The following is a 65,884-nucleotide window of genomic DNA, read 5'->3' on the forward strand; positions in this document are numbered from 1 at the left end:
GTCTCGAGGCGGTCTGCAGTCCATGTTGTCGCTGACGCCCGGCCCCCACCAATCGACACGTTGAATTGCAAGAAGGCCCGGACCGACCACAAGCCGACCCACATGTGACAATGCACTCTTCGATCGGCCGATCGGCGCAACAAGTGTAAATGCGCTGGCCGACCAGGGCGGCCTGCAGGCCAGCACCGTGGCGCCGCCTTGCCGACGCACCGCGGCCAAGTCGACCACGGCCCGGTGCATCCGTCGCCTCGCCTGCCGCCAGATGTGGGTCGCGGGGCGCGGCGCCGACGGGGTCATTCACTTGCACATGCAGTTCCGTGGCGCACGCCCTGCGCCGCGCTGCAGCGCCTCCCCGGCCTACTTCTATTGCAGATGGTGCCGCCTATTAGCATTTGGCATGTCAAGCGGCGGGCCGTGGCGGCGGGGGCGGCCCGGGCCAGGCCCAGGGTAGCCCAGCAGAGGGAGGCCGCGCGGTCAGGCCGGCCCCGCCGCCCCGGCCCCGCGGAGGGTGCTTGCCGCGGCCTCGCGGCCTCGGCGTCCTCGGCGCGGCGGACGGGCCGGGCTGACGGGCACGGACGGCGCTGACGGGCCAGTGCTCGGCCGGCATCCTCATTCGCCGCCCACGCCGCGCCGCCCTCGCCGCGACACCGTAAGCCCAGCCCGCGCCACTCCACGCACTCCAACACCACCAGCCAACACGAGGAGGAGCAGCGAACCCGGACGCCGACCCACCCGCAGGCACCAAGCACCGGCAAACCCAAACCCAGAAACCGACAAACCCAACCAAGACATGGCCGAGAAACATGAAGTCGTCATCTCGGGGATCGGGGGCATGTTCCCGGGCAGCGCCAACCTGGAGACGCTGGGGAAGAACATCCTGGCCAACGAGTACCTGGTGACGCGCGAGGAGTCGGTCTGGAACCAGAGTGAGTGCGGCGAGGACCAAGTGCTGCCCCCGGAGTGACGCGGCCCGCACCCGAGGACGCCGAGGACGGCGAGGACGCGGCGGCCCGCAAGTGTACCCACGGGCCGACCAAATCCCTTCCGGAAAGCGACTTCTCGTGTGTAGCACTTGGGGCTGCCGTCGGCCGTCCTCGGAGTACGCGGCACTGTTACCCGGACTTGTGGTGTACTGGCGGTGGTGCGTTCAGGACGATGACGGCGTTTGTGTGCTCCGCTGCCCCGCAGACCAAATGACCGACGTGGAGCCCGTGGCGGGGCGGCTCCCGGACTGGGACCAGAGCGACAACCCCTTCTTCGGCATGCACAACAAGCTGTCCATCTGGACGGACCCCACCACGAAGCTCGGTTTCGAGCGATGCTTCGAGGCCATGATCGACGCAGGTAGGCGACGGGGACGGTGCTCCGCTTCAAGAGAGACGTGTGGTCTGCAAGCGCCGTTGTAACGCTTGTACAGGATGAAGCGTACCGCGACGCTTTCGTTTTACCATAGCGAAGCTGCGGTGCTCACGCGCTTCGGTTCGATTCAAGTCCAGAACGGAAGTGCCTCACTTTTCGGTCGTCTTCAGGTGTGCACCCCGCGTCGCTGCGCGGCTCCAACACGCAGGTGTTCGTCGGCATGCACCTCTCGGACAACGAGGCGGGCAGCTTGGCGTACATGGACAAGTCTGACGGCTACGGCATCATGGGGCACAGCAGGGCCATGAGCTCCAACAGGGTGTCCTACTTCTTCGGCTTCACCGGTGAGCGTCCCTCTGCTTTGTGGAACGACACACAGTGGGCCAGAAGCCGGTGGAGGCGGCCAAAACTCCAGACGCGTTTTGAGCTCCAGAGTCGCTGGATGGGACTCGAACCGAACGTGTGACCCCACCAATGGATTCCTCGTTCGGAGAGCAATCCACTGGTGGGGTCACACGTTCGGTTCGAGTCCCGTTTGGCGACTCTGGAGCTCAAAACGCATCCGGGGTTTTGGCCGCCTCGACCGGCTTCTGGCCCACTGTGCGACAACGCGCTACGGAGCAAACTGGCAAACTGTTTCCGTTCCGTCCCGTTCCAGGACACAGCTGCACCTACTCGGCGGCGGAGGCGTTCGGGCCGCTGGGGGTGCGCATGGCAGCCGAGGCCATCTCCTCGGGGCAGTGCGAGGCCGCGCTCGTCGTCACCTCCACCACCATCTGCGTGCCCTCCATCAGCCAGATGTACAAGGACATGGGCTACCTCAGCCAGGACCTCTTATGCCACCCCTTCGAGGAGACAGGTTGGTGGTTGGCACGGCACAGCACATCGTCGTTCTGTCTCTCCCGCAATCCTACGGGACGGCGCACAGTGGGCCAGGGGACCGGTGGAGGCGGCCAAAATTCTAGACGCGTTTTGAGCTCCAGAGTTGCTAAGCAGGACTCGAACCGAACGTGTGACCCCACCAATGGATTGCTCTCCGAACGAGGAATCCATTGGTGGGGTCACAGTCACACGTTCGGTTCGAGTCCCATTCAGCGACTCTGGAGCTCAAAACGCGTCTAGAATTTTGGCCGCCGCCACCGGTCCCCTGGCCCACTGTGCGGCGCACGCGTTCGAGGGAGACAGAGCGACAAAGTCGAAATGACGACAGCCGCGCGATGGCGATGCCCTTACGGTGTGGTGATTGGCCGCAGCCACCGGCATGCACCGCAGCGAGTGCTGCATCGCCTTCCTCCTGCAGCGCGCCGACCTGGCCAAGCGCTGCTACGCCACCGTGGTGGCGGCGGACGCCGTGCACCTCGGCAGCAGGCTGCGCTTCGACTTCACGCTGCCCAGCCCGGCCGGCCTGCAGGCCTTCCTCAACAACATGTACACGTACGTGGTCGAGCTAGTTATGGCGGGAGGGGGGAGGGGGGGGGTAGAAATTGCCTCAGTTCAAGGGGCACGTTCGGCTTCAACTGAGTCGAAAAAGTCACCAGAAAGTCCACCTTTCCGGGTGGCCCGAGTGTCCAAAGGGCCCACTACAGCGACTGCTGCTCGTTTCAGGGAGCACGACGTGGACCCCCGCTCCGTGGCGTACGTGGAGGCGGACGGCATCGGCCACCACCTCTCCGACGTGACGGAGCTCAACGCCCTGGACGGGGCCATCGGCCGCAGCCGGCCCGCGGGGCAGCCGCTGCTCGTGGGCTCCGTCAAGAGTAACGCGGGCCACACCGAGGTGTGCTCCGGCATGTTCGGCATGGTGAAGGCCATCGTGGCCATGGAGTCGGGCGTGATCCCCGCCACCATCAACCACGTCCAGGACGTGGCCGACGCCAAGTGCCTGGCCGAGGGCAGGCTCAAGGTGGTGACGAAGAACACCCCGCTGGAGGTGCGCCCCGACACGCACGTGGCCGTCAACACCATGTCGCTGTCCGGGCTGTGCGGCCACACCATCCTGCGGCCCAACCCCAAGGCCAAGACGCTCGTCGCGGACGCCTCCAAGGAGCTGCCGAGGCTCGTGGTGCTGTCCGGCCGCAGCGAGGAGGCGCTCACCAAGATGGCGGAGAAGGTAGGCCAGCCAGCCAGCGCACAGTGGGTCAGAAGACCGGTGAGGCGGCCAAAATTCGAGACTTGTTTTGAGCTCCAGAGTCGCTAAATGGGACTCGAACCGACCGTGTGACCCCATCAATGGATTCCTCGTTCGAAGAGCAATCCATTGGTGGGGTCACACGTTCGGTTCGAGTCCCATTTAGCGACTCTGGAGCTCAAAACGCGTCTAGAATTTTGGCCGCTCCACCGGTCTTCTGGCCCACTGTGCAGCGGCTCGCCGCACTCGGGGGTCTGCAGCGCGTTCATGTCTCCGCCTTGCCGGCCTCGCCCGATGCCCCCAGGTCCGCGCGTCGCCGTACGACCCGGAGTACATCCGCCTGCTGCAGGACACCTTCGGGCCGTCCATCCGCGGCTACGAGTACCGCAGCTACGTCATCTTCCCCGCGGACCCCACGCAGGCCATCAAAGTCTCCGTGAGTGTCCCGGTGGCGGATCCAGAGCCGGACTCAGGAAGGGGGAGGCAAAGAAGCGCCACATGCAGGGGCAAAGTGTGCCTTTTTGCCCGCCTTTGAGGCGGCTACACTGGTGAAACAAAGGCATTAAAATTATGCCCTTAAAGGGCGTAAACGATTCACGCCCCTGGAGCGGCGTTGATGCATTTTAGAAGGGCATTAAAATTTTGCTTAAATTTCCTATACCATTACGCCCTTCCCAAGGGCATAAAACGATTTATGCCCTTCCAAGGGCGTAAAAGAGTATTTATGCCCTCAAGGGCGTAATTTTTATGCCTTTGTTTTACCAGTGTACATTTGTGACGACACAGCAGACTGACTCGGCCTTCGCACGTTGCAGCACGTGGACAAGCGCACCGTGTGGTTCGTGTTCTCCGGCATGGGCAGCCAGTGGGCGGGCATGGGCTCCAGCCTGATGCAGCTGCCGGTGTTCGCGGAGACCATCGAGCGCCTGCACGCCGTGCTGGCGCCCAAGGGCGTGGACCTCAAGCACATCATCACGGAGACGGGCCCCACGGCCTTCGACAACATCCTCAAGTCGTTCGTGGGCATCACCGCCTGCCAGGTACGGCTCTCGCGTCGAGCCAGCTCGCTGCAGCGGGACTTGACTTAGCGACTCGAAGGGTTCACGTACACTACAAAATCCACTGTGTACTTAGTATACATCTATAGGAGTGTACTTGGCAAGTACACATCTATAGGAGTATACTTGCCAAGTACACATCTATAGGAGTATACTTCGGCAAGTATACATCTATAGGAGTATACTTGGACAAGTATACAGGTATTCCTATAGATTGGGCAAGTATACATCTATAGGAGTGTACTTGGGCAAGTATACATCTATAGGAGTGTACTTGGACCGCCTATCCGCTTTCACAAGTATACTCCTATAGATGTATACTTGCGAAGTACACTCCTATAGATGTATACTAAGAACACAGTGGATTTTGTAGTGTAATGGGGTTCGCTTTGGTCGCAGATCGCGCTCACCAACGTGCTGTTCGCCGTGGGCCTGCGCCCCGACGGCATCATCGGCCACTCCGTGGGGGAGCTGGGGTGCGCGTACGCCGACGGCTGCCTGACCGAGGCGCAGACCATCCTGGCGGCGTGGGCGCGAGGCAAGGCCTCCAACGAGGCCAAGCTCATCAAGGGCATGATGGCGGCCGTGGGGCTGGGCTACAAGGCCATCCTGCCGCGCCTGCCGCCCACCGTGGAGGTCGCCTGCCACAACTCGTCCACCTCGTGCACCCTGTCCGGCCCCGCCGAGGACGTCAAGAACTTCGTCGCCAAGCTGAGCAGCGAGGGCGTGTTCGCGCGCAACGTCAACGTGTGCGACATCGCGTACCACTCGCAGTGCATCCAGCCCGCCGCGCCCTTCCTGCGCCGCTACCTGGAGGAGGTCATCCCCGAGCCCAAGAAGCGCTCCTCCAAGTGGATATCCACCTCGGTGCCCCAGCACCTCATGGTAAGGCTCCCCGCGGTGCGCGTACTGTACCACTGGACTAGAGCGTGCCGCTGACCGGACTGCCCCTCCTCTCCAGGATACCCCTGCCGCCCAGTACTGCTCCGCCGAGTACCAGACCAACAACCTGCTGAGTTCGGTGCTGTTCGAGGAGGGTCTGGCGTACGTCCCCGAGCAGGCCGTGCTGGTGGAGATCGCTCCCCACGGCCTGCTGCAGGCCATCCTCAAGCGCGCGCTGCCCAACAACGTGAACATCCCGCTGACGCAGCGCGACCACGCCGCGCCACTGCACTTCCTGCTGGAGGCGCTCGGCAGGTGCGAACCGTGCGAACCGAACGCCAGTTCCTTGACAATCGCCCCCTTGAATTGCAGTCGTTGACATAAATCGTGTCGCAGGTTGACGTTCCACGGCGCCGAGCTGGACGTGGCCAAGCTGTACCCCGAGGTGAACTTCCCCGTGTCCAGGGGCACCCCGTCGATCTCCCCGCTCGCGACGTGGGAGCTGGGCGCCAGGTACTACGGTGCCTTCTTCTTGTCCTGCCGCTCGGTGAGTCTCTCTCCTCCACTGCCTTGGCCTCGGCCACGTGCCACGCATTACGGCCACGGCCTCCCTGACGGCCTCCCTGACGGCCTCTCTGACGGCCTCCCTGACGGCCTCTCTGACGGCCTCCCTGACGGCCTCTCTGACGGCCTCCCTGACGGCCTCCCTGACGGCCTCCCTGACGACCTCCCTGACGACCTCCCTGACGGCCTCCCTGACGGCCTCCCTGACGGCCTCCCTGACGGCCTCCCTGACGGCCTCCCTGACGGCCTCCCTGACGGCCTCCCTGACGGCCTCCCTGACGGCCTCCCTGACGGCCTCCCTGACGGCCTCCCTGACGGCCTCCCTGACGGCCTCCCTGACGGCCTCCCTGACGGCCTCTCTGACGGCGCCCCTTCTCGGCGCAGGGCGAGGCCACCACGCAGCTGTACAACGACAGCCCCCACATGCGCGTGGGCGGCGCCAAGCTGCTGCCGTACAGCGAGGCGCTGGACTCGGCGTGGACGGCGCGCGGCATCCTCGACAACGACCAGGACGTGGCCGTGTCGCTCAGGAACATCGTGGTGCACAACAAGCTGCAGCTGCCGCATGACGGTGAGTTCCCGCGTCCGTCTTATCCGTGGTGCGCGAGTCCCTGAACGTCCTGACCGGCTTCTCCCGTCCGCAGAGGCGATGGAGTTGTCGACCAAGGTGTCGCCGGCCCAGGGCTCCTTCGAGGTGGAGGAGACGTACGCGGAGCGCCTGGTGATCTCGGGTACCGCCACGAGCCTGCAGGCGGAGGACGCACCGCCCGCCCTGCCGGACGAGTCCTTCCCCGCCGACGCCCTCACGCTCAGCGGGCAGGACATCCTGGCCGACCTCGCCGCCAAGGGCTTGTCCTACTCGCCCAAGTACAACGCCCTCAAGTCCGTCCTGGTCGGCAACCGCGGTGAGCAAGACGCCAAGGCGTTAGCATGACTAGTTCCAGAGCCCTTTGCGTGACCACCTCCTCGTTTCCAGACTGGATCATCCGCCTGGACAGCAGCTGCCCGCGCGCCGCCATCCTGGAGGCCCTGCTGCAGGTGCTGCAGTACCGCGCCTCGGAGGAGGCCATGGGCTTGGTGCTGCTCAAGCGGCTGCTGCGGCTCGACGTGGACCCCGTCAAGATGAGGGAGCGTGACGGTGAGTGTGGGTTGGCGACCGCAGCGATAGCCCCGCCGCGCGGCGGTACACTCGGAACCAAAACATTGCCCTGACCGCGGTGTCCACCGTGTCTACCGTTCAGAGGTCGTGGTGCGCTATTCCTTGTCCTCCGGCGCCATGTCGGGGCACGGCATCTACGCGATGGGCTTCGAGGGCATGAAGGAGGACAACCCCGACGAGGGCTCGTTCACGTCGCCGCTCAACTTCCAGTTCGTCCGCTACGGCAACAGCAACCTCCAGGTGAGCAGGCCACCCACGCACGACCCTCCAGGGCAGGGCGCGCAAACCTCGTAAACAGCTAAGGATAGAGAAGTCATTCAGTGGGATAAGAACCTCGTGAGCGACAAACGTTAACGACCCGTCTTTCAGAGCGTGGGCGAGTTCGTGAGCCTGGCCGTGCAGCTCGCCCTGGAGGGCTTGCCCACCACCAAGAAGGACTGCAGCATCACCATCCTGGAGCTGCAGAACTGCTCCGGCCCCAACGTGCTGGGCCCGGCCGTGCGCAGCCTGCTGCAGGAGAAGATGGGCATCAAGGTAGGCAGCATGCCGCAGCGCGCCCTGGCCGCGAGGTTACGCCAATGTGGCGGTGCACTGACCACCTCTTCCGCGGGCAGGTGAACGTGAAGACGCTGAGCGTGGGCTCGGGCAGGAGCCTGTCGCTGCCCGAGGTGGAGCAGGGCATGTGCCTGACGGTGAGCGCGCCCAACACGCTCACGGAGGGCGTGCGGGTGGCCGCGCACGTCGGCGGCCTGCTGCTGACGCGGTCCTCGGAGCGCGTCTCCACCCTGCACAGCCAGATGGGGCTGGTGGCGGAGCAGCGCACGGGCGCGGACGGCGAGTGGGTGAGCCTGCTGCGCCGCCCCGTGGCCGTGGTCCCCGAGCGCGCGCGCGTTCTGCAGATGGCGCGCGGACAGGCGCCGCCCGCCCGCGTGCTGGAGGCCGGCCCCGACCACCCCGTCGTCCTGGTGTGGCGCGGCCAGCCCGACGGCGGCGTGCCCCAGGTCGTCGACCAGGTGCGGCGTCGCCCCTACGCCGCCTACGCCAGGTGAGGGCCCTCTCCGGCCAGCAGACCGATTCCGAGAGTCGTTTCCGACGCTCTGTCGTGACGGTTCCTTCGTGCTCGCGCAGGCTGGTGTTCATCCTGGACGAGAGCGCGCCCGCCTTCTCGCTGACCGACCCCCTGTACGCCGGCCAGCTCAAGCTGCAGCTGCAGGTGAACGTGCTGCACCGCAAGACGTGGGGCTGCTGGCTCGGGCTGCCGCTGGTCGGCGCCGCGCCCGCCGCCTTCTCCGCCAGCAGGTGAGTCCAGGCCTCGGCCCAGGCGGTGCACAGTAGGCCGGCGGAGGCGGCCAAAACTCTAGACGCGTTTTGAACTCCAGAGTCGCTAAACATGACTTGAACCGAACGCGTGACCCGATCGGATTCCTCGTTCGGAGAGGAATCCATAGGTGGGGTCACACGATCGGTTCGAGTCCCATTCAGAGACTCTGGAGCTCAAAACGCGTCTAGAGTTTTGGCTGCCTCCTCCGGTCTTCCGGCCTACTGTGCGGTGGCGATTCCGTGCCCCAGATCCAGACACCGAGTGTACACCGTGTGTGTGTTGCAGCCTGGAAGGCACCACCATCGAGGCCTACGGATTCAACCCCAAGGAACGCAGCCCGACCAGTGCCCAGCAGGTCTGTAAGCCCAGGCGCCGTGTGGTACCTCCACACGCCATTCATAGGAACAAGGCCACTCTAAGTAATCATCACAATTAAGCCGAAATAACTTCACACGAGACCATTCACCAGAAAGTTTCGCAATTTTCAGAAAACACTACCTGCTAAAACCTGTGAAAAGATCAAGTAGCGGAAGAGAACACAGCACCAACCGTTTTATAAACTAACAAGGTAGGTTTACGCCAGACCGCGTCTTGTCGTAACAGGCTTCGCGATATCTCGCAGCCTGTTCCTCCAATCCGCGCCTGGCGTACCTACCTTGGCCTGCGGCGCTAGCCTGCCTTCGGCAGGCATTGGCTTGTCCATCGTCGGTTACTTCTTACGTGTTGCATGCTGGGGGGCTCCGCCCCCCAGACTCCCCTTCATTCTAGAAAGAGTTGCTTCATCTACAGATAACTCGATCTTGACCCTTGTAACTTTCTAACTTGTCGAGGCTGGGGGGCTCCGCCCCCAGACCCCCCTTTCTTCAAGACAGAGGTGATCTACCTGCAGAAAACTCGATTTTTCGCCGTTTTTAGGTGTTTTTCGGCTATAAAAACTGAACTAGTTGAGCTAGGATAGTGAAATTTCGCGTGTGCCGAGCCAAGAATATACCTAATAAGCCTGCAAAATCTCAGCCAGATCGGCCGAGCCGTTCAGGAGGAGTAGTGCACACACACACACAGACAGACCGACAGACAGACAAAACTTTTCAACCGCACTGGAGTAACAGGCTTCGCTATCGCTCAGCCAAAAATGTTAAAAACTCCGTTTCCCACGACCAGTGGCGGATCCAGAGGCGGCCTATTGGGGGGGGCAAAGTCGCACTTTTTGCCTACCTTTCAGGCGGCTATCTAGGGTCTATAGGGGGGGGGCCAAAAACCCCATTGCCCCCCCCCCCTCTTTTTATCCGCGCCTGCCCATGACCCTGGCCTTTGGCGCCTTTGGCATCGGCACGGGCAAGATTTGACGACATCTCCAACCAACTTCGCTTTCCAGGTGTGGTGTGGCCACCTGGACTACGTCGGCGTGTCCCCCAAGGGCCAGCGCGTGATGGGCATCGCCCGTTGGGTGTCCGAGACCAGCCGGCCGCGCCTGGACAGCATGCTGCAGTGGGCTGTGCCCCAGGGCTGGAGCTCGGCCGACGCCGCCACCGTCCCCTACGTCTACGCCAACGTAAGACTGGGCCAGAGCAGCCTTCTGCGTGGCGTCGCTTGGGAGTCGCACAGTGGGCCAGAAGACCAGTGGAGGCGGCCAAAACTCTAGACGCGTTTTGAGCTCCAGAGTCGCTAAATGGGACTCGAATCGAACGTGTGACCCCACCAATGGATTGCTCTCCGAACGAGGAATCCATTGGTGGGGTCACACGCTCGCTTCGAGTCCTGTTTAGCGACTCTGGAGCTCAAAACGCGTCTAGAGTTTTGGCCGCCTCCACTGGTCTTCTGGCCCACTGTGAGTCGTCCTGAAACGCAACCCTCCCCGCTGCCGCAGGTGTACCACGCGCTGACGGTGGTCGCGGGCCTGAAGCGCGGCCAGAGCATCATGGTGCACGAGGGCGCCTCCGCCGTGGGCCAGGCCGCCATCCGCGTGGCCTTGCAGCTGGGCTGCTCCATCTTCACGACGGTGGGCGACGAGTCGCAGCGCCGCGCCCTGCGCCTCCTGTTCCCCCAGATCGAGGACCGGCGCGTCATGTCGTGCGCGGACGGCGCCACGTCCTTCGAGTGGCGCATCCGCACGCTCACCAACTCCGCCGGCGTCGACGTGGTGTTCAGCGCGCTGCCCGGCGACCAGATGAAGGCCTCCATGCGCTGCCTGCAGCACTTCGGCAAGATGGTGCACTACGGCCGCGAGGACATGCTGGCCTCCACCACGATAGGTAGGGCCTTCCTTCGGGCCTCGGGCGCCGCGTTGACGGGCAGCACCGCCGGCCGCCGTGCCGGAAGGTTTGCCCGCCCGCCCGGCGTGCTGCTGGAGGGTTTGCCTGCCTGCGCGGCGCGATGCTCTACACACTCCTCTGCCTCGTCCGCGCAGGGCTCTTCATCTTCCTGCAGAGCTTGAGCTTCACCGGGCTGACCGGCGACCAGCTGTTCCTGGCCAACGAGGAGGACCGCCGCCTGGTGCACGCCGCGGTGCAGGAGGGCCTGGACAGCGGCCACGTGCAGCCCATCGAGGGCACCAGGGTGTTCAACGCGACCAACCTGGCGAGCATCAAGGAGGCCCTCCTGTAAGTGCCTCCCTCTCCTCCGAACTCGTCGCCGCCGTCGGCCTTCGCTTACTGACGCGGTCCCGTTCTCGTTTCTCCAGCAGTGTGCGCGGCGAGTACCCGGCGCCCTCCAAGGTGGTCATTTCCGTCCACAAGAACAAGCGGCAGGACGAGTGTAGCGGCAAGAGGAGCTACGTCATTGTCGGAGGCCAACAGCACGAGTGGCTGCAGGTAAGCTTCGAAACGGCAAAGTGAACGGCGTTCGTGACGCTCGCGTTGTTACACTGTTACACGTTTCACGTGGACGCCGGGGCTCTCCTTGCAGGTGGCTGGGTGGGTGGCGCAGCACGGCGCCCACGAGGTGCTCGTCGTGGCCGACAGCGCGTCCGCCAGCCCGTCCCTGGTGCGCCACCGCCAGCGCGCCCTGCGCCGCCTGTTCGACACCAACGTGCGCGTGCAGCTCGAGGACAACCTGGCCAAGAGCTTGGACGAGGGCAAGGCGCTGCGCGCCCTGAAGACCGCCGCCAACGCGGCCCCCGTGGACGCCGTCATCGCCCTGGTCAAGGTGAGGGCGAGATCGGAGCCTTGAGGCGCGAGGGAAAAGACAGCCGGCTGACCGACGCCGTTTGCTCTGCGTTTGCCCCGCAGGACGACGCGTCCGTGGTGACGGTGCTGCACGCCGCCATGAAGAAGGACGGCCTGTCGGACGCGTCGCTGGTGGTGCTGGCCGAGAGCGCGCTGACGGCGTGCGGCTTGTCGGAGCTCTGCGAGTCCCGGCGGGCCAGCGGGCTGCGCGCCGCGTGCATCGCGGGGCCGCTCAACAGCGCCGCCGCGCACTTGGTGGACCTGCTGGGCGGCTGCAGGCCGGCCGTGACGCTCCTCAAGGCCGCGGGCCCCGCCGCGGACGACGCGCTGCACGAGGTGCCCGACGGCGTCCCGCGCGACGCGCAGGCGCTGCTGGAGCTGGGCCGCGTGCCGAGGACGGCGGCGTCGTGCCACGTGCGCGACATGCCCACCCTGGGGCTGCGCCTGCGCCACAGCCGCGAGGCCCTGCCCGTGTTCGCGGTGCCCCCGCTCGGCGTCCTGGACCAGCAGGGGCAGTCCGCCCTGGCCGCGCTCGCGCTCCGCATCATCAACCCCATGATGCTCGTGCAAGCCGCCCCCGCCGACACCCTCGGGCAGCAGGCCGCCGCCGTGGTGCAGGCGATCGTCCGCACCCACCCCGTGGGGCCCTACACCGTGCTGGGCTGGGGCCTGGGCACGCCGCTGGTGCTGGAGGTCAGCCGGCAGCTGGAGGCGCAAGGCCACAAGGCCGTCACCATGCTCGTCCTGGGCGACGTGCTGCAAGTGCAGGCCTGGGCCCAGGAGCAGGCCGACGCCTCCCTGCTCAGGACCATCTTCTCGGACGAACAGTCGCAGGAGGTACGCTACGCCAGGCTACGCGCTACGCATTGGTCTTCGGACACCACCGTCCGTCGTCTCACCTCCCCGCCCGCGGCCTTGTGCAGATCCTGGAGAACGCGGCCGACCCCCTCCGCGAGCTGCTGGCCACGCTGCCAGAGAGCCAGCGCGGCCGCGCCGAGGCAGGCTTCCTCACGCTGCGCACCGCCGTCAACGCCCTGGCCAGGCACACCTCCAACCTCGCGGACCCCTTCCGCGGCCGGCTCATCGACGTGCAGGCCGACAGGGCCTCCTCCTTCACCAGGGTGAGTGCCGCCAGCACGCCCGCAGGAGCGGAGCAGGTTCGGCTGGATCACGACGGTGACGTCATGACGTTGACGTGCTTGCAGGCCAACAACGTGCTGTCCCGCATCGCGCCGCGCCAGGAGGTGCCGCTGGGACTCCGCAGCACGTGGCTCGCCACCCTCATCATGGAGTACTCGGGCGTGTCCAAGGAGGCCACGCTCAGCGAGGTGCGGCCGCTCCTCGCTGCCCTCGCGTGACCAACTCTCCCCTCCCCGACTCCGACGACGCCTTTTATGTACAAATAAAATTCGAAAATAAAATATAGCGGCTTCCTGATTAAACGCTGGTGTTTTTCTTTTCTTGTCATTCCCTTGATTTCACTATACGGAATTGGCCTGATTTGGTTTGGGAAATTATGTTCCTTGTTCTTTTGGGAGGAAAAGACTCGATGCAATACAAGGCAATACACTTTATTATTCCAGATTGGGTACAAAGTTACATATACAATACTTGATTTGTGTTTTATTTATGGAAGTTAAGGTCTGTCACACACAATTCCGTAAACGAATACAGAATGTACGAGATGCTAATACTGAATCCCCATCCTCAACAATATAAAAATTGTTTGGCTGCCCTTAATTAAGACCATTGGCACGAAAAGTGGACATTTAACATACATGATTATGTTTGTAAAATAATAAAGATACGATATACGTAAAGTGCATTAAAATAGACTACAACTGGAGAAAACAATCACTTTATTTTAACTTCCAGCAAGAAATGGTTGTTGAAAAAAACTATTGAGAGCTCAATGTTGCCTCAACCACTCATTTCTTGCTGGATTTCCTCCTAAACTTAAAATACCAGCAATACTTACATGTAAAATCACAATGTAAGAAATTATTAAGTCACATGAAAACATCCAATCATAATGAATATAATGATATATAACAAATGGAAATAAAATTTCTTTAAACATACAAATAAAATAATACACCTCTCAAATAAAATAAATAAATATGCCAGTGTGGATAAAGGAAGGAACGGACTACAAAGCAAAATGCAATCTGGTCTACAAACCAAAACTTTAGTTTCCTAGCAAAGTTGATAATTCTGGACAGATGTATATACATAAAAGAGGCCTTTGGATGAACTATAAATCAGTCTACTAGTAAAGTCATACACATGAAAGAAAAAAAAAAGGAAGAAATGGGAATGGGAAGTAATTTGACATCGATTCAGGACACAGATGTGGATGAAGAAAATTAAAACGAAAACAGCTCATGTTACAAGCCTTTGTGCAAACAATCATGGTTCAATTAACACTTTACACTGCCTCTGCAGGACTCTGGAATTCACTCAGAGCTTTGATGGGGTTCTGGACTTTTTTCTGAGAGCCTTTACGGACTTTGGCTCTCACCTCTTCAGGTTTCTCTGGTCTCACTAGAGGTTTCTTCTCAGGAGCCTTCATCTTCCATACAACGATTGGAGACTGCAAAAAGGCAAAATATTAATATATGAAAAATTAATTGGAGTTCAGGGGAGACAAAAGGGTGAGAAAACTTCAACAGAATGCAACACTACACACTGTTTAAAAATTGTTCCAGCAAGCAATCACACAGCTCGTAAATAGGAAGAATGTTACAGAGACAACGCTACTTTTCCTCATACTTATTGTTAGTGAAAAAGAAAACAACAAAAAACTGAATCTTTTATTTAGTGATAGTATTAGCAGTTTCCAGAATACGTCTAGTGTTTGTTATTGTGGGGAAGAGTGGTAAATAGACCAAATATAAATAGACTTTCTAAACCAAAGCCAAACAAACATCAAAAACATGAACCAACTCGCTAACCAACCAGGTTTACGCTGTACAGAATAGCATATGATGAAGTGATGGGGAAATAAAAATAAGAGGAGTCTCGCTTTTCAAATCCCCTGTCTGTCACTTCCTAAAGAAAAACAATATTTCTATAATGAGATTACTGTAGAAAGAAGCCATGTGATGTGAAAAGAGTTAGGAAAGAGGAGTCAATCATCTACCAAAGATCATCCAATAATCAAGTAAAGGGAGGGTGTGTGCAAAAGTTGTGTAATCATAAAGATGACTAAGAGAGTTGACAAAATGATGAAGTAAGTCACTCGAACAGTACATTCACGTGCTGTGCCGAATGAATGAAGCTTTACTAATTTTAATCAATGTGAGACACTACGGTCATACAATTCATGCACTACTAGCAGTGCTGTATGTAATGTTTCAAGTTTCTGGTTTCTTTTAAAAAGGATCTACAAAAAATACCTCATAGTCTTAACAAACTAAAGAACATTTGTACTTACTGAAACAGCACCCTGTCGTGGATACTTTGTGCTGGCTACATAGGAAGCCTTAACAGTCAAGACGACGGCATTCATCAAGTTTTTAGCTGCTTGGATGAGGGATGTTGCACTGTCCAACTAAACATATGGTGACCAATATTAGTAAGCATATGATCAAATTGACACTTTACCCCAAGAAATGTATTTATTCAACTTACCCCAGATACAATTAGCTCTCCTGAAATGTTTTGTACATCAGCTTTCACTTTGGAAGTGATGTTCAATTGATGGCAGTAGAGAGCAATGCGTTGTAGATATGCCAGAAGATCTTTCTTTGTTGATGACTCTGGGCACTGATCCGCAATCATTCTTGTAAATTTGTCTAAATTGGTACCAGCCTCTGAGATTTTCTTAGCAGCATTGATGACATCCATTGTAGTTTTCAGAGGTCCACGGCCACTGAAAGGAAAATGTCCATGCAAGGTTAAAAGAATGCATACTACAAACAATCTCAATGGATTTGATAAGCAGAACATTATATACCGAGTAAAATCTGTCATTTCCATCATAATCATACACATATGCTTGGCAAGTACAATGATATCATTGCCAGTATCATCCCACTTGGCAACCTCACGATCAAACTTCAACTTCTCGCTTCGGAAATGTTCTACTTGCTGAGCGATCTTCTGTTTGTCTTCCTCCGTCATTTTACGCATAGCCTCCTGCAAGATATTCAGAGATATTTGGAGTAAATTTTGAAGTTGCTTTACATAGAACATACAGTAGTTTGAAATTGAAAAGAAGATACATACCCTTGCTGTAGTGATGCCACTGATATCAGGATATTCATCCACACCATGTTCATTGGTATGGGCACTTGCTGCAAAACAGAAATTAAATCACAGGTTAAATTTAACAAATAAACCAACCAGAAAAATACCAGTTTAGTAGTTTTACAGTGTATGCCTTACACTTGCTCCTAGTCTCAATGGTGTAGTGCTCATCAAATTCAACATCTTCCGGGTCCAGCTCTTCATCACTCTGAAATACAAATATTGAACACAAATAAAGATTATGTACTGGTAGTCAAATAATGCTGTGGTCTTCCTTGTAATGAAGTGTTCTTCATGATAACATACCCTGTTCATGAGAACAGCCCTCCTAATTTCGCGGACTCCATCATACACCAGCCTTGAGGCGTCAATGAATTCATTTTCATCAACTTCTTTGGCAGGATTGGATGAAAGTGCATCTACTGCAATTTCCACTCGCTGGGCGAAATTGGGCATTACTAGAAAAGAGAAGACGACATATTTTTAAGGTACCAACAAGGATCAATTGTCTAACAACAAACGAGATCAAAACAAACCTTGCTCACGCAGAACTTTGACAGCCTCCAGAACACGTTCTGTGTAAATACCCGGCTCATAATTGTCCATTTCTTGACCAACAACGTTTGCTACTCTCGCGGAGCGACCTCTGATAGCACCTGCAGTACGATCCAAGGTATCTGCATCCCCTTCTTGAAGAGCCAACACACATTTGTTGACATCCTCCAAAATATGATTTTCTACAAGAGAAAAAACACCATAAATTCACACAATAAAATAAGAAATGTGAAAATACAGTATAATTATCATAACACAGAGCATTTTCTTTACCAGAAACTGCAAGGAAGTCATCGATAGTGGTTATGTCATCAACAGCCTCAGTAAGGATGCGCACTTGGCTTTCCCAGGCATCTCTAAACACATCCATATTCTCCAAAGCAACTTTGGATTGAGGCCGAGCGGCCAGAATTCGTGCTGCATTGATCACTTGAGGACAAAGAGTCTCAATTTGTGCTGCAGCATACCGCACCATTTTGACACCGTCTTCATTGCCAGACATACTGCACGCCAAATTGGCAACCTAGCAAAATAAGACCAATTATAAGATGTAACATAAGAAAAAAGTAATGACTGATTCACTAAAAACTTAGTAGAAAAAGTACTTACCTCCACCAGCTTATTAGCATGTTCAGTAAACACTTGAGCATACTCTTCAACCTCTTTCTCCTGTCCTTTTCTGGCAGCTTCAATCAAAACCAACAATGGCACATTGGTTTCCAAGAAGCTGAAACCAAATAAGATAATTAAATCAAGTCCTTCAAGTGCGATGCTTCCATCCTAATAAAAATAAAATTAACAAAAAAAATCTGAATTAGTCTGTCTTATTTACGATTAAATTAAACTAACTAACCTGTCTGAGACATGATCCACAACAGCTTTTCTTAATTGACGTCGGAGATCCCTGGTCTTGCGACACATGTGGTCGATGGCTCGCTCCAGGTTTTCGGTAGGCTCCTTCACACCCATCTGAAAGGCACAAGAATATAATAGTTTTCAAGTTACAGAACTGTGAGGTGATTTTGGAGCAGATCAGAAGCATGAGAGTGAAAGATTGCTCTCTACAAAAACTTCATGAAGACATTGACACGACAAAGTGAAATTAAGAGGCCAGCGGCTAGGAGGAAAAGCCATCTACCAACCAAAATCAGACAGACACAAAGTGATACACATAGAGACACAGAAGAAAATCTAGACTGAAAAGTGAACAGAATATTGACAAGAGAGCAAGTAATGCTAAGTCGAAGAAGGGGATGTTATGCTTGCCTGAAGAATTCTGATTGCACAATCATTAGCATAAGCAAAACAAACATGAACACTGCTTTTATCCAGTTTATTGGGGGCTGGCATGACTCAAAACAAAGGATTAAATATTTACCAGCAAGGTCCGCGCAGCTTTAGCTTGCACTTGCTACAAACCAACAACAAAGAGGTTTTGTTAAGCTAGAAGCTTAAATGCCATTACCATGAATCACAAAGCACAGATGCCATTCAGGTACAAGAATCATTAAAATTACCCTCAAAAAAATATCATTACAATTGCTCACATGTTCACAGCTATTATAATAGCCTTGATAAACAATGGACTATGTACAATCTCAGAGAGCACCAAAGAGGGAAAAAAAAAAAGAAAGAAAGAAAAGGGCATACTTACATTGTTCATGTACTCAGACAGGAGTTCCTGCAGAGCTTGGCGCACTGCATTGCATTCGGCGACGATCCTCTCCCGTCTTTCATCGCGGGTGCAGCTTGAATCGGCCATGAGTGCAGCTCCACTGATGATGCTCTCCAGGCGCTCCTCCAGGGACGGCCGTGTGCGAACCTCATTGTAGGCGAGGGGGTCCATGACAATGCGGTCCTACATGCCAAAAGTGAGGAAACAAAACCAGCATTTATAATAAACAGCAATGGGGCCATAGCTAATTTGAGATGCCAAGTCTTACATCAAAGTCATCAAGAGCTGCAGCTAGTTCTCCAGGGCCATCATAGGGATTCTGTGGTATTTGTGGTCCTTTGCCTTGGGCCACATCAGAAATGGTCGTAACAGCTTCACAAACTTGCTTGAAGACGTAGTCTCGATTTGCCTTTGCAGCAGCAAGCTCAGGGTGCCGAACATACACCTAAATTTAATAGAATATTAATATTGGCACAAATAATGTACGCCATCTGTCTCTTTGAGAATATTGGAAGATAAGATTTACCTTTGATGCCGTGAGTAGCATAGTGGAATGTTTCTTCAGAACAGCGCGAGCAGCAGCCAGATCATCACGCAACTGAGGATCTTTTAACTCCTGCTGCCGTTTAGCAGCTTGGTTCATAAGTTCAGAAGCATTACGACCAAAAGCTTTGATGTTGTCCAGTAACTCCACTTGTGATGAAGCATTTTTAACCTTTTCCAAGTCGTCCTCTACCTGAGAACATGAGAAAAATTCTTCACAGAATGGTTCCTTGCTAAGGTTCAATGAAACTTCAGGGTGAACTCAAAGGTACTAACAACACGCAATGACTTCAAAAGGAGATGTACATCAACCATGTCAGCTAGAATAAGAAGTCTAGTGACAGCAGAAAGCAAATTACGAGCAGCTCGGACCATGTTTCCTCTTTTCAAAGAAGAACAAGGATCATCTGCAAACTCTCGTGCAGCAAGACTCATAGCAGCACCTTAAAAATAAAAACCAGGAAGGGGTTAGAGCAAACATTAACTTCAGAAATACAGTTATTTGTTATTAGGTATATTTACCAGTCTTGCGGACTTCTTCCACAGCAGACAGCATTTCAGACTTAATGTCTGGATTTTCATATGCGATCATTTCCCCACGCTCAATGAAATTTTCTGTAGCTTTTTCCACAGCAGCCACCAACACATGAGCTCTCTTCGAACGGCCTTTCTTCTTTTTTGAGGGTCCTTTTGTGTTGACGAGTGTCGTGACCTTATGACAAGTAATACCAGAGCATTAGGATTGAAACAAACAATATTGAAACACATCAACATTCCGAAGGTACTCACCTGAAGCACAAGGGGCTCTAATGTCTTCTCTACAGACATAGTCCGAATTTCCAAATTCTTTGGATCCCATTTTAAAGTAATGGTACCAAATTGATCGGCAGTCATGGTTGTGCCTGAAACAACCAAAGCTAGAATGTTACGACATAAATATGGTAAAATTTAACAACTGCTTCGATCCCAAACAAATTAAAATGAGAATTTGACAGGGGGGCTCACTTAATCAATGGTAGAGATAAGGCCGAGCAACAAGAATAAAGTGGTTATGGTAGACACGAAATTAGTCTTTTCATGAGTGGAAATGCCTACGCAAAGTAGTCAAGTAGGTAAAGCGCGGACGCAAACAATCTGCTACGTCCCAAAGTAAAGCCTCGCCTCCGGAAAGTGACTCACTGAGGAAAATGGGAACAACGACAGAACCGAACAGTGCTAAGTACACAAGGAGGGATTTCACGTATATGCCTTTAATACGCGTCGGACGCGCGGCTCACTACAACCAAAATCTTCAGTAAATTACAGGGGTCATGCCCACTATGAAATTACCTCGGAAATCTCACAACTTTCACTAAAAAAGCCCAACCTCTGGGCGTGTCTTGCTTGAATGTTTTCCGAATGACCCAAACATTTGACAACTTAGAAACGGGGATGGTGACTCATGGGAAGGGTGTGTTCCAGGTTCCGCTTCAAAGGCGCGGCGTTTCGGTGTTTTCTTTGCGTATTCCAAGCAAACGAAGTTTCTCAAAGGTCGCTAGATTACGAGTTAAAAGCAGGAACAAATTTGCATACCCTATGCAGACACTTTAAATTGAGCAGCCAAATATAATCAGATTTTGTCCGTTTCCAAACGAGCAGCAATTTCTCATAGTGCAACCTGCTCAAATCCCAACCCAACCAAACAACAACACAGAAGAGGAGAACATGATCAAAGACAGATGGGAAGGGCATTAGTTTATTTTGTGTATTTATTCTCGGAATGCGTGACATCTTAGCCGCGACACTTGAAGCGTTCGTTGCTAGTGAGGCTAGGCTGGTGTGTGTTTTCGACTGATCGTGTCCGAACAAGGACGTCTGAAACTTGAAGGGAATGGCCAACGCCAGAGCTACGACCTTTAACAACGTTTGGAACTTCCTTGGAGGCAGTCTGGGTCTTCAGGGGCATGAAAAGGCTCTCAAAAATGCCCTCTACAATGCCCTGGCTATGCTCTTACTGGTTGTCTGCTGTGCAGCCTTCTATGCATTGGTGTTCGTTCTGGACCCATTCCTCAAACCTCTTCTGTGGGCTCTTCTCTTGGGCTCCGTCTTACATCCTTTCAAATACTCCCTGGTTTATTCTGTCAAAAACTGGATTGATGTCCTGGAAACAAGAGGTACCCCTATCGCTGTTGCATTTGTCATGATACCTGTCAGCGCCTTTGATCGCTTCTCCGACCGAATTGGAGACCTGATTTACAAGAACCTTCGAATCATCTTCTACCTAAGTGCAGCATTGCCTCTCATGCTGATCTTGTATGGGTACACTCCGCAAAGTTGCCTGTGTGTGCTGTGGAGAATGGCATATGCTTTTTATGCTCTTGTTAACTTTCTTGTTGGCCTTTCAACTGGCCCTGTGGTAAGTTTTTGAACTTGAGGTCCCAAAAATCATTTACACTTTGTACCTTATATCACATGTCTTGTTTATCATCTGTTTTAGGTGGTGACATACTTGTGTGGGTACTTCACTACACTAGCACTTTGGTGGAATCCAGATGTATCTTATCGTTTTTCTGCTGGAGGCTACGTAATGTGGTGTCTTATAGCTGGCTATTTTGCCCGCTTTGTTGGATCGTCTTACCAAGTTTTCGCTTTTGCTTTACTTCAGTCAGTCTATTTGTTTGGATATTTTTATGAGAGGTGGTCCGCAAGTGACAGCTACAAAGTTTCAAAAGGTAGAGTTATCAAAGTGCAAAATTCATGATGATCGTGAACTTTTACAACTTTTACAGTTTTCCTATTTCTCTTTTGGCAGAACGACATTTGTCCTTAGTTGAAGCGCTGATGAAGAGCGCCACAAGCAGCGAACAGTCATCGGACATAGTGATGCCAACTCAGGTACTAATTTAATTCCTCACCCCAAAGAATGTTGTTATTGTGTAATTATTCTTTGTCTTATAGTATGCACTTATTGTTGAACTCTGTGAGCAGTCACTCCCTGTTATACCGCGAGAAATAGATGCAAATGATTCCACTGGATCAGATCCCACTTCTAAGGAGCAGCCAAAAATTACTGATGCAGATTCAAGCCGCAATGCTACAGAGCGAGATTTACAAAATACCTCGTTATCTGAGGTTGACGGATCTCTTAAGCCAAGAGCACCTAGAGAGGTAGGTCACACCCCACCCTGACACTCAAGAGGTGAACTCCCAAACACTGTCCTGATTTTGAAGTGACTGAAATCACATACATAATCTAGCTCCTTGCAAAAGCCACTTCCCTTCCCAATACCCGCACCCTAAGAAGCCTCACCCTTGCAACGGTCAGTTTTTCTGTCAAATGTTATCTTGCTTAATTCCTTTTGATTGATGGTGTTACGCATTTGTGTGCAGTTGGACAGTCACTTGAGAGCACAGGCTGTCAGTGCTGTTCGGCCAACAAGCCTGAGGGCTCCACCTCCGGAAAGTGATAGAATAACCAGTGAGAAGTGCCTGTATGTGTTGGGTTGGACTTGTCTGGCGGTTTTCATTTGGAACCACATGTGGCTTCTTCATTTCCTACCTGTCACTATAATTGTGTACCTGATAAAAAATCTAGGTAAGAGAAAACTTGAATAAGAGATTTTAGACTTGCGTTTAAACTAAAAAATATTGCATACTTATAATGAATACTTTTTAAGGACATTATTTTGGTGTATGGAAGTGGATGAGTGCAAACTTTGAGATTCTTCTGTCGTCCTTGAGTCAGTGGAGTGCAGTCAGGAAAGAAGCACTCTGTCCACCATTTGTTGCAGGCCTTATGAAAGTAGGTGCCCACTCTCATGCTCTTAATTATTCAAGAAATCGTGAATATTTCATATAAAAACATTGTTTTAAAAATCAATTCCAGATTCAAATTTCTCTTCGGCAACAAATTCTTCATTCCCTGCGGGACTCGGTGGATTCGGCTGCCAGTGTGCTTGTCATTTTGGCTTTGCTCGTCTTCCTTCTCAGCACAACCATCTTCATTACAGTCAATGTTGGTACTTCAACTCATCAGAGTTCAACCAAACTCAATTTCTTTGTGGTGCAATGCCTTATACAGTTTTTAATTTTTTAAAAGGTGTATGCAGAAGGTATCCACCTGGTTCATGTAGCTGGTAATGCTATTAACAACACTCTGAGCAATAACCAAGAAATCTTGGCCTTGCTTCCTGAGGGAGTTCAGGAAAAGCTGCATCTTGTATTGGACAATGCTTATTTATATGGCCGTCAAAGTATATCCAGTATGGTTAGTCTTTTGTAATCCGGTGCGGCGTGAGCTTGGAATAGAGGGGCCAGTCCTTGAATGCTCATAAAACAAAATTGTGGTTGTTTCCCCAGGTACATGCAATGCTGAAAAATGCAGATGCCGACAAAGCTGACCTTCTGGAACAGAGAGTCCTTGAGTTGTGGGATCGCATTTACCAAGCGTGGATGATGACATCAACTGATGTTCCAGGTGCGATGGGGCCTAGAGTGTCCTCAAGTGCAGTGTACGCAAGTTGGGAGAGCTTTCTGGATGGTGTAATGAAAACTCCAGGTAAGGTCTACCTTTCCTGTGTGAATTTCATAAGGACTGTGCGCACTGCTGTTAATCAAATATTGGTTATTTGTTGTTGGGTTTTTGTTTTGTTTTTCAAATAGAATTACTGAACCTTGATGGGCTAATGCAGTTTGGAAAGGAGAATGTTGGCATGCTTTCATCTCTTCTTGAGTCACTCTGGGACATTTTAAAAGGAAATGTAAGCCTTCTCTTCCAGTCATCGGTGACAATATTTTCTGTTGTTCTTGGAGGAGGCTCAGCTGTAATTAACTTTATAATCAATTCAGTAAGTTGTCATCACTCTACTCTGATTGATTTGAAAGTTGTTGTCGTGATGGTCATGGTATGGTGTATGAAACTCACCATTGTCTTTATTTCAGGTTGTTTTCTTTACTGCATTGTTTTATCTGCTAAGTTCAAGTGGAAGCTTGTATCGCCCTGTCGAACTTGTTGCAAGTGTTAGCCCAAGCAGTGGAAATCAGTAAGTTAATCTGACGATGTTACTTTTATCTTCTAAAAATTTTGAGCAAGCATTGTTCTGTAATATTGTTTTGTTAAAATAATTGCAAATTCATAGGATTGCCACTGCAATAGATGGAGCAGTGGGTGATGTCTTTCGTGCTTCCTTCAAGATGGCAGTGTTCCATGGCCTGTGGGCCTGGTTAATTCACACACTTTTTGGAGTTAAAGTGGTTTATTTACCATCAGGTAATTTGTTGTCTTCCTTTCCCCTATCAGTTGCAGGTAGTCAATAGGATTTCTTTACTGTGGCAATTTTTTGTTTGATTTCCAGTACTTGCCTCCATACTGGGGGTTGTGCCATTCCTTGGAACCTACTGGGCTTGCATTCCAGCTGTTTTAGAATTATGGCTTGCTCAGGGACAGTCCATGCTTGCAGTGTCCATGATTCTTGCATTTTACATTCCAACTTCATGGGTTAATGGCCTGGTCTATGAAGAAATAAAAGGGTCTGTATTTTTCTCCACTGCTCATCTATACTAGCTAAATTAGATTTTTTTTTTACCAAAGAAATTTCTTGATTTTTAGGGGTCACCCATACCTTACTGGCTTATCTGTGGCTGGAGGGGTATACTGTATGGGTAGTGAAGGAGCAATATTTGGTCCTTTGTTACTTTGCTGTGTGTTTGTTGCGTTAAATATTTCTTCAACACTGATGAAGGAGCCTTCACTCTCTCATATGAACCCTCTCAACATGATAAGGTAACAGGCTTGGCATGCATGTGTTTTATGCAAATTAGATTGACCCACCAGCTAGTAGAAGTAGAAGAACTTTGCTTTATTCTGTGAACAGTATTTGAAATATTCTGAACCAGTGTACCATTTATGCCCTTAAATTTTTTTTCATAAAAACGAGTGCATTAATATGAGCATTGTGATTTGAAAATGTAAACATCTTGTCTTCCATATCTTGTAAGAAAAATAGATTCTATTTAAAGGCTTCAGATTCTATTTAATTTTGCAAAACTACAAATTTGCTTATGAGAATACGCTTATTAATTGAGATATTTCTTCTCATTGTCATTGTGCTTTCACTTCGGGACAGGCATCATCCTTCTCTTCTCAACAATTAATTTTTTCTTTCTAACTATTTTTTACCGCAACTTATTTTTCCTTTCTTTTGCTCTATGAAGGTGGCAGTAACCAATAATTAATTGCATGAAAAATGTTTGTAGGTTAAACTTTGACCGCAATTGTTCATCAACATGAGGGTTCCGCATCTTTCTTCTATCTACAACCTGTTCAGAAATTCATAAACCAAACAGAATACTTTGGTAGGTCAGTAAATTTGCTTATTTGACAAAAGAACTGGGGTTTTGTTTTGTATGGAGTGTGTGTATTAATCAGTCTCTTCTGTGCTTGACTTTTCTCTCAGGCAGTGTGCATTCTTGACTTGCTTATGACATATTTCTTTTCAACTGAATAATTCAGTTGAAATAGCCTGGCTGTGGAAAACCTAATTACTGGTAATACTGCGCTGATTGCATGCATGTTGCTGAAGTATTGCATGATGATGTGCTTTGACATTAATACTTTGTAAGGAGTATCTGCTCAGTTACTACTTACAGAGTTAAATTAATATCCTGTGGTGGGTCGTAATTTTGAAAATGCATGCTTGTTTCTGTGGTCCTCACGACTTTGAATTATCATCTTTAGAGAGGAATCATGCAGTGCCATTCTTCTTAACTCCTTGAATATAAAACCTATATTTCCAATCTGTTTCTGTTTGCAACAGCGGCCCTCCACCCCTGCGTCGCCGGGACACTTTGCTGTGAGCCTAATAGGGCAAATGTGCTTAAGCTGATGCGGACTCTCTAGTCATACCGAACTTGCATCCTACTATTATGCTTCTCTAGTCATTTTGGGTACTGCACGGAAAAAAATATTGGGGTTCAGAAGTTGAAGTCAAATTGTACTAACAATTCTAGTGTTCATGACATAAAAATTTAGTTAAGTGCCTCTTCAGTAAGTGCTAGGGTTCTTCTTGAATCTCATTTTTAGAATCGTAACAACTAATCTGCTCATGTGTCCATTAGCATAGTTTGGTTTTGTTCATCCTCTCTTTTTTTCAATCTACCTCTTCCACTAGTTCTATCATCTTTCCATTTTTCTCTTCTATGTGGAAACACAAACTACATTCCTTCAGGCAATAACATTACCTCAAAGGATTTTCTTCTTGCTATTCCATTTCTATCAAACTCCACACACTTCCATGGGACCACAAAGAAGGTGTTTCATTTGACTCTCAGTGTTATTTTTGTTTTAGTTTTTGTAAAACAATAATTATCAATTTTCTATGTTGAAGAACATGTTAAAAATAGGGTATTCTTTGTACTTTTGTATCTACGGTAATAGGAATAGAGATGTAGAAGGCGCTACAGACTGTTTCATCGGGTAATTTATTTAACTTATGATTATAAAATTAATGATCTAATGAGTTACTTAATTTTTAAAAATTGCTTTTGTATCAAGCTAATAAATCTGTGATTGCCTTTTATGCCTTTTCTTTAATTTAAAAATAAAAAAAAACAACTTTTATACGTTTTAAATTTTTTTCCAAGGCCACATAAAAATCTTAAGATTTAGACAACAGACAACTTATTGTTGGCAAGCCACAACACGTTCCCCTGTAGGTAGGTAAATTCTACTCAATTCGAACCCCTGCTGAAGGTGGACTAGCCCTGGCCATTGAGCGCTCTGATGGTGAGGTGCTCAATGAAATCGCAGCGCTGGTCGGTGTGGAAGCGCAGCACCAGTGTATGGGGGTCCGTCACGTGGAAGCCGTTGCGCGAGAAGCGACCCCGCAGGGGGCCCGCGTCCAGCCACACGAAGGCCGCCGGCGAGTACGTCGCCAGAGACAACTCGTAATCCCAGCGCTGGTGCTGCGAGCCGGGGTAAGGGCCCCCCGCCCTAGTCCACTGCAAGCAGGAGAAGGTCCTCTGGTTGAACCGATTGTGGCGGTACACTGGATGGTACACTGTCCTCGCCGCAGACCTGGACAGGGAAGTTCCTCTCCCTTCCCAATCTTACCCGGAACGTGGTCGTCGGCATGGGGGTGTCCTTGGGGGAGAAGGGGAACAGGAAGTTCTCCGCGAGGGTGGCGTTGTCGGTGTCCGTCAGCCTGAACTGGATGACGCAGCCCCAGATGGCGTTCTCCGAGCAGCCCGCCTCGTGCAGCACGGCCCGCATGGGCTTGACCAGCGCGCGCACCGTGCCCGCGCCCCGCATCGTCACGGCGTGCACGCTCTGCGCGCGCGGCCGGAACGAGTCCCAGCCCATCACGTCGGTGTGCACCAGCAGCTCGCCCGAGCGCGGCGCGTCGGACACCACGTCCACGACGAGCGCGCCGCCCTGGACGTGCGGGGACACCAGCAGCGGGGCCAGGAAGTCCACGGCGTAGTGGTGCAGCATCTTCCACCGGCCGGAGAAGTCTGCGGACGGGGAAAGAGCAAGTGGGAGTGAGACAGAAGTCCGTGGGACGCGGCGGCGAGGACGGGGACGTCTCACTTCCCTACCGATGCTGGCCCAGGAGGGCGCTTGCCACACGTCGTTGAGCTGCCAGTACAACGCCCCCATGGTGCGGCCCTCGCCCTTGGGCGTCAGCAGGTTCCTGGAGCGCCGCAGGAACTCGGTCTCGGTCTTGGTGGCCATGGCCTGGTAGATCTGCAAGCTCGCCACGTGTCAGTACCTTGGGCTCCATGACGACGGAGGGTCACCTGTTTGTCCGTTTCCCCTCACCTGGCTGTAGTACGCCACAGTGTCGAAGTGCTTGGACTTGTTGAAGTCGCGCGGCATGGGCAGATGCTGCATGATCTGCATGGCGATCTCCAGGTTGCCGCCGGGGTGGTGCTGCCGCGACGCCGCCAGCGTGCTGCCCAGCGCCAGGTCCTCGTCGGCGTGCTCGGCGTCCGTGGCGTTGAGCATGGTGGACCTCGCGGGCCAGGACATGAAGCCGTACTCGGAGCCGAAGCGCGTGTTGTGGAAGACGGCGGGGTTCCAGCCGTCGGAGAGGTAGTCGTAGTGGTGGTCTGCGGACAGGGCGCGGACATAAGCACGTCGCGCGGGTGCTCGTCAAGACCGAGGGGGTAAACACTCGTGTGATACCCTGTACACAAAAACCGTGTATTACGCGTAATACACGTAAATGTAATACCATTTTTGGGCCAAATGTGCCAAATTTTGGCATTTTCATGCCGTAATACTCGTGTAATATCCCCGCAATACAGCGTAATACCGAGTACTCTGTACAAGATTTCTCGGAGTGTTTACCCCCTCGGTCAAGACCAACACACAGTGGGCCAGAAGACCGGTGGAGGCGGCCAAAACTCGAGACGCGTTTTGAGCTCCAGAGTCGCTAAACAGGACTCGAACCGAGCGTGTGACCCCACCAATGGATTCCTCGATCGGAGAGCAATCCATTGGTGGGGTCACACGTTCGGTTCGAGACCCATTTAGCGACTCTGGAGCTCAAAACGCGTCTGGAGTTTTGGCCGCCTCCAACACCGACGCCGACCTACCGTCGCCGTACAGGGCGCTGTAAGGGTTCTTGGCGAGGAAGCCCTCCGCCTCGGACTGCGCGCCGTTGGAGGGGCTGGACACGGCGAAGGGCGTGGCCAGGCCCTCGGCCCGCACCGCGGCGCGCGCCGTGTCCACGTACAGCTTGACGTAGTCGCGGTGGTACTGCTCGAACAGCGGGCCCTGGGTGCGGTACCAGTTGCCCCTGAGCGCCGCCTCGTTCTCGTTGTTGCCGGCCCACACCACCACGCTGGGGTGCCGATGGATGCGGCGGTACTGCTGCCGCACCTCCGTGTCCACGGACTGCAGGAACGCCGGGCCCACCGGGTACATGGCGCACGCGAACATCAAGTCCTGCCACACCATGATGCCCAGCTCGTCGGCGAGCTGCGGGGCAGAATGACAGAACGCTCGTTTTGAGCGGGGCCGGTGCAGCCGCCCTCTTCTTGAGCACCTTTTGCTTGGGCCTGAAGCGCCTGCGAGGTGGGCCACCGGCCCGGGCCACAACGCACCTCTGTGGAGATGGTGGCCTACCTCGGCCCTGTCGTCTTCACAGGGGCCAGGTAGGCCACCGTCTCCACAGAGGTGCGCTGCGAGCCGCAGCGATGGCCCACCTCGCAGGCGCTAGGCCCCGAGCAAGCGGTTCTCAAGAAGAAGGATGGCGAACAGGGCCGGCGAGGTGGACCCGGTGGACCTACCTCGTAGAACAGGTCCGACTCGTAGACGCCGCCGCCCCAGACGCGCAGCATGTTCATGTTGGCCTCCTTGGCGGAGTGCAGGAGGTGGCGGACGACGCCGGGGTCGGCGCCCAGCTCGGGGAGCACGTGCGCGGGGATCCAGTTGGAGCCCTTGGCGAACACGGGCACGCCGTTCACCCGGAAGAAGTACGTGAGCCCTGTGTGCAGCGCGGTGCAGCGTGGGACGGTAAATGGGCGACGTGGCAGATTCGAAACACAAAAAAATGACCTAACCTTTTTGAAAAGATGTCAGAAGTTAAGGGTAATAACTTTAACTCTTACTATAACGTTATGATGCCCTTATGAGGTAAGTTAAGGATCCCTGCGACGTGGGCAGCCAAACCAGCCGTTCTTAAGATGCTTCGCAGTGTCGGAAGAGTTAGCAGCTTTGACCTGCCAAAGGGCGGCACCTTCTCGAGTGCAATACCCCGATATTGCCTACTCCTCGCGGGCAGGCGACTCTTTCAAGACTGTCGCATCGTGGGAAATTTCTCGGCAGTGTGGCGACACTTTGAACTTGCCTGCTCGTCATCGGCCACGTCTCCACTCACCCTTGGCGAGGTCGGTCTGGTCCACGGGCTCCTGCACCAGCTCCACGGTCCTAAAGCCCGTCCTGACGGTCATCTGGTCCCACAGGTCGCCGCGGTCGGCCTGCCCCCAGTGCGCGAAGGCGCGCAGGGTCACGTTCACGGTGTACAGGGGCTGCGCGCCGTAGCCGCTCGGCCACCACAGCTGCACCTTGTCCTGCACGGGGAAGAGAGTCAAGTCATTGGAAGACCGGTCATGATGGCCAAAACTCTGGGCATGTTTTGAACACCAGAGTCGCTAAGTGGGACTTGAACCGAGCGTGACCCTACCAACGGATTCTCGTCCGGAGAGCAATCCATTGGTTGGGTCAAGCGGTCGGCTCGAGTCCCCTTTAGCCACTCTAGAGCTCAAAACGCTTCCGGGGTTTTGACCGCCTTCACCAGTCTTCTGGCCCACTGTGCGGCGCTCGGTGCGGCGCCCCGTGAGCGCGACAGAGGCAGAGCGATGGAGCGGCTGGCTCACATTGTGCAGGGACAGCGTGACGTCCGTGAAGCCGGCGCCCTCGGCGTCCCCGTTGAGCGCGGCCGGGACGTCCTGGCTGGCGGCGACCTTGCCGTCGGGGCCGATGAGGGTGGCGGTGATGAGGGCGCGGGGTGGGTCCCACCCGGAGCGCACGCCCACCTCCCAGTGCACGCGCACCGTGGCCTTCCACTTGTGGACCACGTCGGCGGGCCGCGCCGTGAAGCCCACCTCGCGCAGCACCGCCGCGTCGTGCGCCTCGATGAGCACGCCCTTCCTGTAGGAGGGTCGGTCAGGCGCGGACTCTCGGCAAAAGTAAGGCGGGCCTTGACAGTGCCCCCCCACCACGATGCACACGTGTAGAAAGGGTTGCCAGCCTGCCTACAACGCTCGGGCAAAGAAGTTGCCCAGGCAGGCAATCCTTTCGATCCCGGTGAATCGCGTCAAGTTTTGCCTCGGTGGCAGCACTGCGTCAGGCCGTACGTACCACAGCCCCATGGAGGGGAAGGCGGGGCCCTAGTCCCAGGCGAACGAGGCCTGCATCTTCCTCAGGTGGTTGACGCCGCACTCGCCGTGGTAGGCGGCGTCGGGGCAGGCGGGCGGCACCGGGTACTGCTTGGCCTGCTCGGCGGCGCGGCGCCACGCCTCGGCCACGGGGGACGTGAAGCGGACCCGCAGCCTGTTGTCGGTGTCCTGCAGGACACGCGTGCACGGAGGCGTGACTCGCTACAACGCGACTGACGACTCCACCATTTCCGCAGGCCAAGAGAATTTTTCTTCAGGACACGATCGTTTATTTTCCTGGGAAACTTCTAGGGAAGTGATAATTTTGTGCTCACCATTTATGGGTCGCGAGTCAGAAAAGGTTGAAAACCGCTGTCCTCACGCATAAGATAAAATAGCATTTTCGTAATGTACTCTGCAAACTCAAGTGTGTGCCAGGCATGAACTTCCTGGTTCATGCCTGCAGGCATACACTTCTTAGTGCATGCCTGGCAGGCACACACTTCCTGGTGCATGCCATGGCAGGCACACACTTGCTTGTATGCACGCATAAGCGACGGCAAGTGTGTGCCTGAGGCATGCACCAGTGTGTGTGCACTTCTTGGTGCATGCCTGGCACACTCTTGAGTTTGCAAAGCAGGTAAAAGGTTAGACTGGCATGGGTTTGGTTTGGAGATAGCACTGTGTGTTGGCCGTCGTCCGGACATGTCTAGGCCGTGTTGACTCGAGTGAAGGGCCCTGGGCTGGCGTGGCCCATGCTCCACGCTTCCCCCCGGGGCAGGGCGTGCTTCACGCGTGGACTTTGGAGCGCAGGCGGCACGACGGGCACGGTGCGGCGCGCACAGTGCACTGCCCGTCAAAATTAGCCAAGTGTTCGGCCCGCGGCCCGCGGTTCCACCCGAAGCCCCACACACCCTTACCTTGAGGACGCCCTTGACGTCGAAGCGGTAGCGGACGAACATGTTGTCCGTGGCGCCCAGGACGCGGCCGTTGAGCCTCACCTCGGCCACCGTGTCCACGCCGTGCAGCACGAGCACCTGCTTGTCCTTGGCCAGGACGTCGCGCGGCACTGCAAGTGGCGCAGTTTGACGTCGACATTCTCAGACTTACTTTCTCGCTTTAGATCCGTGCGTCGCACTCGGTCACTCGCCTTGGAAGAAGCAGTCGTAGGTCCAGTTGGCCTTGGCCACCCAGCGGTACTCCTGGTCGTTGAAGCGGTAGAAGAGGTCCTTGGGCAGCACGCCGGCCGCGCGCAGGTCGGAGTACACGCCCCCGGGCATGCTGCCGGCCACCGGCTTGCCTGCGTCAGGCGGCGTTAGTGAGCCTCAGTTCGATACGAGAGCACTCACAGGCAGTGCCATCGTCGCCCTGTCTCTCTCGCACCCCTACGGAGCGCCCTATGAGTGCGAGAGAGACAGAACGACCGAGCATCGTTTCAGCCTGCAGGCGCCAGCTGAAGCATCAAAACCAATTTTCAACCCAATAACCAAAACAAAGGGGGACGAAAGCCGATGGGGCAACCACATTGGATGTTTGGGGACACAAGATTTCTTCAGGCTCAAGATTTCGTCGGATTTCGCAAGATTTTAACCGTTATTCCGCTCAAAATTAGCTTGTTTTTGGCCTTTTGCGGGGCAATAAGATTTCAGATTTCCCAGAGATTTCTAGCGCTAAGGGGACACAAGATTTCTACAGTGCCCCCTCGACGAAAGGTCGCACCTCCGGCCTCGTTGTACAGCGTCCAGTCTCCGTCATCGAGGGGTACTTGGTGCGGCCGCGGACTGCGAGCGCGCTGGCGGGCCGTCGCCCTTGCCGTCGCCGCCCCCAGGAGGAGCACCACGACCACGGCCAGACGGTGCGGCCAAGTCATGGCCTTGACGGGCTGGTGGACGAGCGGCGACTGCGGCGAGCTCGGCGTCAACGCGCACTGGGGCGCGGCGGGGCGTGGCGGGGCGGGGCGGGGCGGGGCGGGGCGTGGCGGGCGGGGCGGGGCGGGACGGGGCTGGGCGGCTTGGCGGAGGCGGTGAAAGGATGCACAGCACAATAGGCCGGGCTGTCAACGGCGTATCGCCGGCGTGCAGAGAGTGGTGGCCGATAACATCGCCGTGAGGCAGCACAGCTCTAGTGGGAGGAAACAACAACAAGCAGCAGCAACAAAAACAACAGCAACAACATATCAACAACAAAATACTAACGACGGGCGAACAGAGCAGACACGAGCGCTGACATGGGTTTCGAGACTGTTGAGTGTGCAGCGGAAAATGACGCGCTAATTGCGTTCTGGTGGGGACCCGCTAACTGCTTTTCGAGTGCCCGAATTGGGTGCGTTGTCTCCCAGCGGTGTTCCAGGCTCCAGGACTCGAGTTCCAGGCTCCAGGTTTAACGCTCCAGGGTTCACATTCCAGGCTCCAGGGTTCGCGTTCCAGGCAGCTGCGCCAGCGCCGCCGGGTTCGCCAGTACCGGCCGCGTTCGCTTGCTTTGTCTTTAGTTATTTATTTCCTGATTCGGTTACGACTGCTATGCCGAGGGCGAGGGGCTGGGCGGGCTGGGCGGGCTGGGCGGGCTGGGCGGGCTGGCGAGCCCCAACGCGTTGCAACGGGGCAGCATGCCCTTCAAACGGGCCCTGTAAAATTCAAACGGCAAAGAGAGGCTGCGCGGCCGGGGCCCGGCGGTCGAGGGCGGTGCGAGTGTGGGTGGAGGACGCCGAGGACGGGGGAGGGGCTCTGGGAGGCGAAGACCCCCTGGTCCGAGGAAGGGTTCCTTCTCGGTACACTGGACGCACAGCGGCGGCCGTTAAGTTAAGCACGCACTCGTTGCGTTCGGCGCGGACCCCAGGCCGCACCCAGGGTGCAGCCCTCTTTTGTTGCAGGGTAGGGATTTGGGTCGGCGGCGTCTCTACGCCTCGCCCTTGCCACCCCCAGCGCCCCCTCCAGGCCCTCCGCGGGCCCCGGCCCGGTAGCTACACTGGGCGGGGGGTGGCGCGTGGCGTGGCGGGGCGCGCGGGGCGGGCGGGGCGCGTGGGTGGTGTGGGAGTCGCGGGCCCCGCTCCACCGGGTTCAGTCGAGCCCGTTGCCTCGCCCGGCCGCCACGCCCCGCCCGGCCGTCCCCGTCCGCGCTGCCCGTCCGAGGCCGTCCCCGAGGCCGCGCGCCGCCTCGCACTGCCCTGGCACTGCCCTGGCACCAAGCCTGGCACTGCCCCGCCGCGCGCCGCGCCGCGCCGCCACGCCCCGCCCTGCGTGCTGGGGCCCTTCTTGCCTTGCGCCGCGACCGCCCTGGGAGCCACCCCGGAACCGCCAAGACTCCGCCAGGACACCGCCAGGGACTCGGTGGCCGGTCGCGCCACGCCGCAGCCCTTCGCGCGCGCCGACCAGGGCGACAAGACCAGGGTGCCCCGGTGACCGCGGGGCCGCGAGGCCGCGAGGTGTCGGCGTGGCCCATGTCCTTGACGCGGTGCCTGGCGGGGACCCGGCAGCGCTCGGCCCGTAGAGGTTAGTACGGCCACGTCCTCCACCGCGACGACGTGTCTCGCGGACTCGCCGGAGCACACGAAGCACTGGGAAAGGACTGCACGTTGGGGTCGCCTGGGGTCGCGGCTGTTTCCCGGCTGGCGGAATTGTTCAAAACGGTCGAAAATGCCTTTGAAAACTCGTGTTTTAGGCCGACTTTAAGCAGCAACTGCGTCTGATCCGAGGCGGTATGTCGTCCTCCCTCAGCGGGCATTTGGTCTTTGGACCTTCCTTTAGAATGCATTTGTTACGGAGCGCGATTATCGGCCTTAGTTTGGGAGCAGTATTGTCTCAAAGTGGATCAAAATGGCATTCAAAGGCATTTTTTACTGTTTTCATCAACTTTGAGACAATACTGCTCCCAAACTAAGGCCGATAATCGCGCTCCGTAACAAAGGCATGCTAAAGGAAGGTCCAAAGACCAAATGCCCGTTGAAGGAGGACAAAATACCGCCTCGGATCAGACGCAGTGGCTGCTTAAAGTCGGCCCAAAACACGATTTTTCAAAGACATTTGTGACCGTTTTGATCAACTTTGTGGCAATACTGCTCCCAAACTAAGGCAGATAATCACACTCCGTAACAAAGGCATGCTAAAGGAAGGTCCAAAGACCAAATGCCCGTTGAAGGAGGACAAAATACCGCCTCGGATCAGACGCAGTGGCTGCTTAAAGTCGGCCCAAAACACGATTTTTCAAAGACATTTGTGACCGTTTTGATCAACTTTGTGGCAATACTGCTCCCAAACTAAGGCAGATAATCACACTCCGTAACAAAGGCATGCTAAAGGAAGGTCCAAAGACCAAATGCCCGTTGAAGGAGGACAAAATACCGCCTCGGATCAGACGCAGTGGCTGCTTAAAGTCGGCCCAAAACACGATTTTTCAAAGACATTTGTGACCGTTTTGATCAACTTTGTGGCAATACTGCTCCCAAACTAAGGCAGATAATCACACTCCGTAACAAAGGCATGCTAAAGGAAGGTCCAAAGACCAAATGCCCGTTGAGGGAGGACGAAATACCGCCTCAGATCAAACGCAGTGGCTGCTTAAAGTCGGCCCAAAACACGATTTTTAGAAGACATTTGTGGCCGTTTTGATCAAGTTTGCGGCAATACTGCTCCCAAACTAAGGTGGATTATCGCACTTTGTATCAAAGGCATGCTAAAGGAGGGGTCGCGTGGGGTCGCGAAATTTTTCCCGGGGGTCGCGGAAATTTTTTGTTACAAATTTGGGGTCGCGAACCGAAAAAGGTTGGGAACCGCTGGTCTAGCCCGTAATGGTAATGCTAGCCAGGCAGCCCGCCCGCTGCGCTGCCCCGCGGGCTTGCCTACGCCCGTCTCGGCAGGCGCTTTCCGTGAGACAGCTGGCCTCCATCCTGGCCAGGCCGTCCCGTCCTGTGTTGCCACGCAAGTACTCTACAAACTGAAGTGTGTACTCAGTATGCGTCTACAGGATGCATACTTGCAAGTACACATCTGCAGATGCATACTTAGATGAGTACACATCTGCAGATGCATACTTAGATGAGTACACATTTACAGATGCATACTCAGCTGAGTACACGTCTACAGATGCATACTTAGATGAGTTAGGTATGCATCTGTAGATGTGTACTTGCAAGTATTCATCTGTAGACGCAAGCTTAGTACACACTTCAGTTTGTAGAGTAGGCAAACACCTCCACGATGCACCGGTGTGGATTGAATGGATAGCCGTTGCCAACCTCCAGCGTGCCCTCTGGACAGCTTCTCGAGAGCAAAGCCCAGATACGCCCAGTAAGCAGCCTGAGACTGGCAACCCTTTCGACACCGGTGCATCGTGTGAATTTTCACCTCCTTACGAGGAAAAACCGCGGCCGTCTCCAACCGCTCTCGCAAACGGCGACGAAAGCGCCACCCACGCCGCGGTGCTGTGAATCAGACAGACGGACCGACACGACAAGACAAGACTGCGCCACTGCACGCACCGAAATGGAAATTAAAGCATTATAGCTCGCCGCCGTCGTCGTGGCGCGTGGCGCGCCGTGCTAGCGTAACTCGCCGTTTGTGTGTTTGCGTGTTGACTCGGAAAATCCGCGACGGCGCCGCCCAGTTTAAGTTACGCGGCCCGGCCTCCGGTCCTCCGGTACACAGTAAACACACCCAGGGGTAATCTTACCCCTTGGCCGCCTCTGGCGCCGCTGGCGGGTGCCTGGCGGCCTTTGGCCACTCCAGCGGGGCGGCCCGTGGGGCGCACAGTGGGCCAGAAGACCGTGGAGGCGGCCAAAGCTCTAGACGCGTTTTGAGCTTCAGAGTCGCTAAATGGGCCTCGAACCGAACGTGTGACCCCACCAATGGATTGCTCTCCGAACGAGGAATCCATTGGTGGGGTCACACGTTCGGTTCGAGGCCTGCTTAGCGACTCTGGAGCTCAAAACGCGTCTAGAGTTTTGGCCGCCTCCACCGGTCTTCTGGCCCACTGTGCGTGCCCTCGTCGCGCTGTCTCCCTCGCACTCGTGGGGCGTCGGGGCTGGTTGGGGCATCCCGCGGGGGTGCGAGAGAGACAGAGCGACGAGGGCGCTGCCGCCGTGCTGCCACCCGGCCCTGCTTCATCGCGACGGAGGTAAATGTGTACATAAACCTGACCCCGACACGCGCGAAGCCCGACACGCCGCTCAGCAATTGATTCTCACGCGCACCGGGGGAGGGGGGCGGGGGAAGGGCGGGTCGAGTGCCTGGCCTGGGGTTGCCTGGGTGTGGGCGGACGGGGGGGGGGGGTGCAGGGGGCTGAGAGGGCGCTCCGGCCCCTCAAACTCCCCGACTCCGCAGCCCGCTGCCCGGCGCTGCCCGGCCGTGCGTTCCGACCAAGCAGTCACCCCATCAGGGGCCACGCGCCACGCGCCGCACAGTGGGCCAGAAGACCGGTGGAGGCGGACAAAATTTTAGACGCGTTTTGATCTCCAGAGTCTCTAAATGGGACTCGAACCGAACGTGTGACCCCACCAATGGATTGCTCTCCGAACGAGGAATCCATTGGTGGGGTCACACGTTCGGTTCGAGTCCTGTAAAGCGACCCTGGGGCTCAAAACGTGCCCAGAGTTTTGGCCGCCTCCACCGGTCGTCTGGCCCACTGTGCGCCGCGCGCGGAGGCAGTCCAGCAGAAATGACGCTGCGCCCGACTGCCGAAAATGAAGTGCTTTGGTCGCTCTGTTTCTCTCCCGCTCTCCCGAGAAGGGTCCGAGACGGTCCGAGATACATACTTTAGTGAATTCCACCGAAGTTGTTGTCTTGCGGTTGGAAAGACGCCCGCCCTTTAGGGCGTGTGACACGGAGTCCGCCGGCGGTCGGCTGCAGGCTGCAGCCGTCACTCTGTCTCTCTCGCACCCCTACAGACCGCCCCATGAGTGCGAGAGAGACAGAGCGACGAAAGCAGTGCTCGGAATCGGACGGCAGGCCGGAGCAGCCCGGGGCCGCGCGGGCCGGACTCTGGGCGTTGAGACACCGAGACACCCTGCAATTAGTGTTATTATGGCTGAGACCTTCAGGGCTCCTCGTCGCGCCGCGCCGCGCCTGGCCGTAGCGGATTGCAAGCATAATAAGCTTACCGCCGTGCCGGGCGGGCAGGGCGGGCACAGGGAGGCCAACAAAACAACACGAACGGGGAAAAGGGGCGGGGGAGGGGGGAGCGATTGCGCGGCGTCACAAACACGTCACGATGAGCCACCCTTCAAGCCGCGCCCTCTCTCCCCCCCTCCCTCTCTCCCTCTCTCCCTCTCTCCCTCTCTCTCTCTCTCTCCCTCTCTCTCTCTCTCTCTCTCCCTCTCTCTCTCTCTCTCTCTCTCTCTCTCTCTCTCTCTCTCTCTCTCTCTCTCTCTCTCTCTCTCTCTCTCTCTCTCTCTCTCTCTCTCTCTCTCTCTCTTTCGCGCTCGCCGCAAAAGGCAAAATGTCAAGGCCGGCCCTTTTGGCATCGTCAAGCGAGTGAAGCGAGTCGAGCGCGGCGAGGACGGCGACGACGACGAGGAGCAGCGCGCCGAGCGCAGCGCGATTGTTCGCGCGCGGGGCTTGAAAATGGCAACAAGCGGCGTCTCTCTCGCACCCGGACGGGACGCCCCACCAGTGCGAGCGAGACAGAGCGACCGCTAGCCGGCCCGCCGCGGCCCGCTCGGAATCTGGGGGGCGAGTAGGAAGGGCGAGGAAGGGCTCGCCGCTTCGAGTGGGAGGGGGCGAAAGGGCCCAGCGCAGGGCGGGGCCTCCCCTTGCAGTGGCTCTGCAGGGCGTGCAGGGCTGTCATCCAGGCGTTATTCGCAGACGCTGCATCCTTCCCTCTTATTCGCACTCATCACCCCCCTCCCCTTGCAGTGCCTCTGCACGGCGTGCAGGGCCGTCATCCTGCATCCAGGCGTTATTCGTAGACGCTGCATCCTTCCCTTATTCGCACTCGTCATCCCCCCCCCCCCCCCCCCGGGCGAGCCTTGGTAGGCAAAACAGACGGAGGGGCATCTTGTCTTGTGCAAACAAACCGCCGCCGCACAGTGCAACATGCGTTCGATTGGCAAAGTTTAGACGCGCGCGCGGGGCGCGGGGCGAGGAGCGAGGGGCAAGGGGCGGGGGGGGGGGGGGGCAGGACTCGAGTGCCAAGAAAGCAGAGAGCGGAGCCAACAGGGCACTGTCGGGAAGAGCCGCCGTAGTGATAGAAAACACACACATACACACATCACACACACACGCACACACGCACGCGCGCAATATACATACATACGTACATAGGCAGACACTCACACTCACATGTGTGTGCGGGCAAGTCGAGTCGGTTTGTCAGGGCCTTGACGGCCTTGGCGGCGTGCTGCTGCAGTCGTTGCGAGGGAGGCCGCTGGCTGTGCGGGGAAGCTGGCCCGCCAGGCCTGCTGGCCGCGGGAAGGGAAGCCCATTTGCCAGTGGCGAAGGCCCGAAGGCCCGAAAGCCCGAAGGCCCGAAGGCCCGAAGGCCCGAACCTTCGGGGATCGAACCTTCGGGAATCGAACCTTCGAGTCTACGAGTGTCGGCATGCAGCCGCGCGCAGCAGTCCGTTGCAGTGCCGTGTCGTCCATCGCAATCATGCATCGCGTCGCCTTGCCGCGGCTTGGCACGTGCCGCCCTGGTTCGGCGGTCGATCGCCACGCCGAGGGTCTCGAGCACTAGTCAGCCGCGGGCCACGGAGAGTGTCCTTGGATTGATAGTGAGAGCAGTCATGCATATTCCGGCGTGTACATATCACACTTGGAGTGGATTTGCCAGAAGACCGTTGGAGGCGGCAAAAATTCTAGACGCGTTTTGAGCTCCAGAGTCGCTAAACGCAAGGCTAAACGGGACTGGAACCCAACGTGTGGCCCCACCAATGGATTCCTCGTCCGGAGAGCAATCCATTGGTCGGGTCGCACGTTCGGTTCCAGTCCTGCTTCGCGACTCTGGAGCTCAAAACGCGTCCGGGGTTTTGACCGCCTCCAACGGTCTTCTGGCAAATCGAGGGGTCCTATTCAAAAGATCTTATCTGGGCGTTCCCCCCAGACAATCTTATCTTAAACGCCTGCAAATTTCACTCATTTTGATCTATCAGAATAAATACGACGGTAAGAGAAACATATTTCTAAATGCACTTTTGGTTTCTTTGATCTTCCATCTTTAGAATTACTTGAACAAACTCACAAATTATATTGATATGTAGCTGTACCAAATGATCAAACTATGTGAAATTAACCTGCGTTTAAGATAAGATTGTCTTGGGGGGGAACGCCCAGATAAGATCTTTTGAATAGGACCCCTCGAAATCCACTGTGCGGCGGCGCACTTAACAGGGCGCTAGATTGAGTTATCAAGGCGATATGCGCCCCTCCCCTCCCCCTGTCGCCGTCACGAAGGCAGCACAAGAAGCTCGATGCGCTTTTATTTGTGTTTTCCCCCCGGGGGGGCCCCGGCGACCCTGGGGAGGGGCCCTCGGGATAACCTTTCCCCGGGTTTTCCCTTTGCGGCCCCCCCAAAAGTTTCAGTCCTTTTTTTTCTTGGCTCAGATCCTCCTTCGCGGTTGCAGTCTTTGTTTCGGGCCCCAAAAATCCCACCGGGTCTCAAGCATATAGGGGGCGAGTCTGTTAGATTTGAGGATCTTTGGCAATCCGGGGTGTACTATCATCCCCCGTCGGAGTGGACTTTTGAGTACACGCGCAACAGAGCACACTGTTGAGTTTGCAGAGGTGTAGAACCCACCCCGACGTGGCCGGCCTGACGCCGAAAATGAATAATGGTATCATCTTCGAGCCGTGGACGGCCTCACGCCAAAAAACATAGCTTTTTTTAAAGACATGGTCTGGTTTATTTTCATTTTTTAAATGTCTGGAATTTTTTTTGTAAGCTTTACGTTGTTTGTTTCATGTGTTCCAGGTCCGGCTGCCGCCATGCCCTCCCTGGCCGCCGCCATGCGCGCCTCGCCCGCCGACCGGTCGCCGCGGGCGGAGTAGGCCGCGGCCGGCAGGGGCAGGCAGGCAGGGCTGGTCGGGGCTCCTCGCGGCGTGGTCGGCGTGGTCGGCGTGGTCGGCTCGGCGGGGCCGCGCAGCGCCGCGCAGCTCGACGCAGCATGGCGACCCCTCCGGACAGCCCCATCGAGGAGGTGGTGTTCGAGCTCGAGCCGACGCGCGCCCCCAAGCACCGGCCCGTCGCCCTCGAGGACCTCTGCCGCCAGACCAAGTTCACGCGGCAAGAGATCCGCGTCATGTACCGGGGCTTCAAGCAGGTGAGTCGAGCGGGCCGACGCGCCCGGCAACGCCCTCCAACGCACTGGCCAGGACCAGACCAACTGGTCGAAGGTCCATGACGCCAGGTTGACGTTATTTGACGTTCGTTGTTTTGAACCCATTCTGAGAATCCCGCCTTCGGCGCCCACCAGCCCAACGCCCTCGTTAGTACACTGTGATTGCATTGGACCCACCACGGTGCCCACCACGGTGCCCACCACGGTGCCCACCACGGTGCCCACCACGGTGCCCACCACGCCGACCGCGCGGCTGAGCGACGCCCGTGTGCTGTCTGCAGTCTGCGGTCACCCCTTGTGTACTCACGGAGCGGTGGCGCGCTGCCGTGCGGGGCCCAACCCCTGCTAGCTGCACACAAGGCGTGCCGTGCCATGCCCACCGCAAACGACACTGCTCACCACCTGCCAGAGCCGGGGCTGAGGTTCGCCCCCCGGCGACGGCGCCGTGTGTGTCATTCTTTCTAATCCGTCGGAGACAGTCATCACACTGATTGCGGTCTAGTGAAGGGGAAGAAAAGCGAAGCAAATATTTTTGTAAGCTATAACCCCACTTCCCGGCTGTATCACTCGCGCGCTTAGCAGTAAGATCATGACTCCGGCGTCTTGTCATATGCAATTTAAAGATTTGTCTAATTTTTTCGAAAAGTGTAACTGATAACGTTTTTACCATTTGCGCAAAAAGTCTTTACTTGGCATTTCCAACGTTGGTCTTGTGTTTAATTCAGGTGCACATCCATCCCTACAAAGCTCTCAAAAAAAAATGGATGGAGGCTGGCGTTGAACATGGGTCCAACGACCGGTACTCCAACGCAGTGCACCAAACCGGACCGCTTATCTCGTTACGTTGGCTGCCTCAACTAAATGCGAAAAGTCCGTAATTAAACAGTAATGGAAGGGGGGGGGCGAAAATGACGGAATGCCGTTTAATGAAAGCTTTTTGCTCGTGAGGAGAGAAAACACTTGACAGTGCGGGCACTGTGAGAAAAAAGGACGGAAAAAGTACGGAACATGTCTGGTCAATAGTTTGCCTGGACCGTCCGTACTTGCCAACTACGGAACTTCCGTACTTTTCTCCGTACCTCCGTACTTTATTTTTCTGTACCATTTCCGTACAAAAGTACGGAATTTTTTACAGTGGGTGGCGGCTGACGGAAAGCCGCGGAAAGCAGCGTGGCTGTTGCCGCCGTCGACAAGTCTCGCCAAACGCGGTCCGCGATAGACGAACGCCGGTCCCAACAAGAAGCACAGCGCAGCGCTCATTATAGTGCGCGCGCAAAAAACAGCAAGTTTGTCTCGGTCTCTCTCTCTCTATTTCGGTTTCTACCTATAAAGACGCCAAAGAAGCAAATTGCAGGAAGATGATGGAGCTGTGTCTTGCTCGCTCTCTCTCACTCTCTCTCCCCCCCCTCTCTCTCTCTCTCTCGCTCTCTCTTCTCTCTTCTCTCTCGCTCTCTCTCGCTCTCTCTCGTCTCTCTCTTCTTTCTTCTCTCTTCTCTCTCTCCCTCTCCCTCTCCCTCTCTCTCCTCTCTCTCTCTCTCTCTCTCTCTCTCTCTCTCTCTCCCTCTTCTCTCTTCTCTCTTCCCTCTCTCTCTCTCTCTCTCTCTCTCTCTCGCTCTCTCTCGCTTCCCCTTCCCCCTGTGCTGCGACATGGGGTGTCCGCTGCGCCGCGCCCCCATTGATCGCTGCCCCCAACCCCTTACGCACGCCTCCCCCACCACGCCCCGCCGCGCCCCGCGCAAGCTCATCCACCGCCCCCCACCGCCTCCCCGCCCCTCACACCGGTCCTGCCGGTCCTGCCCCGCCGCTGCACGAGCTGTAAGGCTGTAAGGCTATAAGGCAGCGCCACGCCGCCGATGCGATTCAAATGTGTGCTGGCCCGCTAAAAGTAAAAGGGAAAGAAGTGGACAGGGTCTTCTTTCCCTCCTCTCCGCCAACGGCAACGGCCGGGTATTTTGCCGGGCCCGGTCGACGTGCGTTGGCGCGCTGGTGCTTTGGCGGCGACCGCGGCCCATCCCGTCCACCCTCCCCGCGGCCACTCGCCTTTTTCCTTCTTGGCGATGTTGTTGTTTTTTTTTTGCCTCTCCATTTTACAGCCTCCCTCGCGAAGGGCTCGCGGTGGCGGCGCTGTGTCGAACCAAAAGTGAAATTCTTATCTCCACCCGGAAGGAGCTTGGCGCCTCACTGCTTCTGTCTGTCTCTCTCCCTCTCCGCGGCCGGCGGCTCCGAGAGCCTCCACGCCGCCTGCCAGACGCCGGGTAGGCAACCCGGGTGGCGGCGTGCGCGCCGGGCTGCCTACCCGGCGGCCGGCGGGCGCTTTGCGCGCTTTGCGGCAAAACGCGGCGGCGAAGCGGAATTCCAGCCCGGCTGCGGTCGGCTGGGGGGAAGGGGGAATCGAACCCGCGGCCTGCGGGGGGAGGAGGGGCGTAATCCGTTGCCTTAACGCGCGCGGCTATTCACGGGAGCGCTAATTGGGCCGAGCATAAGCGCGCGTCGGAGCGCCAGGTGGCGGCACGTGCTTCAAAATGTTTTTTTTTTCTTTTCGTGGCGTCGAGTGCCCCCTCCAGGGCTATTGTACACAGGTCTCTGATTGGCGGCGTGGCGGCGTGGCGGCGTCACTCACCGCGCCGTTCGATATCTCGATAGCGCCAGTTTAGCGCCGGCTCCTCGAAGTACCCTCTCGAAAGCCTTTGTCCGCGGCATCGGCGCGCGCCAACAACAACAAGTGTCCACACATCAAACTTTGTTCGACCGCCGTTCGTCCTGGCGAAGTGCCGCCTCAGCCGGGCATGGCTTCGAGGTGCTCCAGGCTGGTGCTGGCCGCGTCCCCGCCACCGTCGTGGAGGCCGCCGTCGTGGCGGCCCGGACGGAAACCCGTCAGCAGCACCTCGGACAGCTCCAGCACCTGGTGGCGCCAAACCGGCGGGGCAATAAAATCATCATCAAAAACAACATCAACAACAACAGTAACAACAGTCACAACAACAACAACAACAACAACAACAACAAAAGCAAGAGGATCGCGGCCGACACAACCTGCGTGGACTGGTCGCTGCCGGATGACGTCAGCACGCTGCCGACGTTGTCGGCGCCCTGCAGGCTGGCCTGGAGGTCCAGCAGCTCCTGCTGCTCCTGCATCTCCTGCAGCAGCTGCTGGCGCTGGTGCTGCTCCCAGACGAGGCGGTGGCGCTCCCGGTTGCCGGCCAGGGCCTCGTTCACGTCCTGCGGGACGACGACTGGGGTCTTGCGACGAACAACGGGATGGCGGTTGACGGCGCACAGTGGGCCAGAAACCGGCGGAGGCGGCCAAAATTCGAGACCTGTTTTGAGCTCCAGAGTCGCTAAATTGGACTCAAATCCAGCGTGTGACCCCACCAACGGATTGCTCTCCGAACGAGGACTCGATTGGTGGGGTCACGCGCTCGGTTCGAGTCCCATTTAGTGACTCTGGAGCTGAGAACGCGTCTCGAATTTTGGCCGCCTCCGCCGGTTTCTGGCCCACTGTGCGGCGGGCTGACCTGCACGTGTTGCTCCAGCGCGCCGACGTCCCTCATGTCGAGCTGCAGCAAGGCCGTGTTGGCGGCCATGGCCTCCGCCAGCGCCGCGCCGACGTGCGGCCCCAGCTCCGGGTTGCAGCTAACGTCCAGGTCCTGGGGGCGCGTGGCGTCAGGCGCGGAGCCAGGGGGGAAGACGACAAAATTGCAATACCTCTATTGCCTCTGCTATGCAAAAAGCCACTCTTTGCCGTATCCAAGAGTCGAAACCAACCCTCTGTCTCTCTCGCACTCCTGACGCATCCCGCAGGGGTGCGAGAGAGACAGACCGACGGCAATGACTCTTGGAGTCAGTCTGCAGCTCTGCCCGGAGTGAATATAACCCAGTCCACGGCCCCGACATAACTACCCTCCTCGTTCCGTTGTCCCTGCAGCCCCACACTGTGTTTCTTTTATCCTCGTTGCCTCCGCCCCTCCCTTCCCCTCCCCCTACTCTTGTAAATTGAAGAGCCGTGTGCATCCCGTGAACACACAGGGTGTGTTCTGCAACGCAAGCAACAAGTGCCTCCCCTGACACGTACACGAACATGCCCCGCCAGCCCCGCCACGGTGGCTGCTGTCACGGGGGTAGGTTTCACTTTTGGAGCGGCCTGTACCTGCACCCTGCAGTTGGAGTGCAGTGCCTCGGCGACGTGCAGCCCCGCCATGGAGGCCATGCCCGTGGCGGCCAGGCACAGCACCCGCGGCCCCAGGTTGCGGCGCAGCAGGGCCGCCACGAACTGGCCGCCCAGGTCGCCGATGGGGTTGAGCCGCAGGTCCAGCCGCTCGCCCAGGAAGGCCGCCTCCGCCATGGCGAAGGCCAGCCCTCGCGCGCCCTGGCTGCCGATCTGGGGGACGGAGGGGACGCGGAGAGGACGCGGAGAGGACGCGGAGAGGACGCGGAGAGGACGCGGAGAGGACGCGGAGAGGACGCGGAGAGGACGCGGAGAGGACGCGGAGAGGACGCGGAGAGGACGCGGAGAGGACGCGGAGAGGACGCGGAGAGGACGCGGAGAGGACGCGGAGAGGACGCGGAGAGGACGCGGAGAGGACGCCCTGGCGTGACGACTTGTCGACCCGGCGGGCACCGCGACGCACCCCCACGACGCGCACCTTGTTGTTGACGAGGATGATGGCGGACAGGGAGGGCAGCTGCGTGAGCAGCGAGGCCACCGCCATGGCGCCCTGGTCCTTGAGCTGGCAGTGCGACAGGTCGAGCGTGCACAGGCTGCTCTGCACCAGCGGCCGCAGCATCATGGCCACCCGCAGGTCATCCAGCAGGGACCGCCGCACGCGGAGCGTCTGGTGGCAAGGTCACCGTCAACTTCAAGAAAAACAAAACAAAAACGAATTACTGGGGAAAGCCGGTTCTCGAACCCGGGACTCTCACCGTGAGCGCGTGGCCGTGCTCGGAGACGGCCTGGCCCAGCCGCTGGCAGTCGTCGAAGGACACCTTCAGCTCGTCCAGATCGAAGTCCTCGCCCATGTCCCTCTTGTTGAAGGACAGCGACAGCTCCTGTGCCGCAGCCCGGCGTGGCCCGGCGCGGCCACACCCACAATCAGAGCGGAAGGACGCGACGGGGAGGGGGAGGGGGAGGGGAGGGCATATCGCCTGGCAGCATACATGCATGTACAGGCACGCTCTTCCTTTTGTGTGCAAGTCGCGTTGTGATGCCAATTCACCCCCGCACCCCCGCCACACACCCCCACACACACACACCCCGCCACACCCCGCCACACCCCGCCACACCGCCTCCCTTCTGCACACCTCGTGGAATCCGCCCACAGCACGTCGCGCTTCGCGTGCCAGCGCGTTTTTCGACAACAGCCGCGGCCGTGGCGAGGTCGGCGTGCACAAAGGCTCGGGGTGTGCATGTGTGAGAGCGTGTGCGCAAGAGTGAGTGGGCGCGAGAGAGACGAGTGTCACTGTGCGCGTGCGTTAGAGAGCGGTGGTTTTTGACATTTACCATTTAACCCGATTTCATTTATTCACCGCTGTACATTCTCTATGGACGTCGGTCGCTGCCCCAGCTTCACCTCCACGGACTGCAGGGGCTCCACGGGGTGACATGGCGCACGGCCCTCACAGCCCTCGCGGCATAAAGGAGGCCTCTTGCATGGCGTGACTGATAGTGCTGCTGTGAGTGGCAGTGCCGTGGCAGTGCCGTGGCTGTGCCGGCACTGCTAGTGGGGGCGGGGCCCTAGCAGTGGAGGCACCGCGCTGGCATTGCAGTGTGCTCGTCCTCAACCTCATCACCAAAGTGCTCCCTGCGCTCAAGTCACTCCCTTCCCTTCCGAGAGTCCACCCACCCAGCCAGCCTGGGCGGCGGCAGCGGCGTCGCGTCGGGGTGTCTAGCGCCGCCGAGCGCGGCAGGGCCGGGCAGTGCGGCCCGGGAGGGGCGGGGCACGGCCGGCACGGGGGCGGCCTGCAGACTCATTCCGAATGGGAAGTCTCGGGGGCGCGCCGTGCGGGTGCGAGAGAGACAGAGAGACAGTGGCTCTGCGGGCTGGCGCCGCGCCGCCTTGTGTCGCGCCGTCGTCTGCCCTTCCCCCTTCCTTCCCGTTCCCCTAGGTGATGTAGACGACGCGATGCAGTCAAAGGGAAACTTGAACAAATCGGGACTTTTTTTGCGGCGCCTGTACCCCGCCCTTTCCTGCAGTGCACCGAGACCCATTATGTCCGGCGGTCTGGGTTGCAGCCGGACGGGAAGGCGGTCGAGGCTTTCCGAACGCCGAATGGCGGAGAAAGAGTGAGGCGCTGCGGGATTGCCTACCCTGCCATTGGCAGGGGCTCCTTGGCTTCCACATTGCACAGTGTGCCAGAAGACCGGCGGAGGCGGCCAAAACTCTAGACGCGTGCAGAGCTCCAGAGTCGCTAAACAGGACTCGAACCGGACGTGTGACCCCACCAATGGATTGCTCTCCGAACGAGGAATCCATTGGTGGGGTCACACGCTCGCTTCGAGTCCCATTTAGCGACTCTGGAGCTCAAAACGCGTCTAGAGTTTTGGCCGCCTCCACCGGTCTTCTAGCCCACTGTGCGTCGCCGCGCTGCGCTGAGCGTTCCACGTTCTCGATGCTCAAAAGTCGATAGGGTTGCCAACTGCCCTGGCGACCCTCTGGACAGTGGGGGTGAATTTTGACCACACTGTGTGGCTGCCGCGTGCTGCCGCGTACCTGCAGGCCGGGGAGGTGGCGCAGCACGAACACGAAGTCCAGGTGGTCCCAGTTCTCGGGGTCCGGGACGTACGTGTCGGCGGGGTGGTCCGGGATCACGAAGGGCTCGCCGCGCTTCAGCTCTCGCAGGTGCAGCTTGAGCACCTGTGGGTTCAAATACCAGCTAGGTTGAGTCCTTTTTTTCTGTTTCTTTTTTAAATTGAGAGATTTGCTGACGCGCACCTCCGGCGCCACGGCCTGGAGCATGGTGCGGATGTCGTCGTCGTTGAAGGACTCCGGGTCGAGGCGCTCCAGCGCGTCTTGCAGCGTGCGCTCCGCCACGAGACGCTTCCAAGAGCCGCCGTGGTACCTGCCGGCGGTTCAAACCGGTTCAAACCGGTCAAAACCGGTTCAAACCGGTCAAAACCGGGTCGGAACCGGTTCCAACCGGTGCAATCCGGTTCGTGGGCGCACTGGGGGAAGTTGGTGCCGTCCGGCCAGGTGTGCTCCGCGCGCCGCTTCCAGTAGACGCCGTCGGGCAGGGCGGGGACGGCGGCGGCCAGGGGGATGTCGACGGGCAGCAGTTCCAGGAAGTGGAGGGCGTGGCAGTGGAGGTCGTCCTCGCCGAGCCCCCGCAGCGTCGCCCACGCGCCCAGGGCGCCGTCCTCGGGCAGGGCCGCCAACTCCCCCAGCACCAGGGTCGACAACCTGGGAACGATGTCGCAGTGCTGCACTGGCACGCCACTGCCACGCCATTGGCCGCGCGCGGGGGTCGCGGGGCGCGGCGGCGCGGCCGTTGGCTGTATCTCTCATCTCGTAAATCAGGCTGCCGACTACAACGGCGTGCCGGCGTCGCCAGGGCGTCGCCGGCGACTCCGACCTGGGCGCGAGGCCATGGTCCCACTGCTCGTCGTCGGCCCGGAGGCGCCGGCCCGCCTCGCCGACCAGGCGGTGGGTGGCGCCACTGGGCTGGAACGCCCGCCGCGCCGCCTCCGGGATGGTGTGGGGAACTCGCATGGCGCCTTCCGGGTTTCGGCCTTCCGGGCTCCCGGCCCGGAGGCTGCTACACGACCGCTACGGCCTCAAGTGGCGCCCCTGGAACCTGGAACGCCCCGATCGCCCCGGATGCCACGCGCGGTTCCAGGACTTTCCTGAGGAGGGTGTAAAGCAGTGGTTCACGCCGGCGCGTGTTGCCTACCTCCCCGGCGGACTACCTAGGAAGGGGGTCTGTCATCACCCCCATGGCTACATCCGCGCCTGCGGGACGCTCGCAAGTCGGCCGAAACCCCCGGCCGGCGTCGGCGGCAACATTCTCCCAGTGGCGCGGAAGCTGCAGGGCATCGCGGGGGTGTTGGCCTGCGCGGGGGTGCTGCCATGGTGCCAAGTCTGGCCAAGTCGCCAGGGCAGCCGGCCGCACTTTGTTGCCGCAGTGTTGCAGGGCATTCCCCTCATTCCCCTCCCCGCCGTGTTTCCGACTCGCAGCGCAATCCCGCTCCGAGCGAAGGGCCTTCTTGTCCTGCGGAGTAACTCTTGGCATGCGAGGGGTGAATCACTCAGCGTTCTGGTGTACACATGAGTACATGAGTACGGGTGAGTACACCTTGGTTAACTCGTAAATTTCACAATTTAAAACGTTTTAAGGCTTTATTTAGCGTTTTTAACGGCACTCAACGTTAAATCGGTCGAAAAACTAGAGTATTTCGCCCTTTTTAAACTGGTGAGTACACTGAGTACGGGCAAATTTGTACACATGAGTACACTAGTGATTCACCCCTCGTTGCCATGGCCCTTGAACGTATGGCGCGTTTTCATCATGACCAATAGTCTACGAGTCGATAGTCAGTCCTCTACCCTCGGGTCGATCGATCGATTCCCAAGACACCTTTTCAATTTGGGACTGGCGATTGATTCCACAGGGGATCGCGCCGATCGCACTTCTTGTGCTAAAGCGCCTCCTTCCGCGTGTTGCAGGAGTGTCCGGACGGCGTGGTTCAGGAGGACGCCTTCAAGGACATCTACGCCAAGTTCTTCCCGCACGGCAGTACGTATACGCCCATCACTCGACAAAGAAACCTAGTCAAAGGGTTCAAAATTTAGTTGATTTTCTGCGTAAAATATCATTTTTAAAAAGAGAGTTGGCCCGGATTTCTGTTGCAGACTCCAGCTTGTACGCGCACTACGTCTTCAAGGCCTTCGACGTCAACTGCAACGGCGCCATCACCTTCAGGGTAAGCTGGCGAAGCTGGTGGGGGACGCTGGTGCCACACAGAGCAGCGCGGAGCAGCGCGGAGCAGCGGTTGCATCGCTCGGTTGTTCCGTTGTTCGCGTGGCCGATGTTCGATGTTCTGGGAGGAAGCCCCAAAGATGGGCATTTGGCTCGGCGTCGCGACGGGGCGGCAGTAACTCAAATTGGGCCGCCCCGCCCCGCCATGACTTGGACGCAGCCCAAGTTGTTGGCTGAGCACGAGGGCTGGCAAGCCTGGTACGGCTTTGTACCTAATGCTGCATAGCCCATTATTTTTATGTTTTTATGGCTTTATATTTCATCATTCTTCTCTGTCACTCTTCCCCTGCGGTGTGCTGTGCAGGCAACCCGTCGCCGACCGGCCTCGTTTTCACACTCCTCTGCTTTCTCCGCAGGACTTGCTGGTCACGCTGTCCACGCTGCTGCGGGGCTCCATCTACGAGAAGCTCCGCTGGACCTTCAAGCTGTACGACGTCAACGGGGACGGCTGCATCACGCGCTCCGAGCTGGCGGAGATCGTGGTGGCCATCCACGAGCTCATGGGCAGGAGGGCCAGCCAGGTAAAGGCACAGCACTTCCGGTGGCCTTGCTGGAACCGGACGCACGGTGGGCCAGAAGACCGGTGGGGGCGGCCAAAATCCCGGACGCGTTTTGAGCTCCAGAGTCGTTAAACAGGACTCGAACCGAACGTGTGACCCCACCAATGGATTTCTCTCCGAACGAGCAATCCATTGGTGGGGTCACACGTTCGGTTCGAGTCCTGTTTAGCGACTCTGGAGCTCGAAACGGGTCTAGAGTTTTGGCCGCCGGCGCCGGTCTTCGAGCCCACTTTGCGACGTGAAGCGTGAACCACGTCATCAGTCATATAGAACCTTTTTTTCGTAACAAAAAAAGAAAAAGAATTGATAAGATTGGTCACGTATTTTTTTTAGCCCAGTTAGACTACTAATGAGATTGGGTCTGAACTGCGCAAGTGCTGTGGTTGTTTTGACACTTTCATTTCCTTCACCTTACAATACTCTATTGCCGTCCATATCTTCTTCTTTCTCACCGGTACTGCACATCTGCCTCAGTATGATTTACACTGGCTACTCCAGTATTATTGCTCAGGTCACGCCAAACGAAATAATGTAGCGGTAATAGGTAGACAGACAACACGTGGAAGTTTGCCACATTCAGTAGTTTATTAATTATTTTTAGTTGATTAGTAGTAAAAATTATAATTTCGGGCTGAGCGAGAGGGGTTCCGTATCCGTAGAGCATCGGTGCATACGCTTGTTGTCGGAGCGGCAAACCCAAACGTTTATCAGAAGCCGTGTTCAAAAATTGAGCGGAGCTCATTAATAGATAACAGCAAATCAATTATACTTTGATTCAATTTATCATAAGTCGTCGCTCAGCTCACGCTTCCAGAAGCGCGTGTAGTTTTCCAAATAAAATGAGGAAATGTTTGCGCGAGGCTTCCTGTTTGTTCTGAACGTGGCCGGCTTCCCACGGACTTGCATTGTGTTGTGTCTCTGGTGCGGCCTTACGGCGTAGAGCTGACTTTACCTCACCTTTGTGGAGTCCCTTTCTGGGGCTCCGCCTGGCTCCCTCCCGGCGGCTCGCCCCTAGGCGCCCCTAGGACTAGAAGTAGTGGTCGATCGAGGCAAGCCCAGGGCGACAGTGGGCCAGCAACCGGCGCAGGCGGCCAAAAGTCTAGACGCGTTTTCAGCTCCAGAGTCGCTAAATGAGACTCGAACCGAACGTGTGACCCCATTAATGGATTGCTCTCCGAATGCGGAATCCATTGGTGGGGTCACACGCTCGGTTTGAGTCCCATTTATCCTTTCTGGAGCTCAAAATGCGTCCAGCATTTTGGCCGCCTCCGCCGGTTTCTGGCCCACTGTGAAGCCCATGCGCACTGTCCCGGCCGTGGGCCGCGGCCGCTCGCGGCTCGGCATACAGGACATGAGCCCCGTCCCGTTTGAGCCCCGATGGTCTGAGCCCCGACCTGAGCCCCAACCTGAGCCCGGGTTGAGCCCCGACTTGAGCCCCGACCCAAGCCCCAATTTTCAGAGCCCGGATTGAGCCCCGTTTGAGCCCCGTTTGACCCCCATTTGAGCCCCACTTGAGCCTCGGGGCAATAAATCATGCGAAAATGCGTGGTTTCAGGTCGCGGGGCTCAAATGGGGCTCAAATGGGGCTCAAACGGGGCTCAAACGGGGCTCAGGTCGGGTCTCAGTCCGGGCTCTGAAAATTGGGGCTTGGGTCGGGGCTCAAGTCGGGGCTCAACCCGGGCTCAGGTTGGGGCTCAGGTCGGGGCTCAGACCATCGGGGCTCAAACGGGACGGGGCTCATGTCCTGTATGCCCGCGGCTCTGAGGTTCGAGTCCCGCCGCAGCCGGATTTCTTTCTGTCTTTTTTGCCGCCACTCGAAGCGGGAGCGAGCGGGTGGGGTTGCTACCTGAGGCACTGAAGTGGCGAGTACCGCCCTTGTGTGGCGACCCTCGGCGGGTGCGCCCAGACAGTGGCCCAGACAGTGGCCCAGACAGTGGCCCAGACAGTGGCCCAGACAGTGGCCGACGGCAGGCCGCAGGGAGGCACCCCCAGACTGCCACAGGCCATGAGGCACTTAGCCAGTAGACTGTATCGTTGAGCTGTCAAGCTGTCATCAGGGTCCTTCCCTTCCCTTCTCGGCCATCTCCAGGTTTGTACAGCCAGCCAGCAACTTGCAGTGCAGTCACTTCCAGACTGACTTTTGCAGTGACGCGACGGAAGGGCCGCTTCCCGCAGCCCGACGTCGCAAGTGGGTTTTCATTGCGCAAAGCGCAGGCGCGGATCCACACAGTGGGCCGGAGGCGGCCAAAACTCTGGACGCGTTTTGAGCTCCAGAGTCGCGGAGCAGGCCTCGAACCGAACGTGTGACCCCACCAATGGATTCCTCGTTCGGAGAGCAATCCATTGGTAGGGTCGCACGGTCGGTTCGAGTCCTGTTCAGCAACTCTGGAGCTCAAGACGCGTCTAGAGTTTTGGTCGCCTCCACCGGTCTTCTGGCCCACTGTGATCCAGCAGTTTTCGTAGGAGGGGGAAATGTAGCGCCTCTTGCCTACTTTGCAGGGGCAAAACAGTGCATTTTGCCTACCTTGAGGGCAGCCTACCGGGTCCCCAAGGAGGGGGTAGCTAGTACCCCGGTTACCCCACCACACCCCTGGATCCACGCCTGCCCAAACCGCGCGCAGAATTGGGGGGGGGGGCTAAAAAAGCTGCTGATAACATATTAAGCAGCGATGTTTATTCAGCTACACATTCCAGCGGGTCGTAGATTTGTTCCACGCTAAACACGCTACCCACACAAACAGACACTCACACCGACACACAAACAACGGTGTCAATTTGCATCCAATCGGGGAGCGGGGCTGGGGGGGAAACGCATTACAAAAGCGCGCGTACAGGGGCGCGGTCTCGGGGCTCGGCGCGGCGGCGGGTCAAGGCCACGCGGCGCGCCACGCGGTCCCTCTAGAGCAGCCCTCGCGAGGCCGGCGCAGCACAGTGGGCCAGAAGACCGGTGGAGGCGGCCAAAACTCTAGACGCGTTTTGAGCTCTAGAGTCGCTAAATGGGACTCGAACCGAACGTGTGACCCCACCAATGGATTGCTCTCCGAACGAGGAATCCGTTGGTGGGGATCACACGTTCGGTTCGAGTCCCATTCAGCGACTCTGGAGCTCAAAACGCGTCTAGAGTTTTGGCCGCCTCCACCGGTCTTCTGGCCCACTGTGCGCACCGCAACTACTTTACATGTGCTGGGCGCCGGGCTCGGCCGGGCCTGCACCGGTCTCGTAAAACCGAGTGGTCTCCCCGACCACCGTCGGCGGGCGCATAGTTGCCTGCGGCCGGAAGCCCGTTCAAAATTCAATTGGCCCTCGCAAGGACCCTTTACGCTGTGCAAGGCGGTACAGGCGGCCCCCAAGTGTCCCATACATCAAAATGAGCCTCCGGCCTTCCCTCGCCCCTAAGACACACACACACTAACACGCGCCCTCGCTGTAATGTCACGGCCGGGCCGTTCTTGTGTGAGGATGCCGCGGCCTCCTCGCACACACACACGCACACACACACACACACGTGCACGCACACCGCGGCGCACCCACACACACACACACACACACACACACGCACACGGGAGGAGTCTGTCAAACGTTTTGGACACGAGGCTAGAGCGCTTGGCCGTCGCGCTGCGGTGCCCCTGCCAGCAGTGTGCCGCGGCAGCCACAGGTTCCACAGGTACCCGGGGACGAAGCCACCTCCAATCACGCCACCGCGTACACCACAAGCCGGGCGAGGGGGTGGGGAGAGGGGGGGGTGCCACTCCCCTTCCGAGACACTATACTTCCAACGCGACTTACTTCCCTGGAGCTACACTAGAGCTACACTGGTGCTACCGGCACTGCGGCCACGAGGCACGGCAGGCCCACGGCAGGCCCACGGCAGGCACAGCTTGTTAACTTGTCTGTTTCTCTTCCAGCGGGCCCTCCGCAGAAGCGGTGCCGACGCGCAGGCTGTGAGTACGACTGTCTCTCTCGCACTCCATCCTTTCTCTGCTTCCCTGCCGCATGCCGACCGCTGCTGCCGCCGTTATTACAATAATTATTATTCATTACTCTCCCAGTTTATTCTTATTATTTGTAGTGAACCCTTATCATGATTGTCACTGTTCTGAAAGAATTTTGTTGAGAGTTTTGTTCCCTGTTTTTTTCTTGTTTTTTCTTTGTTTTTTGTTTGATGTTTTTGACGAGGCACGTGGTGCGGAAAAGGTGCCGCTTACAGACCGATCCCGGTAAAGGTCGTGGAGAGGAAGGGTGCACTGCAAATCCATTGGTAAGTTTCCCTGCCAATCCGAAAGCGCTCCGTTTCGAATGCCGGCGTCTTGGAGCATCAAATTTTCGCTTCCTCTGAGGGCCGTCCCGGCCAAGGTCCAAAACTTGGCATTCGAATGGGAGCGCCTCCGGAGAGGTGTGGAAACTTCCCGATGGATTTGCGCGGAGGGCGAAGAAAAAACAGCCTGTCCTGGTTCGCTCTCCACATTGTTCTTCTTCCTGGCCTATGCCGGCATAGTCGGTGTTCCAGGCGCCCGGGGAGCAGAGCACCGGACGAACAAAAAACGCATTCTTTGGCAGGTGCATGCACCTGTGCATATGTGGCTTTTGTTCGCCCAGTCCTGCTCGTCCTATGGCGCCCTCTGGAGTACGAGGACTGGAAAGCAAAAGCAGAGGTCCAAACCAGAAATGCATGACACTGGTAAAACAAGTCGTGTGCTTTCCAGGCCACAGAAAATCAGTTTAAATAAAAATGAACTGTATAGTTGTTTGACCTCTGCCCAAACAGGAAAGCCTATTAGAAACGGGCCGTCACTCACAGAGCTTCTCTGCTTCTAGCAAATGGAGGATGACCGGAAGTGCCGAGAGCAAGTGGACCGGGTGTTCCGGAAGCTGGACCTGAACCAGGACGGCGTCATCACCATAGAGGAGTTCATCGAGTCTTGTTTGAAGGTCAGTGCTTTGGTGGCCAGCCCTGGCCCACTGTCAAACCAAACGTGGACAACTCCACATTTGAAATGCAGAGGTGTGTAATTTTCAGTCTCCGCACTTGGAAGTGCAGAGTTTGCAGTCTCCACACTTCAAACGTGGAGTTGTCCACGTTTGCACCATGCTAATGCTAAGAGATAGGGGCTTTTGGAGCTACTCCACACTTGAAGTGTGGAGGCTGCGTACTCTGCACTTCGAAGTGTGTAGACTTACTCCACACCAGGAAGTGTGGACTTGTCCACGTTTGGTTTCACTGTGCAGCCCTGCAGCCCGAAGGATCAGAGTTTTCGCTGGTTGACTTTGCGTCATCGTTCCAGGACGAGATCATCACGCAGTCCATGTCCATGTTCGACACCTCGCTGTGATCCGAAGAGGCGTCGCCCATGGCGGTGCCGGCCAGCCTGGTGGCGCACCTGGGCGACCTCACGCTGTCGGACTCGGACGGCGACTCCCGGCGCGGCCTTGGCACCTTCCAGGGCACCTTCCAGGTGCGCGCGCAGGTGGACCACGACCCGCGCGCGGCCAGGACGGCGCCGTCCAGGGTGTCGACGGGCGCCCTCGCCGGCACCTCCGGCCCCCACCCTCACTGCCCTCCCCCGCTACCGCCACTGCCCAGCCAGGCGGGGGGTCTGGCCGGCCCCCAGTGGCGGCCCATGACGGCGTTGACGTCGGCGACGTCCGCGACCTCGGCGATGGACTGGGCGCAGGCCGCCGCCTGGCCCGACGAGGACGACTTCGGGCGCGCGCCCCTCGCGCCCCGGGAGACGCGGCCGCCCTCCGGGCCCGGGCCTCCCTCCGGGCCTCCCTCCGGGCCTCCCCCCGTCGCGTCCAAGCGGAACAGCCAGGAGACGGACGTGTAGGGCACTGCGCCGTCACCGGGACGTCACCAAGCCGTCACAGTCAGTCCGCCCGTCCCCGCCGCGCCAGTTTCGCCACCGAAAAAGAGAACACTTTCATTTCATTTACTTTTGAAAAAACTATGACGTTCCACAACAAAAAAAATATTAGTTAAGATCTTAGAGTACCCCCTTTTCTCTCTCGACAATAAAAGAAAAAAACGTGTAGAATAGTTGAGGCTTACACCAGCCCATTAGTTTCTGCACCATAGCGGAGTAGGCGGTACCGGAATTTCGACATTTAGGACGAGTCGCTATTGTCCACCATAAGAGTCAGTGCGCCCATCCGCACCATAGCGGAGTAGGCGGTACCGGAATTTCGACATTTAGGACGAGTCGCTATTGTCCACCATAAGAGTCAGTGCGCCCATCCGCACCACGACCAGCCGAAAACTTTTAACATTTTTTAAGCACTAGATTTTTTTCGGTGGTGAAATTGGAGGTAGTTTGGCGGCGGCTCGGCCGTGCGGGGTCGGACTGCTTCGTCTTGGACTTGGTGCTTAGCGCCGGAATAGCAAACAAAGACAATTGTTCAAATGCACCAATTCTTAGCGCTCGGAACTTCCTACTTTAAGACGATCAGGGCGGCTCTCAAGGACGTGATTTTTTTTGAGTAGTCAAGACAGTTGAAGGACGCGGGACTCTACTGCCGCCGTTTCCGGCCTTCCAACCGTACTTCCCGTACTTCCTCGTCTCCTTCTCCTTTTGTACTTCGAGACTGAAAAACCTCGTTTCAACCACACGACCTGTGTGATAGCTCACAATAAACCGTTTATTTTTTACAAACTCGGGAATACTTTTACTCGGCAAGTATTGTACAGTGTTTATTCTGTTCGGTCGACGTGCGTATTTGCTCGGAAAAAATAATGAATTATGAAAATAGTTGTGTCTGGAGCAAAGTTCCTTCGTCGTGCCTGGCGATTTGTTTCTAGAGGCATTTGACTTTCAGTCTCACGACAAAGTCTCTCATTTCGTCTTTCGTAGATCAGTTTTAAAAGTTTTCAGATCTGAAGCAATTGCATAAAAACTCTAATGTAGTGCAATTTTCTAGATCCAGAGAACTTGCTCATGATAGTCGATTCAGACGTGAACCTTTTGTCATTTAGAACTACCATAGATAAGAGATTAAGAAATTACCTTTAGCCTAGATCAGTTTATGAAATGTTTAACGAAGTATTTAGTTGTGTAAGCAAACATTAGGACTCCGAACTTAGCCGTGGTCAAATGCCCCTATCCCTCAGAGCCGAGCCAAAGATTCCAGAATTTAAAAGGAATTCCCTCGGCGTCAATTTTTTTTGTTTTCCATTTTCTACCTCTGTGGCGTTGGGGTCGAAACCGAACAAGGTTCGACTCCTCCTCTACCTTGTCTTCATTTGTGAGCAACGAAGATAGAAATGCTAACGGCACCTAAGATTTCTCTCATTCCCACAAACCATGTGAAAATAGTGTTGTCCTCGAGGTGAATAATTGTAGGTCGATTGGCCGAATAAAATTTTACTGTTTCAACCGTCCCGTTTTTCACCATTTCCTCACACATGTATGTGCACATACGTTTGGCTCGTCACACCTAAGAAAACTTTCAAGAAATATCTAATAAAAGACAGCTTAGAGGAGTGTTGGCAAACCAGTGGATGTCACAAAATTCTCGCTGAAAACTACTCCGTGACAGTTTTGAGCATGAGCACTTCCGCGAAACTCCCGCAATACTCCACCGTGCTGCTTTCGAATTCCTGCGGCTCCAGTGGAGTACAGTGGAGAAGCGAGTATCGACCGGTGCTAGCCGCAGGACATACTCCACGCTCCGCGCTGCGGGGGGTATCGCCAGCGCCGCCTCCACCGCCGCGGGGACGGGCCAGCCGGGCCGGCCGACCGACGGCCAAGCGATTCCGGAGACTCGAATCGTCACCCTGTATCGACAAACTGAACAGTGTATGGCACATCCAAGCAGGGATGCACACCGCTCCTTGAAGTGTGCATCCAGGCACGCTCCGGGTGGAGAGTGCCGTACCAACTAACCAGTCTGTAGAGTTGGGAAGTTGGGAGCCGATCTCCGGTCACGGGTCCCAACGGCCAACACAGCTGATGTTAGCAAATTTTGTGAGTGGCTATAGTAGCTTCAGGCCGTGGCGGAGCCGGCATGGAATGTCTCCGGGGGCTTCCGGTCAACACGGAAATTCAACGCCCTCGACGGCGAAAAACCAACAACAACAACAAAGGCGTAAACAACAGCAAGAACAACGGAAAACAATGTGAAAAGAGTTGGCAGAAGAAGTTTGTTTATTATTATTCTGACGGCGCGCGCCGCGTGGCCGCGTGGCTCGCGGACATGAGTGAGAGAGAGGGGGGAGGGGCATTCAAACAGAGAGTGAAGACGAGCCAAAAGTATCCCCGTCCCCCACCCGCTATATCGGGATCCTCTCGCCGGCGGCGGGGCGGGGCGGACGCACGCCGCGCAGTACGCACGCGGGGCGTCGCGGGGCGCACATAGCAGCCGGCCGGCCGCGGGGCAACAACACAGAGGCGGAAGTAGACGCAGGGAATGCAGCGAGTGACGGCAAAAAGCGCAGTGGAACAGAGTGCAGTGAGGAGAGTGCCGCGCGCAAAACAAAAGTGCAGTGAATGTCAAGGAGTGAGCCGCAAGAAGTGTCGAGAGTGATGACAACATGCAAATGCAGTGCACTGTGGCAACGAAGTGCAGAAAGTGTGAGAAAAGTGCAGCAGTGAATGCAGTGAGGGATAATAATGAAAGTGAGTGACAAGCCAAGAGCCAAAGGGAAACGTGACAGCAAGACAGGTGACTCAGGGAATGCGGTGACCGGCAGTGACAAAAAGTGTCTCGGCAGTGACAAGAAGAAAAGTGCCTGCGGGAATGCGGTGACCGGCAGTGACAAAAAGTGTCTCGGCAGTGACAAGAAGAAAAGTGCCTCCGGGAATGCGGTGACCGGCAGTGACAAAAAGTGTCTCGGCAGTGACAAGAAGAAAAGTGCCTCAGGGTATGCGGTTACCGGCAGTGACAAAAAGTGTCTCGGCAGTGACAAGAAGAAAAGTGCCTCAGGGAATGCGGTGACCGGGCAGAGTGCCGCAGAGTGCCTCAGAGGGAATGCGCTCTCTGCTGGCGTTCGTCGGTCTGCTGGCGGCCGCTGGCCTGGTCCTCCCGGCACCCACAGGTCAGTGGGGTTAGGTGACGCGCCGATAACGAACGGCAGCAGCAACAACAACAACCACATCACCATCAACAACAACACCAATTCTGACACTTAGGGGCAATCTGGGCTCGGGCCCCCGATACTCGAGCAGCCGGGCGGGCGCCGCGTCGATGAGTACACTGTAAAAACAAAAGCGATGAAAATTAGAAAGAAACTGTTAGCCACGTCAGTTGTTGGCCCTCTCCGGCTGGACAGTGGTGCGTCTCTCTCGCACGTTACGGAACGCCCCGCGAGTGCGAGAGAGACGGCGCGACGAAGGCCTTCGGTGGCGTGTTTGCGTTTCCCTTTGATTTGTGATGCCTGTATACCGCCCCATCACTAAAACATCCGGGCGGGCGGGGCTGGCTCGGGGCTGGCCGTCGGTCCGCCGGCCGGCCGGTCGCGGCGCGCGGCCCTCATCAAATATTTCGTGGTGTCCGCGACGCGATGCACCCTTTGACACTGGCGCCTTTACCCACACTCGATGAAATGTGGGGGAAAGTAGGACACGCTGACAGCGCCCAATGTTTTCAGACGGATCCGTCCTGCCGGCGGCGGAACCAGGTCGCCGTCAACGCCGCTTCCACGACGCCGAGCTCACCGAGGTGTGTATGTGTGTGTGAGAGAGACTTTGTTGTGCTCGACTTGTTTTGACGGTGCAGCTGGTCTTAGGCGGCGCTTCCCCTTACAGAATGGGCTCGCTTCGCTGTCGCCCAATGCCGCGCGGCGCGAGGACCCGGACACGGACGACGACGAGGACGACGAGGAGATCCTGTCGCCCCACCAATGTGAGTCCGCCTCAAGGGAACTGAAACTGATATGTGTACTAGTCGATTTGACGTAACCCATTTCACTGTGAGAGTCTCTTTGCTGTCCAGTCGCGGAGTGCTGCGGGCTGGCCGCGGACCCCACCTGCAGGCAGGCGTGCTTGTCCGCGCTGGGCGCTGCGGGCGGCGCCACCCTCGGCAAGGTGCTGGACGCCGTGCAGCAGGCGGGCTGCGGGCTGATGCTGCATGTGAGTCCAGAGTCCCGCCGCACAGTGGATTTGCCAGAAGACCGGTGGAGGCGGCCAAAACTCTAGACGCTTTATGAGCTCCGGAGTCGCTTAACAGGACTCGAACCGAACGTGTGACCCCACCAATGGATTCCTCGCTCGGAGAGCAATCCATTGATGGGGTCTCGTGCTCGGTTCGAGTCCTGGTTAGCTACTCTGGTGCTCAAAACGCGTCCGGAATTTTGGCCGCTTCCACCGGTCTTCTGGCAATCCACTGTGCGCCGCTCTGTCTCTCTCGCACTCTGCGGAACGCCCCATGAGTGCGAGAGGGACGGAATGTTCCCTGTACTTCTGGATGAAGGCGTTCATTGTGTGTTTTGCTATTGCCAGGACCCCACGGTGACGTGCTTCCTGTCGCACAGCGGCCCCGGCCGGCAGGGCCAGGGCGGCCAGGGCCCCCGGGCGGCGGTCCACGACGGCGGCGTCCTGGACGTGCTGGACGCGGGCCGCCTGCACTGCTGCGGGCTGGCCAGGGCGTCGGCGTGCCGCCGCGCGTGCCAGAAGGCGTTCCGGCACGACTGGGGCGCGGCGGCCAGTGGCGGACCCCTGCAGGACTGCGTCAACCGGGCCAACGAGTCGGCCCTCGCGTCCTGCCTGGCGGAAGGTGAGGTCCTTGCAGTGGCGTGCGCAGAAATTTTGAAAGGGGGCGGGGGAGCGGGGTCAGGCCATGCTTTTTGCCTTCTTACAGGGGAAAGTGACGCAATTTGTCTATCTTCCAGGCGGCTGTCTAGTGGCCAGAGGGGAGGTCATGACCCCCCCCCCTTTGCGCACGCGCACGCCGCTGGGTCCTTGGAGGGCCCTTGGAAATGCGGAGGCCGTCGCACCGACCAGAGTCTTTATGTGGTTTCATTTTCCAGTGGACTACCCCTGCCGGCCGGCGTCCGCCTGCGCGGGCCTGGACTTCTGCGCGGGCGTGCTACGCGACGACGGCCGGTCCTGGTTCCGCACCTGCGGCTCGCTGGCGGACGCCGCGGCGCGCCACGTGGCCTCGCAGTGGTGGCGCGATGGCGTGCTGACGCTGTCCGACGCGCACCTGCACGTGCAAGTGCCGCTGCTGCGGGGCGTCGAGTCGTGCCACCGCGGGCTGTGGACGGCGCTGGCCTGCCTCACCCACGCGCAGCCCTGCTCGCCCCGCGCCGGCGCGCTGCCCCTCTGCCTCCAGGTGCGACCCCTTCCAGATGCATGTGTCGCCTAGTCGTACCCGAGTTGACGGCGTGCTTCCCGTGCTGCAGGACTGCCTCCGGCTGCTGCCGCGCTGCGTGCGCTGGTCCGCCGTGCCGCCCGGCTTCTCCGCAGAGCAGCTCTGCGCGCAGTTGGCCGGGCCGCCGCCCTGCGTGCCCATCCCCGCCGCCCGCGAGGACGACGAGGTCGCCGCGGACGACCCGGAACCGCCGACGGCGGCCGCCAGGCGGCAACCGGGAGCACAGCAGGGAGCGGCGCCGGACGGTGACGCGGTGTGCAGGCTGGGCGCCGCGTCCGACGTGTCCGTGGCCGTGGGCGCGGCCGTGCGCGTGCCCCGCGAGGGCTCGTCGTCGCCGTGCTACACGGCGTGCTTGTGCGAGGCGCCGGGTGAGCGCGGCGCGGGCGCGGCGCTGGGGCGGTGCGTCGACCTGCCCTGCCTGCCGCACGCTAACACGTGCGCCCTGGGCCAGAGCACTGTGGGTAAGCACCGCACTAAACACGCACCAGACGTGGCGGTTATGGTTCTAAAAGTTGAGTTTAGGCGCGAGCCAAAGCCACCAAAGCCACCAAAGCAAACTCTGGGCGCGAATGGGCAGTTCGGGCTGACGGCTTCCTTTGTCCGCAGAGCATCGGCGCACCGTGGTGCAGGGCTGCCTGGTGTGCACGTGCTCCTCCGGCGACGTGCTGTGCACGCAGCGGCCCTGCGCCCTGGCGGTGGCGGCCGCCTCCAGCCGCTCGCACGGCCACGGCCACGGCGGCGCGCTTCTAGATCTCCAGGAACCCAGTCCGTGCGGGTGCCCGCCGCACCGCGTGCCCGTGTGCGGCCGCAACGGCCGGACGTACGACAACGCGTGCCTGGCGCGCTGCGCCGGCCTCGCCGTGGAGGCCGTGGACGACATGGCCCCCGGGCCGTGCCCCGCGCTGGACCCTTGCGCCGCCACCGCCAACGCCACGCGGTGCCCCGCCAACAAGCGCTGCCTCCCCGACCGCCGGCTGTGCCTCAGCCTGCTCGCGCAGCCCTGCCCGCAGTTCAAGTGCGGTGAGTCGGCTTCGATTTTCGTTACTGCCAGATCCCCGCCGACTCGTGCTGAACCACCCGTGTTGTTGCAGTGGAGGCGCCGCCCCGATGCGACCGCCGCGCCGACGGCCCCGTCTGCGACACGGCGGGCCGCACCCACGCCAACGAGTGCTCGCTGCTGCTGGCCGGGGCGTCGCTGCGACACCGCGGCGCGTGCGTCCCCGGCGGCCCCGTGTGCGGCGCGGACGGCTACACGTACCCGTCGCGGGGCGCGGCCGAGGAGGCCCTGGTCCTCGTCGACTACGCCGGCAAGTGCGCGCCGGACTGCGGGGCGGCGCGCTGCCCCGCGCTGCCGCCGGGTTGCAAGCGCGGCGTGCGCGCGTGGGGCGCGTGCTGCGACGCGTGCGTCGGCGTGCTGCACGCCGCCGTCAACACCAAGGCGCTGGACAAGGCCGTCCTCGCCGTGGGCAAGCTCGCCGAGCCGTGGCCGCGGGTGGCCTCCGTGTTCAGCCTGCGGGCCTTGCTCGGCCAGCTGCAGGAGCTGGTGCTGGAGGCGTGCGCCGTCCGCGGCCACGTCACGCGCACCGAGCAGCTCGTCGTGGTGCTGCGGCCCGGCGACGCCGGCGACGCGGCCTCGGTGCGCGCCTGCTACAAGGAGGCCGAGAGGTTGGCGGGGCTGTTCGAGCAGAGCGGCGCTCGGGTGCAGGCCAGCCTCCTGCTCAGCGCCGTCGTGGCCGTGGACCTGATGCCCGCCCCCGTGCTCCTGGCCGACCCCGACAAGGCCGTCTCTCCGGACGCCGCCCCCGTCGGTGCCGTCCGCGCCGCGCCCCTGTCGCTGGTGCTGCTGCTGTTGCTGCTCCACTTGCTGATCGGTGCGCTGCGCTCGGAACGCTGAGGACGTCTACCCACCCCCCAGTGAGACTGAAATTATTTCCACTGCTGAACTGTTGTTTTTGGTTGTTTGGTTGTTATTTACTTGTCGGGACCTGAAGACTGATGATGCGCGTGTTTGTCTGTTTGTCTGTCACACTGCGAAACACATCGAGGAGCCTGTTACGCAGTCTGGCGACCTTGCATTGTTATAAAGTTGTTTTATTTTGTGGTTACCAATTTACCAAGAAAGACTGTAAAGGTTAAAACTTTGTTGACAATAAATAATAACTTGTTTCTTTTTTTTTCAAATGAGTTTATTTATTACTAAATAATCCGTTCTTAAAATAAAATGTTGAGCCCCCCGACGAGCCTAGCACTGCGGAAGGGCGAGGCTGACGCCCCACATGATGGCGGCGCCCAAGCTGAGGGTGACCATGTCGCGCACGGTGGGCATTCGCGGCAACTCCCGACGACGCATCACCATCCGGAAGAAGGCCATCTTCTTGTCGTGGTACGGCGGGTACCTCAGGCTGCGGCACAACGCGTCAGAATCGAGCCGAATTACAGTGCAGTGCCACCAGAGCACAGTGGGCCAGAACACAGTGGAGGCGGCCAAAACTCGTTTTGAGCTCCAGAGTCGCTAAATGGGACTCGAACCGAACGTGTGACCCCACCAATGGATTGCTCTCCGAACGAGGAATCCATTGGTGGGGTCACACGTTCGATTCGAGTCCTGTTTAGTGACTTTGGAGCTCAAAACGCGTCCAGAGTTTTGGCCGCCTCCACTGTGTTCTGGCCCACTGTGAGTGGTCGGCGGGAAACTCACGAGCCGGCCGCCTCGCCGATGGCGCCCAGGTCCTTGATGAGGGCGGACTTGTGGTGGCTGAAGGTGTCGAAGGACTTCTTGCCGTGGTAGGCGCCCATGCCGCTCTCGCCGACGCCGCCGAACGGCAGGCCCTCCACTGGAAAAACGATAAAAACAGGCCAAGTCTAGTTTCATCCAGTCATGTTAAGAAACGTTAATCGCACAGTTCATACCGGCGACGTGGATCATGCAGTCGTTGACGCAGATGCCGCCGCTGCTGGTGTGCTTGATGAAGAGTTTGTACTCCTGCTCATCGTTGGTGAACACGTACAGAGCCAGGGGCTTCTCACTGCAACACGCATCCACAACGTTTAGAGGAACCCGTCCATACCCCGCGCGCGAGAGACTCCCATTGGCACCCCCGCGCGGGGTAGGGACGCGTCAACCCCCACCGGCTGTTGATAAACTCGATGGCCTCGCTGGCGTCGCGCACGGTGTAGATCGGCAGGATGGGCCCGAAGATCTCGTCCTGCATGACGGGGTCGTCGGCCTTGACGTCCACCAGCACGGTGGGGGCGATGAAGCGCTCCGCGGCGTCTGTCTCGCCGCCGATCACGATCTTGCCGCACTTCAGGTACTGCGTCAGCCTCCTGCGGGGGAAGTAGTTTCAGAATTTGCAAACAGTCGACGGGCTACGTGTAAACGGCTCGGGGTCCGTGGCACGCGCTGACGCACTGGAACTGCCTGTCGGAGACGATGCGGGCGAGGTCGGTGCTGGCCTTGGGGTCCGCGCCGCAGAAGTCCAGCAGCACCTTCTTGGCCGCGGCCACGAACAGGTCGCGCACCTCGGGCGTGCACAGCAGGTAGTCCGGCGCCACGCACGTCTGGCCGACGTTCATGCACTTGCCCCACATGATGCGCCTCGTGGCCACCTCGATGTCCGCCGTCGCGCTCAGGTACGTGGGGCTAACAGCGTGGGTGTTACTCCGCAATTAAAAAAATAAAATAGAAAAGTTTTTGTTTTTGTTTCTTTACCTCTTGCCGCCCAGCTCGAGGGTGACCGGCGTGAGGTGCTTGTTGGCCGCCTCCCGGACGATCCTCCCCACCATGGTGGACCCCGTGTAGAAGATGTAGTCGAAGCGCTCCTTGAGCAGCAACGTGGTCTCGGGGATGCCGCCCAGCACGACCCGGTAGCACTCCTGCAACGGCCGGAGTCAGCTAGTCAGCCAGCAGTCAGCCAGCAGTCAGCCAGCAGTCAGCCAGCAGTCAGCCAGCAGTCAGCCAGCAGTCAGCCAGCAGTCAGCCAGCAGTCAGCCAGCAGTCAGCCAGCAGTCAGCCAGCAGTCAGCCAGCAGTCAGCCAGCAGTCAGCCAGCAGTCAGTCAGCAGGCGCGGCTCTAAGTCCGCCCTTGTCACGGTGCTCTGACTCACCGGGTCCAGGTACTTGGGGACCTTCCTGGCGAAGAACTCTGCCGTGGCGGCCGCGATCTCTGACGGCTTGATGATGGCCGCGTTGCCCGCGGCGATGGCGCCGATGAGGGGCGACACCGTCAGGAACACGGGGTAGTTCCACGCGCCCATCACCAGCACCACG

General features: G+C 57.2%; 7 protein-coding genes across 18 annotated transcripts in view; 4 read left to right on the forward strand and 3 right to left on the reverse strand.

Annotated features, from left to right (window-relative positions):
- The first annotated feature begins 569 nt into the window (after positions 1-569).
- Positions 570-13,077, forward strand: LOC117647203 (fatty acid synthase-like). The gene is made up of 27 exons (XM_034388838.1): positions 570-926; positions 1,189-1,344; positions 1,530-1,703; positions 2,018-2,218; positions 2,613-2,793; positions 2,965-3,469; positions 3,792-3,923; positions 4,303-4,527; positions 4,945-5,430; positions 5,507-5,742; positions 5,824-5,974; positions 6,376-6,562; positions 6,636-6,896; positions 6,968-7,129; positions 7,233-7,390; positions 7,520-7,684; positions 7,765-8,195; positions 8,279-8,449; positions 8,757-8,826; positions 9,847-10,023; positions 10,339-10,723; positions 10,879-11,071; positions 11,152-11,281; positions 11,376-11,615; positions 11,699-12,472; positions 12,559-12,756; positions 12,841-13,077. The coding sequence occupies exons 1-27, from the start codon at positions 791-793 to the stop codon at positions 12,991-12,993; spliced, it is 6,438 nt and encodes a 2,145-aa protein (XP_034244729.1). The 5' UTR covers positions 570-790; the 3' UTR covers positions 12,994-13,077.
- Positions 13,078-13,190: 113 nt separating this feature from the next.
- Positions 13,191-20,130, reverse strand: LOC117646792 (catenin alpha). 3 transcript variants are annotated; one of them, XM_034388007.1, is made up of 19 exons: positions 19,989-20,130; positions 19,449-19,561; positions 19,182-19,371; positions 18,936-19,102; positions 18,643-18,852; positions 18,385-18,561; positions 18,096-18,299; positions 17,295-17,410; positions 17,051-17,168; positions 16,715-16,964; positions 16,423-16,623; positions 16,193-16,344; positions 16,025-16,094; positions 15,866-15,933; positions 15,594-15,775; positions 15,269-15,509; positions 15,072-15,188; positions 14,594-14,686; positions 13,191-14,228 (listed from the first exon to the last, which is right to left on the reverse strand). In XM_034388007.1, the coding sequence occupies exons 2-19, from the start codon at positions 19,551-19,553 to the stop codon at positions 14,064-14,066; spliced, it is 2,826 nt and encodes a 941-aa protein (XP_034243898.1). In that variant the 5' UTR covers positions 19,554-19,561; positions 19,989-20,130; the 3' UTR covers positions 13,191-14,063. The 3 variants fall into 3 exon arrangements, with proteins under 3 accessions (XP_034243898.1, XP_034243896.1, XP_034243897.1); XM_034388005.1 differs by lacking the exon at positions 14,594-14,686 and having other exon boundaries at positions 19,989-20,129; XM_034388006.1 differs by lacking the exons at positions 14,594-14,686; positions 19,989-20,130 and adding an exon at positions 19,665-19,809.
- Positions 20,131-20,227: 97 nt separating this feature from the next.
- Positions 20,228-26,215, forward strand: LOC117646793 (transmembrane protein 245). 9 transcript variants are annotated; one of them, XR_004587802.1, is made up of 17 exons: positions 20,228-21,054; positions 21,136-21,370; positions 21,451-21,533; positions 21,627-21,806; positions 22,029-22,233; positions 22,316-22,440; positions 22,525-22,653; positions 22,738-22,905; positions 22,998-23,196; positions 23,301-23,485; positions 23,580-23,680; positions 23,777-23,907; positions 23,993-24,167; positions 24,247-24,420; positions 24,894-24,996; positions 25,094-25,184; positions 25,454-26,215. XR_004587802.1 is itself a non-coding variant. In XM_034388009.1 (15 exons), the coding sequence occupies exons 1-15, from the start codon at positions 20,530-20,532 to the stop codon at positions 24,925-24,927; spliced, it is 2,649 nt and encodes an 882-aa protein (XP_034243900.1). In that variant the 5' UTR covers positions 20,228-20,529; the 3' UTR covers positions 24,928-26,215. The 9 variants fall into 9 exon arrangements, 2 of the variants coding, with proteins under 2 accessions (XP_034243900.1, XP_034243899.1); XR_004587803.1 differs by having other exon boundaries at positions 24,894-24,992; XR_004587801.1 differs by having other exon boundaries at positions 24,894-25,184.
- LOC117646791 (beta-mannosidase-like) lies at positions 26,099-32,410 on the reverse strand. The gene is given in 12 exon segments (XM_034388004.1): positions 26,099-26,636; positions 26,749-27,149; positions 27,234-27,381; positions 27,457-27,746; positions 28,236-28,620; positions 28,932-29,128; positions 29,522-29,714; positions 30,021-30,294; positions 30,505-30,710; positions 31,442-31,590; positions 31,672-31,821; positions 32,241-32,410. Coding segments are annotated over 12 exon segments (2,787 nt in total). The 5' UTR covers positions 32,392-32,410; the 3' UTR covers positions 26,099-26,393.
- Positions 32,411-40,579: 8,169 nt separating this feature from the next.
- Positions 40,580-55,770, forward strand: LOC117647357 (Kv channel-interacting protein 1). 2 transcript variants are annotated; one of them, XM_034389077.1, is made up of 7 exons: positions 40,580-40,766; positions 49,442-49,511; positions 49,628-49,698; positions 50,111-50,275; positions 54,220-54,255; positions 55,130-55,243; positions 55,597-55,770. In XM_034389077.1, exons 1-7 carry the CDS (start codon positions 40,611-40,613, stop codon positions 55,642-55,644), a joined length of 660 nt encoding a protein of 219 aa, XP_034244968.1. In that variant the 5' UTR covers positions 40,580-40,610; the 3' UTR covers positions 55,645-55,770. The 2 variants fall into 2 exon arrangements, with proteins under 2 accessions (XP_034244968.1, XP_034244969.1); XM_034389078.1 differs by lacking the exon at positions 54,220-54,255.
- Positions 55,771-58,629: 2,859 nt separating this feature from the next.
- On the forward strand, positions 58,630-63,796 carry LOC117647303 (reversion-inducing cysteine-rich protein with Kazal motifs). Its single transcript, XM_034389010.1, has 11 exons — positions 58,630-59,342; positions 59,895-59,965; positions 60,052-60,148; positions 60,239-60,375; positions 60,745-60,753; positions 60,853-61,018; positions 61,272-61,576; positions 61,647-62,076; positions 62,222-62,333; positions 62,382-62,635; positions 62,707-63,796. Exons 1-11 carry the CDS (start codon positions 59,276-59,278, stop codon positions 63,507-63,509), a joined length of 2,451 nt encoding a protein of 816 aa, XP_034244901.1. The 5' UTR covers positions 58,630-59,275; the 3' UTR covers positions 63,510-63,796.
- A 29-nt stretch (positions 63,797-63,825) lies between these two features.
- Positions 63,826-65,884, reverse strand: part of LOC117647009 (aldehyde dehydrogenase, dimeric NADP-preferring-like) — a 3,239-nt gene continuing 1,180 nt past the window's right edge. Inside the window, exons 5-11 of the mRNA XM_034388488.1 lie at positions 65,722-65,884; positions 65,328-65,491; positions 65,028-65,258; positions 64,745-64,942; positions 64,526-64,641; positions 64,314-64,449; positions 63,826-64,017 (exon numbers count right to left, since the gene is read on the reverse strand). The exon at positions 65,722-65,884 is cut by the window's right edge and continues 59 nt beyond it. Coding sequence (XP_034244379.1) covers positions 63,858-64,017; positions 64,314-64,449; positions 64,526-64,641; positions 64,745-64,942; positions 65,028-65,258; positions 65,328-65,491; positions 65,722-65,884 — 1,168 coding nt within the window. The 3' untranslated portion in view covers positions 63,826-63,857. The remainder of the gene's footprint in view (positions 64,018-64,313; positions 64,450-64,525; positions 64,642-64,744; positions 64,943-65,027; positions 65,259-65,327; positions 65,492-65,721) is intronic.

Source organism: Thrips palmi, unplaced genomic scaffold (genome assembly GCF_012932325.1).
Source record: "Thrips palmi isolate BJ-2018 unplaced genomic scaffold, TpBJ-2018v1 HiC_scaffold_2, whole genome shotgun sequence".
NCBI lineage: Eukaryota > Metazoa > Arthropoda > Insecta > Thysanoptera > Thripidae > Thrips > Thrips palmi.

What these genes read in the sequence shown, in the direction of transcription:
- LOC117646792 (XM_034388007.1), bottom strand. Translation starts at nt 19,553, where the DNA reads ATGACTGCCGATCAATTTGGTACCATTACTTTAAAATGGGATCCAAAG. An exon ending in CAAAGTTCTGCGTGAGCAAG is followed by an intron (nt 16,345 to 16,422) that starts GTTTGTTTTGAT and finishes TCTCTTTTCTAG; the next exon opens with TAATGCCCAATTTCGCCCAG. An exon ending in GAAATGACAGATTTTACTCG is followed by an intron (nt 15,510 to 15,593) that starts GTATATAATGTT and finishes TTTTCCTTTCAG; the next exon opens with TGGCCGTGGACCTCTGAAAA.
- LOC117647203 (XM_034388838.1), top strand. Translation starts at nt 791, where the DNA reads ATGGCCGAGAAACATGAAGTCGTCATCTCGGGGATCGGGGGCATGTTC. An exon ending in CCCTACGCCGCCTACGCCAG is followed by an intron (nt 8,196 to 8,278) that starts GTGAGGGCCCTC and finishes GTGCTCGCGCAG; the next exon opens with GCTGGTGTTCATCCTGGACG. An exon ending in CGGACGAACAGTCGCAGGAG is followed by an intron (nt 12,473 to 12,558) that starts GTACGCTACGCC and finishes GGCCTTGTGCAG; the next exon opens with ATCCTGGAGAACGCGGCCGA.
- LOC117646793 (XM_034388008.1), top strand. Translation starts at nt 20,530, where the DNA reads ATGGCCAACGCCAGAGCTACGACCTTTAACAACGTTTGGAACTTCCTT. An exon ending in ACATAGTGATGCCAACTCAG is followed by an intron (nt 21,534 to 21,626) that starts GTACTAATTTAA and finishes CTCTGTGAGCAG; the next exon opens with TCACTCCCTGTTATACCGCG. An exon ending in GTCAAAGTATATCCAGTATG is followed by an intron (nt 22,906 to 22,997) that starts GTTAGTCTTTTG and finishes TTGTTTCCCCAG; the next exon opens with GTACATGCAATGCTGAAAAA.
- LOC117647357 (XM_034389077.1), top strand. Translation starts at nt 40,611, where the DNA reads ATGGCGACCCCTCCGGACAGCCCCATCGAGGAGGTGGTGTTCGAGCTC. An exon ending in CAAGTTCTTCCCGCACGGCA is followed by an intron (nt 49,512 to 49,627) that starts GTACGTATACGC and finishes TTTCTGTTGCAG; the next exon opens with ACTCCAGCTTGTACGCGCAC. An exon ending in GCGGTGCCGACGCGCAGGCT is followed by an intron (nt 54,256 to 55,129) that starts GTGAGTACGACT and finishes CTCTGCTTCTAG; the next exon opens with CAAATGGAGGATGACCGGAA.
- LOC117647303 (XM_034389010.1), top strand. Translation starts at nt 59,276, where the DNA reads ATGCGCTCTCTGCTGGCGTTCGTCGGTCTGCTGGCGGCCGCTGGCCTG. An exon ending in CGCGTCCTGCCTGGCGGAAG is followed by an intron (nt 61,019 to 61,271) that starts GTGAGGTCCTTG and finishes TTCATTTTCCAG; the next exon opens with TGGACTACCCCTGCCGGCCG. An exon ending in CTGCCCGCAGTTCAAGTGCG is followed by an intron (nt 62,636 to 62,706) that starts GTGAGTCGGCTT and finishes GTGTTGTTGCAG; the next exon opens with TGGAGGCGCCGCCCCGATGC.